This window comes from Ammospiza caudacuta, chromosome 10 (genome assembly GCF_027887145.1).
Source record: "Ammospiza caudacuta isolate bAmmCau1 chromosome 10, bAmmCau1.pri, whole genome shotgun sequence".
NCBI lineage: Eukaryota > Metazoa > Chordata > Aves > Passeriformes > Passerellidae > Ammospiza > Ammospiza caudacuta.
The window spans coordinates 3,424,629-3,494,240 of record NC_080602.1 but is presented as its reverse complement, the minus strand read 5'-3'; the positions used below and the strand labels follow the sequence as shown (position 1 = coordinate 3,494,240).

The 69,612-nt window shown below is 53.1% G+C and overlaps 1 protein-coding gene across 1 annotated transcript; it reads left to right on the top strand.

The window, feature by feature from the left end:
• Window positions 1–26,417: 26,417 nt before the first annotated feature.
• LOC131562113 (hydrocephalus-inducing protein homolog) lies at window positions 26,418–57,023 on the top strand. Its single transcript, XM_058811686.1, has 16 exons — window positions 26,418–26,447; window positions 28,253–28,387; window positions 29,627–29,826; window positions 32,475–32,599; window positions 33,873–34,077; window positions 35,259–35,448; window positions 36,540–36,639; window positions 39,140–39,308; window positions 41,199–41,266; window positions 43,437–43,669; window positions 45,576–45,676; window positions 46,923–46,986; window positions 47,608–47,670; window positions 50,597–50,761; window positions 54,997–55,278; window positions 56,982–57,023. Exons 1-16 carry the CDS (start codon window positions 26,418–26,420, stop codon window positions 57,021–57,023), a joined length of 2,172 nt encoding a protein of 723 aa, XP_058667669.1.
• Window positions 57,024–69,612: the final 12,589 nt, after the last annotated feature.

The window sequence follows — 69,612 nt, the reverse complement described above, 5'->3', positions numbered from 1 at the left end:
CTGTGCTCCAGCCCAGGGGCAGGCAGGGAAGCTGTTGGCAGTCCAGGAAGGAGGAAAGCTCTCTGACCTCTTTGTTCCTCTGGTGTTTTCCATCAGAATGAAACCCCTTCCACTGGACCTAGAGATGGCCCAACATCTATCAACAGCCCTCTGTCATTTTCATCCTGTTTCCCGTGCATCTTCCCTTGGCAATGCTCAGCAGTGTGCAGGGAGGGCAAGCAGAGCCTGTCAGGCCTGGCTGCAGTGCCTGCCAGCAGTGCCAAGGTGTGACTGGCTGCAGGCTGCCTGCCCACGCCTGGAGCCCAGCTCACAGCATGCAATGGGCTGGAGCCAGAGTGCAGGGAAAACAATGGCTGTGGAGATCATTGTGTGCTTTGGCTCCTCCAGCCTCACCTTGTTCTTGCTGGGGGTGAAGCGGATGCGCACAGGGGCAGAGGCGCCCGGCGGCACGGCACGGTACGCATCGCTGGAGCTCACCAGCTGGAAGTAAGGTGAGCTCTCCATGGAGACCTTCACCACGTGAAGAAACTGCAGCAAAGACATGAAATTATGATTTTGCCACTTGTGGAAACAGGACGAGAGGAGACCTGTCCATGCCCTGCTAACATCCCTCCCCTGCCCATTTTCCAAAGCACTTCCAGCTGAGCAGGCACAGGCACATCATTCACAAGGCTGAACTTGAATCCCTTCTCTCTGGCTCCAGCATTTTGGCCAGGGGCAGTAGGGCAGTGCCTGCTGGGAAGGAAGGGCCGAGCAGGTCAGCACCAGCAGGATGGAGACACAGCACCTGAACCAAGTCACCTGCATGTTCAACAAGGCCAAAAAACCTGCTGGCTTCTGCCTGCACACAGCCATGAAGTGGTCATGTTCCAGAGGGGGAATGTGCTACCTAAAAGCAAACCAGCCCATTACTGTGGGGGAAGGAAGAAATTCCCTTCTAGCAGATCAGGTTTGGGTAGGGACCTTCTGGGGATACAGTCAGGCAGGCAGAGCAGCAAGACAGGAGACCAAACACTGTGGTCTTACTGGGAATAAAAGCAAACCTGAAAAGCAAAAGAAGGAATGAACACAGCAAGACAATCCCTAAAACAAGGAGATGGCAAAGAGAATTTAAATGGGCAGTAAAGCAGTAAGGAAGAATCATAAAACCATGAGAGCAACCAGCTTGCCAACAGTGACAGAAACACAGACAGGCGGTGTCTATTGACCGTGGGGCTTCAGAGGCATTTTCTGCCTGGAGAAACAGGACCAGCACTGACTGACAGTGTGGTTCCAGTATGAAAAGCCAATCTTGGCTCTCCAGGGCTTCCTGCTGCCTGTGCAGGCAAGCTGGGCTGCTGGGCATTCCTGCCTGCAGCCAGCAGGCCAGGTTCGGCCCTCTGGGGTACACAGACACAGCACACATGCATTTTCTAGCACACTGATCTCATCAACCCCTGAGCACCAAAATGCTCTCCAAAAATCTAAACCAGGTGATTTGGACTCCCTCCTCTCTCCTCCCGCCAGCCCATTCTTGGCACAAGCCTCACTTGAGAAAATGTTTCCCTGACTGAAATTCAAATGGTCTCAAGTTTTCCTCCTTACAGTGGAACACAATTGACATTTTTAAACTTTTTCCCTCTCAGCTCTCTTGGGAAATTGCAAAACAATCCCAGTTTCTTCAGGTGAAGGTGGAAACCTCCAGGAGCACATGGCTTTGGATGTGCTGTGCTTCTGCAAAGGGAAAGCAGAGCACCGTGTTGCTTTTGGAAAAGCTGAGCAGAGCTGGATGAAGCTGAGCAGGAGCCTCAAGTGGAACCTGAAGGCCTCTCACTGCTTCTGCTCCATCACTCTGATTGCAGGGCTCTTGCAGAACACGGTTCCTGCAGGGCCAATGCCATTAATGAGAAGTGATTCCAGCATAAAGTGCAGAAGGCTCAGCCCCTGAGCTTTGCCTGTGAGCTGCACAAAGGGAGCCAAACTGGCTGAGAGAGGCAGAGATTCCTACCAGGAGCCAAGATTAACCAAGGACACACAGGATGTGCTATAGACCCAAGGCAAAGCATGAGAGCAGGTAAGAACTGTACAGCCCTCAACATTCCTGTCAATCCAGAGCTTTCAAGAGAAGGAAACTCCTTTGGGATAGATACCATCAACGCCTGGCCAAAATCTGGGGACAATTCCCAGCACAGGAAGATTTCCACCATCTTGCAGAAGAAGGTGCTGAGACATTTTCTTCTGCATGTGCTGCAGCAGATAACTTGCTTTGCTGTACACTGAGGGAATGACAACACTCTCCTCTTCCAGCACAGCGTTAAAGCTCTGCGTGCCAGCACTTACCTTGTCCTTATTCATGAGAGACAGCACCATTTCCGACACCTGCCGAGCGACGAAGTTCTGAAATACCAGCTCTGGTGGGGAAACCCCAAACCAGCTCTGTTTCGGGGCAGCTGACGGCAGCTGGAGAGGAGAGAGAGCAGGGAGAGCTTCAGCTGCTGTGAGGAAGGTTCATGCAGGAGAATCTTCCACTGATCCCCAGTGAAGTACAGACTCTGAGGGAGCACGTCTGCCCAGCCCACACTGGGCAAACAGTGGCTCACCCACCTCTGCTCTGAGCTCATCCACAGCTGCTGGGCCACACAGAGCAGGCTCAAGCCAAGCTGCTCTTTCGGCATGGATTTCTCCAGGTTTCTTTCTCCAGAATGCCAGGCAGCACGTTCCTAAAACACAGCCCTGTGCCCATGCGGTCACAGAGCTCTGGGGCACTGACTGAGCACTCATGGAGTAAGTAAAACCCATGAATTTACAGGAGACTCCATGGGAAAGGATTTGGGATGTCTTTTACTCTGAGACAGGGAAACCGAGGCCCACACAACTGCAAATATCTTTTTTGCTCTAGAACTTAGACTTCAGTAAGAAGAGCACAGGACCAGAGCAGGTGTGAGAGATGAGGTGACATTTGGCTGAAGCCAAAAGGTTATTAAGCAAAAGAATGGAATTTGTTGGCTCTGTGTGTTATTTGTGGTTTGCATTTGTTCAGGTTGATTTGTTGAGTGTCACAAATAGAGGGACAGGGTTGAAGACCTGACCAAAAGGAAGGAGGATGAGAAGGGAGCGGACAGAAAAGTTGGTGCTCAGTAGAGAATGGAAGCTCCTGAGTACCCATCCAATGGCAAAGGGCACAGGGACCGCCCCAGCCGGGTACAAAGGGGATACAAAGATTGCCATTTTCTCAGAGGGTGTGTGTGTGCGCTTGGCTCTCAGAGAGGGAGACATCCCCAGCTCAGCTGAATCCTTACTAAGAAACACTTTTCTTTTGCTTTGATCATTTTGTTCCTTTTCATTGTATTTAAAAGTTAGTGTGTTCCAAAGAGAGGAAAAGGCAAAAATAAAAAGACAAATGAGCTGAAAATAAAAAGACAAGTAAGGTGGATGCTGAATGAGGATAAGTTTCAGTTATTTTCTCAGCAACTTGGGTAAAAGTAGAGTTGGTATCTCCTTTTTCAATGGCCTTTAAATGGGTGCTTTCCTGTCATTACTGCAACCTTATTTCATGCCATTGTAGAGGCACGTCTGGAATGACACAACAACAGCAAATGCTTCTGGAGCAGAGACATTGCTTGGAGAAAACTCTGCCCTGCTTTGTCTGCCTTCTCCAGCCACACTGCTGTCACCGCAGAGACACAAGCAGGTCTCCTCTGTGACTTCACAGCAGACACATTCCGCTCAAGGGAGTGGCTGCAGCACACTGTCCCTTAGCTGTGCCCTTTCCTGAGGTGTTCCCAAGGCCCCTCTCCAGGACAATCCTTAACCTGGATTGTGTTCTGTGTCTCTTGCTGCCAATTTCCTGCTCAACAGCCCACCTCAGTCACCTACCCGTTTGGACTGTGCTTTATACCGAGCTAGTCCTGCCAGAAAAGCAGCTTTAAACACACCTCTGAATAGGCACTGATCCAGACAAAGCACATCCATTCCCCTCTGCCCAGGGCCAGTCCCCTGTACATCTGGCAGCCTGCAAAATCTAACACCCCGTCAGGCTCCAACACATTGTTCCAGCCCAAAGCAGTAATGCAATTTGTTTTGTTCCATCTGAAGTAATTCCTGCAGATCCTTGGCCTTCAAAGGCCAACGCTGCCACTCTGCAGGGAATTCTGTGACCCCGAGCATTTGATGGTGACCACACCAAAGCAAGAGGTGGCTCCTTCAGCAGGAGAATGGCAAAGGGCAATTTTGGGCCTCTGTGTCCCCAGCCTTCCTCCCATTGTTTTAGCAATGGCAGCTGCACTCCAGCACACCCCAGCAGCTTCAGCAGAGGGTATTTGTGTTGGCTTAGTGCAGATCAGGACTCCCAGTCCACCACTCCCAGCACCTTGCAATGACAGCAGGACCTGGACACTGAGGTATTTTGCTGGAGGCAAGCCTGTCACAAGCACACACCCTCTTCAAACTTCATGTGAAACAGAAAGGAAAAGAGCAGGAAAAGGCTACCTTTGCGTGAGTCTCACTCCTGTCTAGAAATGGGCCAATTCTGGGCAGAATACTCCCCCCAGTGCTGGCCTCCTTCTTCCTGCTGAGAAACTTCTCCCTCTGGAACTTAGAGGGAAGCAGCTGAAAGGCAAAAGTAAACCAGCTAGAGCCTCAGAGTTGTGCTTGTTCAGAAAGGCTTTTCTTGAACAAGTGGCACTGGTGAATAACTTGTGATCACAGCCACTAGGACATTCCTGGAAGCCCTGGGAGTTTCCTGCTGAAATACTTAGCATCAGTGAATTAATAATACAGAGTGGAACACACATACTCCAGCCATATGGCTCTGTCCCATTGGCTTCTCCATGACTGGATGGGACATGGTTGGGGATTTCTGCTCTTTGGGCATTTGTTTCCTCTTACGTTTCATTGGATTGAGGCAGTGACCTTTCCAGAGAATGGGGAGGAGCTCTCAGAACTGCCTGAACTCCATCCCTGCACAACGCTCAGAACTCACAGCAAGGAGATATCGCTGCTGGATGAGTCCAAGAGATGCAAGAAAGGAACGCTGTACCAAGAGTGAGGTGCACAGCAATGTCTCTAGGTTTTAGTTCTCCCTGTTGATTGTTTTCTCTGCCTGGGCTGACAGAGCCCTCCACAGAAGAAAACAGAGGCATCTCCTTGACAGAGCCTCAGCAGTGGGGCATCTTCAGCCAAGTGAGCTGCAGACAGCAAGGGACCTTTGCAGCCCTGGCTCCAGCGCTGCCTGCAGGCCTGCATCTGTGCCCACACAGGAGCTGGGAGACAGCAGCTGCTTTGGAAGCTCTTCCAGCTGGGACCAGCCGTGGCTCTCAGGGCTTTGGGCAGAGTTTGAGCTTCCCCCCACCAACACGCCCAGGTGCCCAAGGGCAGCATGGTCAGAGCAGCACCGGTGAGTGGTGCCCAGCCTGACAGAAGGAATTCCTGTGGCACAGGGAAAGGGACAGAACACATGCTCAGGCCTTCAGCTGTACATTGGTTTCACTTGGCTCTGCTGGCACAGCCAGGCAAGACACAGCTGAAGCATCCCACAGTGTTCCCTATTGCACCAGGACAGCCCCAGCAACAGCAGCACAGCACAAAGGGCTGGGCAGGGGCTCTGCAGCTTCACAGCACTGCTGGACAACAGGGGCAGGGAGAGCAGGGACACCAGGGCAGTGCCAGCCTTAACACAGCCCCAGGGGGTACTCACAGTATTAGGCTTCAGCCCTTCCCTGGACAAAAGACGAGGGGTCGGTGTCTTCTTTGGCAATCCAGACGCCATTTCCAAGGGACGGTGTCGCAGGTGAGCGACAGTGCCTCAACAAAACTGGAAGGAGCAACAATGGAACTCTGAAAATCCACAACCCAATTCATGGCAGATTCAAGGCATATTCTGGTGCTAAAAATGTTACATTACTTGAAAGTAGCTAAGTGCTTGTTTGGTGTAAGTAGCTAGTATAATTAGGCATCCAGTTGGACTTTATTTGAACTCTATGGCTACCTTGTGCAATTCAAAGTTAGATCATACTGAAACCTGGAGCTAAAAATCTGAACATTAATAGCAGTTCAAACAGACAAAGCTGTAGCTTAAATATTACTCAAAAATAGCTAGAGTGGGCCTCCTCTTCTTTAGGCTAAAGCACCCTTGCTCTCTCAGCTGCTCCTCACAGCTGAGAGACTAATGAGAGACTGGAATGTTATGGCTAATGGCTTAAATATCATTATAAAGGACTTTCTGCCCATTGTGACAAAACTCTATAAAGAAGCTGCGAACACCCAAGCCCACCCCTCCCTGAAAATGCCTCCTGACTGGAACTTGGCACTGTGAGTTAAGCTGCCTAAGGGAACTTGAGACAAGATCAAGGTGACACTATTGTCCCATTAGCTCAGGTCTGGGGACAAGTAAACAAGGCTGAGGAGTAAAACCTATCCACAACAAAGCCAAACCCAGCAGCTGTCCTGAAAATCAGCTCTGTCTGGGTTCAGGCTGGGGAAGTCATAGCCACAGACTCTTCTGCTGAGGCCAGGTTTGCACACAAACCTCCCAGCAAAGACCTCCGCAGTGCCTCCAGACCCATTCCTGAGGCCTCGCACCAGACGACTGCAGGGCATGCAAAGTAACACAGCAAATCTGAAAATCCAGAACCCAACTCATGGCAGACTCAAAGGATATATGGGTGCTAAAGATTTTATATTATTTGAAAGTAGCAAGAGACAGAGTCCAACTTGCCCCACTCCTGGGAGGTACCTGGGCAAGGTATCCCCTTGCCCAAATCTGCATTAATCCATTGGAGTCTTACATTTTGCCAGACCTCACCACAGAGAAGACCAGAAGAGGATTTAATGGTAGGCCAATGGGATCCAGGGAATGGTGATATTTTCTACTAAACCTCTCTCTGTCACTCTCTTTCTCCTCCCCCCTTTCCCAACCTCCATCCGCCTCGCACTTTTTCTTTTCTTTCCCTTTCTCCCTCACATTTACTGTTCTATAAAATCCAGACCATTGACTTTGGCATATGGTCTCCTTTGCACCTCAATACAGAGGCATCTCCCTAAAAATTTTAAAACCCAGATGATAAAAAACCTATTGAAACTTGAACAGAACTCATTCACCTTTAAGCAGTTTAAGCACTTACCATAGGGAAAAAATGTATAGACTACTACCTTTAGAAAATGTTGCATTTCTTCAGTAAAAAAAAGCACAATCAGTAGTCCATTTATTGTTCATCCTCTCAGGTGTTCATGTCACTGAACTACTGCGCCAGAAGACTGGCATGATCACATCCTCTATTTCCCTTTGGCATTCTCTTTCAGAGCACAGATGAAACAAAACCAAAAAGTTCAACTTTAGTCGGTCTTTACCTTCAAGTGAAATTCAGGACTCCCTAGCAGACACCAGTGTTCTGCATGCTGCTGGGCTTTTCGCAGAGGCCAGTGCTCTGCACCTTTAGCAATTCTCTACGCCGACAATTCACCCGGCGAATGGCCCGGTGCAGCCGCCTGCAGGAGCCCAGGCTGCGCACACCCAGCCAGGGCCGCGCTCTCAGGCAGCTGAGGCCGCGCCGCTGTCACAGGCGCTGAGGGCCCGGGCGCGGTTACCGGGCAACCGCGGCGCCGAGTGCGGGGCCGGGCCGGGCCGCAGGGCTTTGCCAAGGACATTGGCACTGCAGCGACTGACTGCAGTTTGGGGCTTCCCAAGAGTCTTTCTGTAACCAATGAAAGGTTAAAATGTGGTGACAAAGGCACCTATGCCAGGTCTGTACATTGCTCTTTGTAGCACTAGTATCCGACCCTGGCTGGAACAGCAGGAGGGGCTGAGGCAGCAGGGAAGGGGGCTCAGCCTGGAGAAAAGGAGGCTCAGGGGGGACCTTCTGGCTCTGCACAACTCCCTGACAGGAGGGGACAAGAGGCTGCTGCAAGTTCAGGCAGCGCCGGAGCCGCCTGGCTCCCCCTCTCCGCCCCCGCTCCGCCTCTTCCTCCCTCCCTCCTCCTCGTCCTCCTCCGCTCCCGCAGCCCTTGCAGCCCCCGGCAGGGGCGGGGATGGAGCCGGGACAGGTCGGAACGCAGAGAGGCCTGGGGGGATGCCAGGACTGGGAGTGACTGGGCTGTACTGGGATCATCCTGGGAGCAGCTCCTGGGTGACTGAGTTCTACTGGGATCATCCTGGGATCACACTGGCAGTGAGGAGGAGCAGCGCGATGGCTCCAGCGCTGGGGCTGAGGGCGCTCCTGGGGGGCCAGGGGCGAGTGGGACCCCCAGCACCGGGACCCTGAACCGCCACTGCCAGCACCGGGACCCCCCTGCTCTCCTTAGTCTGCACAGGGACCCCCTGAATCCCCCTGTTCTGGACATCAGGTCCCGCTGCTCCCCTTTTCCCGGGCACCCCATGGCTCCCAGCCTCCAGACTTGGCGTAGGCCTGACTCTGGGACAACCTGGAACGCCTTGGTCTCCCATTCCTGCCTTTCCCAGGCACACCTTTCTGCAAAAGCAGAGACAGCCTGAACTGCCCCTTCCCGAACATCCCGGGTGTCCCCACTCTGGTCCCCCCTTTTTGGGAAACCCTGGACTCCCCTTTCCTGGGCTCAAGGAACCCCTGGAACTCCCTTCTACCTCTTCACATCCCTGCCCACCCCCCCCATTCCCATGACCCTGAGACCCCCCTGGCACCCCCATTGCTGAGAACCCAGACCCCCCTGCATCTCTTCATCGAGCACCAACGCAACCTTTTCCCAGCCCCCCGCCTCTCCCAGCCCCCAGCCCCACCCTTTTCTCTGGCCTGGGACCAGAAGTGCAACTGACTGAAAACAAATGTGACAGAAAGAAATAATTTTGCACCTTTTATTTACTATTGAAATACAATTTCCTCCCTTTCTCACAAATCTCCTCCCAGTGTCATTCAGCAGGGCTGTCAGAAAGTCCTTAATTCTGAGTGGGTGTTCCAAGCTGCAGCCACAAGGAAACAGGGAATGGGGATTTTCCTGCTCCTGGGAAGTTTGACATCCTCAGCTGAGGAGAGGAGGAGGCACCAGAAGGAAAGGGCAGCTGGGCTTCATCTTTCCACAGGGAAGAGGGGGGGGAAATCTCTCATCCTGTCTGCAGCTGCTCCCACAGGGATGTGAGGGCTGATCCCAGAGCCCTAAGGGTCACAGTCAGGGCTGCCCTCAGGGAATGCTTGCCTGGTATTGAGGGGCAGCGTGGGAGCACCTGGATCTTGGGGCACCCAGCTGCCCCTCATGTTTGGAGGTGCCTGAGGAGGGCTGGGATGATGCCAGGGACATCCTGCAGTGACATTCCCTCTGTCCCGCTCTGGGTGAGCTCAGTCCCAAACCTGACCTTGATCCTGGTCTCAATCTCACTCCACGTTTAGACACACTCACAGTTCTGTATTTAATCACATTCCAATTCCAAATTTGTCTAGTTTGGAACCCAACCCCAGCCCAAAGCCAATCCATGTCTAGCCTTAACCTCAATCCCAGCTCTAATCCAAATCTCAGCCTCAACTCCAACCCAGCCCCAATTCCAGCCCCTTCCTAAATCCTCAGCCCCAAACCAAATCCCAGGTTCTGCTGTTCTGGGGGTTTGCGGGTGTCTCTGTCCCTCTGACCCCGATGATGTTTGGGTGGGGTCACACCAGGGCTGAGAGGGACAGAGACTGCCCCGACCTCCACAGGTGTGAGAAGGTCGGAGAGCTCCCCCAGCCCCAAGCACCCTCATCCGTGAGCAGCACCCCTGCCGTGTCCTTTCTCCGGTGACAGCACAGACATGGCTTTGTGCCCGGGTCTGTGCCAGCCCCGCACACAGCACTGCTCTGCGGCAACGGGGACACGGGAAACGGTGCCCGTCGTGTGTCCCCTTTGTGTTGCTGTGTGTCCCCCCATGTCCGGCTGTGTTCCCCCGGCCAGGGAGCTGCTCTGGCCCGGGATGGCCGGGCCCAGCCGCTGGGCCTTGCCGGCGGCGGGAAAGAGCCGGCCCGGGCTGCGGGACACGGCGGGGCTGCCCGGCTGGAAAGCAGCTCTGGCTCCCGCCAGGGAGCTGTGGGCCAGGGGCTGCCGGCTGTGCGGGAGGAAAGCTGCTGGGCCGGCCCCTAACGCTGCCCCGCAGAAAGGAAGGGGAGGAGGGAGCTGACAAATGAGCTCGGAATGTGGCAGTGCTGAGATGAAGGACAAGTGCCCTTGGGGCCGCGGGTCGGGGCCAGCCCTCGGGCACGGCTCCGAGCGGCTCCTGAGCCGGCATGAGGGCTGCCTGTAAGGATTGCAGGCGGCAGCCGAGAGCAGCAGCGCCGGCATTGCCAGCCGGGCCCCATGGCCATCTGCCCGTGCCTTCGCAGCCCGTGAGGGCCGCGGGCTCTGCAGCGCGGCTCCGGCTCCCACAGCCGGCCCGGTGCCTCAGGGCTGCCCCGCAGGCGCTGCGGGAGCAGCAGCGGCCTCAGGGCCTGGCCCGGGGCTCGATCTGCTCAGCACGGGGGCAGAGCCACAGCAGGGGGGAAGGAGCTGAAGGAGCACCAGGGAGCCCGGGGAGAGACAGGCTGTGAGACAAGGCTCTGCCCGTAATTTTAACAGTTTTTATTAACCTAATAACTATGTACAACTAACTTAGTTATTATATACAAGTAAAAAGTCAAGTTCCTTATGACAGTTGTCACAGGTGTTTCTCGCTTCGGACAAGATGTCCCAGGCCGAGCATTGGGCGCTGAGTCCTTTCCAGCTGGCCGGGGGCTGTTGATGTCTGGCGGGGCTGGAGAGGCTGCTCGAGCCCTGGGGCCCATGAGACCTGTCAAGGAGCTGTGCCTGGCCGGTGCTGTCCTGAGGCGGCAGGGCCTGGGCGGTGAAGGACAAGGGTGAGCTGCCACAGGTGCTGGCCCCAGCGCACCAGCACTCAAGGTCTTGTCCCACACTGGGCATGGCCATTCTCCCACATAATTGCGGCTCCAAGCTCAGTTGCCCCATGTGCCAGTCCTCCTGCTCCATTCTGCCCCTTCCTTCTTACCCCAGACACAAAATACCCATGCCACATTACCCAGCACACCACTCATCCCCCAGCTAGCACCCTGCAGATAATCAGCCCCCTGTCATCACTGACCCCCTTGCCCCGACAGGGCCATGTCTGACGCATCCTGTGTCCTGATCGCCGTGCAATGCTGGTCATTACGGCCCCTCCAGATGTGTCCATCACCGTGCAGCAGGGTCACACGAGGCTGAGGAGGAGAGGGCAGCTGGCTGCAATGCAGGGCCCAATCCAGCACCCCCCAATAATCCTCCTAACCCAGGTCTCCCTGGGGACTGAAGGCACAGATTCCTCCTGGATAGTCAGCAATGCTTAAAGCCTCAGTCACCATTCTGTGTCTCTACCTTCATCACACCTGCCTTGTTGTGGTGTACCAGGAGACGCTGCAGCTGTGCAGTTGTATGTGGGGAAGCCTTGATGTTCTGCATCGTAAAACTGCTGCTTTGATGGTCCCCAGAGATCTGAGGCATATGGGGGACACTGGCACAGAGCAGCGGCCTCCTGTGGGATGGGACAGAGGAGGCTCAGTGCCCAGCCCTGTGGCATGCAGGGCATCACCCTGCTGTGCCAGGGAGGGCACTAGCAGGGCTGCTTGCAGGGGCATGTCCCTGCCAGCTCCTGTCCATCTGCTGCAGGAGCCCCAAGCCCATCCCACCAGGCTTGATCTGCTGGCTCTGTCCCCACAGCAAGGTGTGCTGGCCATGGCCATGGCAGGTCCCTGTGCACAGGACACCAGCTGGCAGGAGCTGCGCTGTCCCAGCTGCAGGGATTGGTTTTGGGAACTCCTTTCACAGGAGGCACACAAGTCCCCACCAAGCCTGAGCTCAGACTGAAAACAGACACAGCTCATCAGATGTGCTTTCAGCAACCTTGGGACAGAGAGGTGGGCCAGACAGGGCAGTGCAAGGCAAGGAATGCAAAAGCCCCCAGCCCTGGGGCAAGCACTGGCCCTCCACAGCTGCCTTCTGCTCCCCTACCCTGCCCCGTCCCCCCAGGCTCCTCTGCCCCAGCCCAGGTGCAGAGCCCTCCTTGCTGTGTCAGGGCTACCCTGCACCCCAGGCGCGGGGAATGTGTCCTCAGAGCCCTTACCTTTGGCTGGGCGGTGGCTCCTTGCTAGGGGGCATCGGCTGCAAATATGGGAGTTTTTCGGGGTACCTGGGGAGGGCAGGAGTCACAGGTGTGTGGCAGGGGACAACGAACCTGTTCCTGTTGGAGGCAGCACTCCCAAAGCCATGGGATTGTAGCCCATGGCATCTCGCTGCCTGTAGCCCTTGGGATGAGCCCCCACAGGCCCTGCTGATGGGCAGGGCTGCAGAGGGGGCTCCCCACATCAGCCCCTCCCAAGTAGACACTGTCACCCCTGTGCCCAGCACAGCGGGTCACCGCTGGCACCCATCTCCCCCCATGCCAGCCCTGCTGCCCCCGATGCACGGGTGCTACTCACTGGCCAGGAACCTGCATGCTGAGCATGCGGTCACAGGACAGGCACGTGAAAGGCACTGGCAGCTGCCTAAGGAGGGTGAGGGAAGAGCGCCAGCTGAGCTCCTGGGCCCACAGCCCTGCAGCACACAGGCAGCAGCTTCCTGCAGCAGCCAGCTGCTGGGCAGGTCACTGCACAGGCTCACGGCCATTGCAGGCTGAACCGTGGGCTGTTGAGCCTGTTTCTCCCCATCCCCAAGGTGCTGCTGATGCCAGGTGAGGGGCACAGGCACCCATGCCACCATCTCAAGCAGCCCCTGCAGCGCTTTCAGCCCCTCTCTGGCACCAAAGTCCCCCCGTGTGCACGGTCAGGAGGGCAGGGCACGGCCCAGCTCAGGGACATAGTGTGTGACAGCCCTGCCTGGAGGAGCAGTTGCCATCTCTGTTCCCAAAGCCATCAGAATCTCCATCGCACTCACTTCTTAATCCCAGCGGCGTTTTCATGCAACAGCCTATCCTCGACTTCCTCCATGTTCCTGTTCCAGGAGTCCTCCAGGTGTTTACGGAAAGTCTTCAGCTCCAGGCGATCCAGCTGTGAACAGGTGCACAGCCTCAGCCAGCTGCTCCAGGATGTGACATGGAGCTCTCCAGGGAACAGCCTGGAGGGGGATCCTCAGAGGGATGCTGCCACAGGCTGTCAAGTCCCAAAGGTGCCAGTTCCTCATGGTGGGGACGAAATACCCCTCACCTTGTCTTCAATTGCATTGCTGAACTGCTGCTGCATATTGTTCCAGTGCTGCTCCTGGCCTGAAATCTGGCTCTGCAACTCCTGCATTCTCTCATCCAGCTCCTTCATGTTCTCTTCAAACTGGCTGCAATTGACTTTGCTGTCCAAGGCAGCTTTGTCCGCCTTCTAGCAGAGGGGAACGGCAGGAGAGCGGCGGGGAAAGGGATGAGGAATGCCAGGCAGGGCCAGCGTGTGAGGGGCAGAGGGAGGAGTGCTTCCTCCAGGCCATCATGCCCCTTTCAGGCTGCTGTGGCCCCATTTGCCCCATCACCCTGGTGAGCTTGGTCCCACCATGTGAAGGGTGAGGGACCCCATGAGCTCAGGAAATTCCCCCTCCCAAGGGGACAATTTCTGCCACCCAGCCCCCAAGGGACAAGGGGCATTTGTCACCCTGCCCAGGAAGCCCTGGGCTGGCACAGAGGCCCCTTAGAATGTACCATGTCCATGGCAGCCATCATGTCCTGCTGATCTGCTTTCTCCTTCTGCAGCTTCTCCAGGAACTGGGTCAGCATCTTTCAGCACAGAAAGGAACCCATGACACCACAGCAAGGTTGGGGCACACCCCAGGATGTAGGAGCACACTCCTCTCCCGCTGTCTGCACACACTCTGTCCCTGATTTGTCACAAGCCTTCTGCCCAGTTGGGTCTGTCAGGGATGAGCAAAATGGACGACAAACAGGGTGAACAAAAGGGTGATAGAAGCAATGAGCAAAGCAATGATAAAAAGGACGAGCAGCCAGCAGGCTCTTTCTCCTTCTACATCCCTTGCAGGACTGAGGCCCTCCTCAACACAACTCCTGTAGCCAGGCAACGCACCCCACTCCACTCCTGGGAGCCAGTGGGGCCCATGAAGTCATAGATTAATGGAGCCTTGGAATGGCATGGGCTGGAAGGGACCTAAAAGATCATCTCGTTTCACCCCCTGTCAGGGACAGGTAAAGGAACATTTTCCACTAGACCTGGTTGCGGCAAGATCCCATCTAAGCTGCTCTTGGACACTTCCAGGAATGGGGCAGGCTCTGTTAAGGCATCACCATGCTCACAGGGAAGAATTTCTTCCCAATATCCCACCTATCTCTCCCCTCTGTCATTGTGACGCCATTTCCATGCCAAGCCCTTGTACAAAGTCCACCTCCAGCCCTTTTATAGTCCTTTTAATTGCCATAAAGTGCTCAAAGTTCTCCCAGGTGAGTACAGCCTCATTGTTTTTCTTTGGATCAGTTTAAGATGTGTGTCACATCTGAGCCAGTTCCCCCACTGCTGCAAACCCTCAGCCTGGTTTGGAGCATCCATTGGGATCAGCCTTTGCCAGGGGGGCTGTGCATGAGCCCCTGGCTGAGCTATGGGGTTGTTGGGGCACAGAATCCTTTCTTCTCAGGAGTTCAGGCAAAAAGTCTCTGTGGGTGAAGCCTTTGGACATTTTCCTCCAAGTCAGGTTTTATGTCAGCTTGACAGTCCATAAAGAAGACAATGACATCATTTCTCCTGCCAATGTCCCCAAGACTGTTGGGGAAGACAGATCAAGTTCTTCCCTTCAATACCTGCCATTTACTAAACGTTCTACTTTAGGTGTCCACAGAGCCCCATAATTACCTTGGGCCGCCTTGATTTGTTACTGAGCTCTCAAGGTAGCGCTGACTGTTCCATTAACTGCCACTTTTGCAAACTTTGCTCCACTTTCAGCCAGGTTTTATTGTCCCCTGGGGAATGGCCTGGGGTGACAGGGACAGGGACAACACTCCCAAGCCCCTCCCAAGCATCCCCCAGGGCAAGAGGCACAGAGACCCCTTGAGCATCTCCTGGGCACTGGACAAAATAAACTTGGCAGAAATCAAACTTAACTCTGCATAAATCACTTTGAAGAATATTTGCTCTTCCCACAAGTAACTTGTGATGGAAATGCAAACAAATCCCAAATATGAATAAACTGACAATCCAAGCAGTGATGTGGCAATTCCAAGTTTCATTGGTTCCTGCACAGCTCCAGCTCAGCTGCTGGCAGGTTCTAAAAGAAGAAAAGAGAATATTTGGCCCAATACAGATTATTAAAAGGAAGGGGAAGCTCTGTGTAGCTGTCACAAAGGTGACAGGGATCAAGAGAAAAATGATTCTCACATTTGGCAAAGAACCCAAGCCTGGGAATTCAGGAGATATTCAGGAATTTAGGTACTTGAGCTGGGCTTCTTGTAGGACTTTCAGCAGCCTTATGTTCCTCACCGTGGGGTGAATGAACCTTGTCAGTCTCGCTGGTAACATTTGCTCCCTTTCCTCCAATGATTTTAACACACTTTTCAAGGAAGGACAACAAAATATTTTCTTTTCACTGGCCACCCACAACAGCCATTTTCCTCATCAGTTCTCCCGTAAGTTGCTCAGAGGAAGCTGTGTCCAAGTTTCCAAGAGTTCCTCCAGAGAGAACCACAACCTCCTCAGAGGACGGGAACCATGCTGTTGTCAAAGGCACCTGGGGACAGACAACAGTGCCCTGAACTCACTGTGCCAAAATCATGTGGCAATCTGGTTAAGAAAATTGTTAGAGAGATGCCTCAGCCCCAATTAAGGCGCTAACGAGACCAAATCCAAAGTGGATTTTATTGAACAGTAAATGTGAGGTAGAGAGAGAGATGGAAAGAAAGAGAAAAGGGGGGGAGAGCAAGGGAGTGACAGGGACAGAGACCTCCCCTTGAGCAGGTGTAAGAGTCTGTCCGAATTTTCCCTCATCTGCCTCACGATCGTCATTTGAGGACCACTGAAGAGAAGATCCCCCCCCTCCCCCCGTCTCCTCTGTAGGAGAAAGTCATATGCCACAAGGCCCTGAGACCTGAGAGCATTGCTAAGCTACTGTTTCCACAAGTGTTGTTTGCTGTATGCTACACTGAGCCCAATGAGAAGGGGGCACCGTGCCCTTTTTGCAACAACAGCCTTGGAAGCTGCCCCACCTCTCGGTCTGGCTGGACTTCTCCTGAGTGGTGGAACCCTGCAGAAGACCCCTCTCACTCGTTTGCAACCACCGTGACACACAGACTGAGATGTAAGAAGCCTCTTCATCAAGAGACCCAGACATCAAACCCGCATGTGAGAAGCCCCCCTCTTATACTTTCCAAGGACTGGGACTGAGACCCCCAACCCGAGGGAGGTGTGTGGGGAGAGGCAAGCTGACCAAAGCGAGATGGATGTTGCAGGTGTGAGCATTGGGCCACAAAAACAATGGCTCATGCCCACTGCCGAACATGGACTGTGTGTACCCTTTCGAAACACCATTCTTTCCCCAAAACTACCTTTGATTTGGTTGCAAAATTCATTCCCCCTTCCCCCATTGAAAAAGAGTACAATTGGGGTCCAGATGAACTGCGCCTCTGAGATCTCCCCGACGTAACAGGCGGATCCTCAACTGGACTGGACCAAAGGACTTTACGTTTGGCAGTTATATTCCCCTCTCTCTCTCTCTCTCTCTCTCTTTCTCTGAATTTTTCTCTCCCTTAATCCCTCTATTGCATTTTGCTGTGGTCATTCAATAAAGGTGCGTTTGTTTTGATTATTACTGCAAATCCCCCTGTCCTGTGTCGGTTTTTGCACCCTGAGATCAATCCATGAACGATCACGAAACCCGTTCATAAGGACGGATCGTGACACTGGGGTTACTGGGAGCTACCAGGCCCATGCTGGGAGCTCTCTGTGCACACAGTGGGAAGAACTGGGAGCAACTGGGAATGACAGGATGCATGCTAGTGACAACTGGGATGTCCTGGCAGTGACTGGGATAAAACTGGGGGCAGCTGAACCATGCTGAGGTAACTGGGAGTGCCTGGCAATGACTACGAGAATGTTCAGGGCAGCTGGGATATACTGGGAGTGCCTGAGACCATGCAGGCGATGACTGGGACCGGACTGGGAGCCACTGGGAGCCACTGGGAGCGTGCTACGGGGAACTGGGACCATGCTGGGGGCAACTGGGGGCAAGTGTCAATGACTGTGGCCCTGCTGGGAGAGACTGGCATCATACTGGGAGTTACTTGGGGCTACACTAGGGGCAACTGGGAGAACTGGGAACACACTGGATCAAAGGGGGAGCAACTGAGACCAACTGGAACTGTGCCAGGGGCAAATTGCATCATAATAAAGAATGACTGGGAGCAACTGGGATCATACTAGGAGCAGCTCCTGGGTGACTGAGTTCTACTGGGATCATCCTGGGATCACACTGGCAGTGAGGAGGAGCAGCGCGATGGCTCCAGCGCTGGGGCTGGGGGCGCTCCTGGGGGGCCAGGGGGGAGTGGGACCCCCAGCACCGGAACCCCCCTGCTCCTCTTAGCCTGCACAGGGAATTCCCCCTGAATCCCCCATTCTGGACATCAGGACCCCCTGCTCCCCTTTTCCCGGCCATCCCATGGCTCCCAGCCTCCAGACTTGCCATGGGCGTCACCCTAGGATGCCCTGGAGCACCTTGGATCCCCATTCCTGCCTTTCCCAGCCCCCAGCCCCACCTTTCTGCAAAACCAGAGACCCCCTGAACTCCCCCTTCCCGAACATCCCGAGTGTTCCCACCCTGGTCCCCTCTTTTTGGGAAACCCTGAACTCCCATTTCCTGGGCTCAAGGACCCCCTGGAACTCCCTTCTACCTCTCCACGTCCCTGCCCCTGTCTCCTGTCCCTCAGTTGTCCCCTGTCCCTCGGCTCTGTGGGGCCAGGGACAGCAGCAGGACCCAGGGCAGCCCTGGGGGAGAACAACCCTGAGCCCCAGCTGGGCCAGTTCCCCCCAGGTCACTCCCAGCATGGGCCCTGTGGCTCCCAGTCACCCCCAGGATGGTTCCAGTCACTTCCAGTTACACTCAGTGTGATCCCAGTATCATCCCAGTCACTCCCAGTATGATCCCAGCATGGTCCCAGCACAGTCCCAGCTGTTCCCATTCACCCCTACCATAGTTCCAGGCACTCCCAGTATGGTTCCAGTCCTTCCCAGTATGATTCCAATATGAACCCAGTCACTCTCAGTACAGTGCCATTTGCCCCCAGTATGATTCCAGTCACTCCCAGATACTCCCAGTATTATTCCAGTAACTTTAAGCTTCCTCTGTGATCCCAGTCACTCCTGGTCTCCCCCAGTATATCCCAATTGTCCTTAATGTGTTTCCACTCACTCCCAGTTGCTCCCAGTAGTTTCTAGCATTATTCCAGTTCTCATAACCACTCCCAGTCACCTCCAACATGATTCCTGTCACTTCCTGTATATCCCAGTTGCCCCATCATGGTCCCAGTTGCTCTCAGCCTGCTCCCAATCACTTCCAGTATGATTCCAGAAGGATCCCAGTCACCCTCAGTGTGGTGCCAGTTGCTCCCAGTATGATCCCATTGTTCCCCAGCATGTCCCCATTTCCTCCCAGTGTGATCCCAGTTGCCTCTAGCACAGACCCAGTCCCTCTCAGTATGATCCTTCTCTGATGCCATGATGATCCCAGTTGCTCCTAGTATGGTCCTGGTTGCTCCCAGTTGCTCCCAGTCTGATCCCAGTTGCTCCCAGCGGCCCTGTGTTATGCTTTGGAGTGGGAGGAAATTTAGGGAAGTGATGCAAAGTTTTTTGTGTATCTGACAGTCTGTTGAGCTACTGAAAGCTAGACACGCTTTTGTGAAACACACATGGTAAAGATGAAAAAATTCAGAAACCTTTTTTCTTTGTTGGTCGGCAGGGAGCTGCTGGGTTTTGGCTTCTGCTCTGTGTCTGGGCTGTGCTGGGCTGGGCTGGCAGTCTTGCTGCAGGCGGGGCTTCTTTTCTATTTTCTGGGCTGCTTGCTGGCTTCTCTCTCCATGGGCTCTGGTTTGGCCGGGCTGGGCTTCAGCAGCTGCCGGGCAAGGAGACAGGGGAGGCTGCGGAGCTTTAGCCAGAGCAGGGCTGGCTGTGGCTGCGAAGATCTCGCTGTCAGGCTGCTGCTTCTTCTTAGCGTGGCTGAGACCAGAGACTTCTGTGGCTGGTGTAGAAAACGAAACTCCAACTATAAAGCTGATCTGAACACAACTGAGCCACAGCTTTCTGTTACAAGTTATTGGTGGGTTAGGTAGGCCTCATGCGTGATGTTAAGTTTTTCAGTACTTCAGTCTTCTTCTGAGTGAGAGAAAAGAACAAAATGCAAGTATATAAAAAACAACATGAAGACACTCAAGTCAATAAAGAAGAAGTTAAGTCTTAGATGAGAGGGCTGAGAAGATGCTTTGTTTTTAGAGCTGAAATTTTCTTGTAAGCTGTAAAGGAGAGGAATAGTGAATTTGTTTTTACTAACAATCTGTGGGTCTGCTCGTAGATAAAACTAGCTCTGGAAGATAAAAGAAACAATGGGAAGGATTCCACTGATCGATAATTGGAAAAAGATATTTGCTTTTACAAATACACTTTAGGTTTGCAGATAAACGAAATAAGCCATTGAGAAATGAAAGAAACAATGGGGAAGAAAAACCCCTAAACTCCGTAAGAATTAAAAACTAAAAGGGAGGGTTATACATTAGAGGGAAATCTTTGGGAAATCTTCGGTGTCAGGCGTATCAGGGCATCTGTACCTCTCAAGCACCTCAGCCAAGGGCAAAGAGAGAAGGGAAATGTGGCCAGGAAATGAGGATAAAAAGAAGGCTGCATCCTCCAAAAATTCAAGAGATCCCAGGGGAATGCCCCATGGCCTCTCCCTTTATTGGAATAAAACCAGAAAGGATTCCTCTGTCTCCTTTGTGAACATAAACCTCTGGTGTTTCTAACAACAAGAAAATACTCTTTTTCTTCATAACGCATTAAACTATAAAGAGATTAAAGTGTTCAAATTGATATCAAATAAAGGCTTCTATGTTAAAGTAAGCAGATGTTAAAATAGTTGTAATCCCATGAGGAGTTAGAACAGACAAAGAGTGGTCTTGTGCTTCTAAAAAACGAAGAAGGGGCTGGGAAAAGGTTGAGTTGGTGCCGGATAAAGGGTGTAGGGGGGTCTCAGTACTGAGCAAAGGGGTAAAAGGGCATCTGGGTTCTCAGGAATTGGGGTGCCAGGGGGGTCTCAGGGTCATGAAAATGGGGGGGTGGGCAGGGACGTGGAGAGGTAGAAGGGAGTTCCAGGGGGTCCTTGAGCCCAGGAAAGGGGAGTCCAGGGTTTCCCAAAAAGTGGGGACCAGAGTGGGGACACCCGGGATGTTCAGAAATGGGGACTTCAGGGGATCTCTGGTTTTGCAGAAAGGTGTGCCTGGGAAAGGCAGGAATGGGAGACCAAGGCGTTCCAGGTTGTCCCGGAGGCTGGGAGCCATGGGGTGCCCGGGAAAAGGGGAGCAGCGGGACCTGATGTCCAGAACAGGGGGATTCAGGGGGTCCCTGTGCAGGCTAAGGGGAGCAGGGGGGTCCCGGTGCTGGCAGTGGCGGTTCAGGGTCCCCGTGCCGGGGGTCCCACTCGCCCCTGGCCCCCCAGGAGCGCCCTCAGCCCCAGCGCTGGAGCCATCGCGCTGCTCCTCCTCACTGCCAGTGTGATCCCAGGATGATCCCAGTAGAACTCAGTCACCCAGGAGCTGCTCCCAGGATGATCCCAGTACAGCCCAGTCACTCCCAGTCCTGGCATCCCCCCAGGCCTCTCTGCGTTCCGACCTGTCCTGGCTCCATCCCCGCTCCTGCCGGGGGCTTCGATGGCTGCGGGAGCGGAGGAGGACGAGGAGGAGGGAAGGGAGGAAGAGGCGGAGCGGGGGCGGAGAGGGGGAGCTAGGCGGCTCCGGCGCTGCCTGAACTTGCAGCAGCCGCTTGTCCCCTCCTGTCAGGGAGTTGTGCAGAGCCAGAAGGTCCCCCCTGAGCCTCCTTTTCTCCAGGCTGAGCCCCCTTCCCTGCTGCCTCAGCCCCTCCTGCTGTTCCAGCCAGGGTCGGATACTAGTGCTGCAAAGAGCAATGTACAGACCTGGCATAGGTGCCTTTGTCACCACATTTTAACCTTTCATTGGTTACAGAAAGACTCTTGGGAAGCCCCAAACTGCAGTCAGTCGCTGCAGTGCCAATGTCCTTGGCAAAGCCCTGCGGCCCGGCCCGGCCCCGCACTCGGCGCCGCGGTTGCCCGGTAACCGCGCCCGGGCCCTCAGCGCCTGTGACAGCGGCGCGGCCTCAGCTGCCTGAGAGCGCGGCCCTGGCTGGGTGTGCGCAGCCTGGGCTCCTGCAGGCGGCTGCACCGGGCCATTCGCCGGGTGAATTGTCGGCGTAGAGAATTGCTAAAGGTGCAGAGCATTGGCCTCTGCGAAAAGCTCCGCAGCGTGCAGAACACTGGTGTCTGCTAGGGAGTCCTGAATTTCACTTGAAGGTAAAGACCGACTAAAGTTGAACTTTTTGGTTTTGTTTCATCTGTGCTCTGAAAGAGAATGCCAAAGGGAAATAGAGGATGTGATCATGCCAGTCTTCTGGCGCAGCAGTTCAGTGACATGTTGTGGTGGTTTGACCAGGAAGAAGTGGGAACATTTTCTAAAGGTAGTAGTATATACATTTTTTTCCTATAGTAACTGCTTAAACTGCTTAAAGGTGAATGAGTTCTGTTCAAGTTTCAGTAGGTTTTTATCATCTGGGTTTTAAAATTTTTAGGGAGTTGCCTCTGTATTGAGGTGCAAAGGAGACCATATGCCAAAGTCAATGGTCTGGATTTTATGGAACAGTAAATGTGAGGGAGAAAGAGAGAGAAAGAAAAGAAAAAGTGGGAGGGGGCTGGAGGTTGGGAAGGGGGGGAGGAGAAAGAGAGTGACAGAGAGAGGTTTAGTAGAAAATATCACCATTCCATGGCTCCCATTGGCCTACCATTAAATCCTCTTCTGGTCTTCTCTGTGGTGAGGTCTGGCAAAATGTAAGACTCCAATGGATTAATGCAGATTTGGGCAAGGGGATACCTTGCCCAGGTACCTCCCAGGAGTGGGGCAAGTTGGACTCTGTCTCTTGCTACTTTCAAATAATATAAAATCTTTAGCACCCATATATCCTTTGAGTCTGCCATGAGTTGGGTTCTGGATTTTCAGATTTGCTGTGTTACTTTGCATGCCCTGCAGTCGTCTGGTGCGAGGCCTCAGGAATGGGTCTGGAGGCACTGTGGAGGTCTTTGCTGGGAGGTTTGTGTGCAAACCTGGCCTCAGCAGAAGAGTCTGTGGCTATGACTTCCCCAGCCTGAACCCAGACAGAGCTGATTTTCAGGACAGCTGCTGGGTTTGGCTTTGTTGTGGATAGGTTTTACTCCTCAGCCTTGTTTACTTGTCCCCAGACCTGAGCTAATGGGACAATAGTGTCACCTTGATCTTGTCTCAAGTTCCCTTAGGCAGCTTAACTCACAGTGCCAAGTTCCAGTCAGGAGGCATTTTCAGGGAGGGGTGGGCTTGGGTGTTCGCAGCTTCTTTATAGAGTTTTGTCACAATGGGCAGAAAGTCCTTTATAATGATATTTAAGCCATTAGCCATAACATTCCAGTCTCTCATTAGTCTCTCAGCTGTGAGGAGCAGCTGAGAGAGCAAGGGTGCTTTAGCCTAAAGAAGAGGAGGCCCACTCTAGCTATTTTTGAGTAATATTTAAGCTACAGCTTTGTCTGTTTGAACTGCTATTAATGTTCAGATTTTTAGCTCCAGGTTTCAGTATGATCTAACTTTGAATTGCACAAGGTAGCCATAGAGTTCAAATAAAGTCCAACTGGATGCCTAATTATACTAGCTACTTACACCAAACAAGCACTTAGCTACTTTCAAGTAATGTAACATTTTTAGCACCAGAATATGCCTTGAATCTGCCATGAATTGGGTTGTGGATTTTCAGAGTTCCATTGTTGCTCCTTCCAGTTTTGTTGAGGCACTGTCGCTCACCTGCGACACCGTCCCTTGGAAATGGCGTCTGGATTGCCAAAGAAGACACCGACCCCTCGTCTTTTGTCCAGGGAAGGGCTGAAGCCTAATACTGTGAGTACCCCCTGGGGCTGTGTTAAGGCTGGCACTGCCCTGGTGTCCCTGCTCTCCCTGCCCCTGTTGTCCAGCAGTGCTGTGAAGCTGCAGAGCCCCTGCCCAGCCCTTTGTGCTGTGCTGCTGTTGCTGGGGCTGTCCTGGTGCAATAGGGAACACTGTGGGATGCTTCAGCTGTGTCTTGCCTGGCTGTGCCAGCAGAGCCAAGTGAAACCAATGTACAGCTGAAGGCCTGAGCATGTGTTCTGTCCCTTTCCCTGTGCCACAGGAATTCCTTCTGTCAGGCTGGGCACCACTCACCGGTGCTGCTCTGACCATGCTGCCCTTGGGCACCTGGGCGTGTTGGTGGGGGGAAGCTCAAACTCTGCCCAAAGCCCTGAGAGCCACGGCTGGTCCCAGCTGGAAGAGCTTCCAAAGCAGCTGCTCTCTCCCAGCTCCTGTGTGGGCACAGATGCAGGCCTGCAGGCAGCGCTGGAGCCAGGGCCGCAAAGGTCCCTTGCTGTCTGCAGCTCACTTGGCTGAAGATGCCCCACTGCTGAGGCTCTGTCAAGGAGATGCCTCTGTTTTCTTCTGTGGAGGGCTCTGTCAGCCCAGGCAGAGAAAACAATCAACAGGGAGAACTAAAACCTAGAGACATTGCTGTGCTCCTCACTCTTGGTACAGCGTTCCTTTCTTGCATCTCTTGGACTCATCCAGCAGCGATATCTCCTTGCTGTGAGTTCTGAGCGTTGTGCAGGGATGGAGTTCAGGCAGTTCTGAGAGCTCCTCCCCATTCTCTGGAAAGGTCACTGCCTCAATCCAATGAAACGTAAGAGGAAACAAATGCCCAAAGAGCAGAAATCCCCAACCATGTCCCATCCAGTCATGGAGAAGCCAATGGGACAGAGCCATATGGCTGGAGTATGTGTGTTCCACTCTGTATTATTAATTCACTGATGCTAAGTATTTCAGCTGGAAACTCCCAGGGCTTCCAGGAATGTCCTAGTGGCTGTGATCACAAGTTATTCACCAGTGCCACTTGTTCGAGAAAAGCCTTTCTGAACAGGCACAACTCTGAGGCTCTAGCTGGTTTACTTTTGCCTTTCAGCTGCTTCCCTCTAAGTTCCAGAGGGAGAAGTTTCTCAGCAGGAAGAAGGAGGCCAGCACTGGGGGGAGTATTCTGCCCAGAATTGGCCCATTTCTAGACAGGAGTGAGACTCGCCCAAAGGTAGCCTTTTCCTGCTCTTTTCCTTTCTGTTTCACATGAAGTTTGAAGAGGGTGTGTGCTTGTGACAGGCTTGCCTCCAGCAAAATACCTCAGTGTCCAGGTCCTGCTGTCATTGCAAGGTGCTGGGAGTGGTGGACTGGGAGTCCTGATCTGCACTAAGCCAACACAAATACCCTCTGCTGAAGCTGCTGGGGTGTGCTGGAGTGCAGCTGCCATTGCTAAAACAATGGGAGGAAGGCTGGGGACACAGAGGCCCAAAATTGCCCTTTGCCATTCTCCTGCTGAAGGAGCCACCTCTTGCTTTGGTGTGGTCACCATCAAATGCTCGGGGTCACAGGATTCCCTGCAGAGTGGCAGCGTTGGCCTTTGAAGGCCAAGGATCTGCAGGAATTACTTCAGATGGAACACAACAAATTGCATTACTGCTTTGGGCTGGAACAATGTGTTGGAGCCTGACGGGGTGTTAGATTTTGCAGGCTGCCAGATGTACAGGGGACTGGCCCTAGGCAGAGGGGAATGGATGTGCTTTGTCTGGATCAGTGCCTACTCAGAGGTGTGTTTAAAGCTGCTTTTCTGGCAGGACTAGCTCGGTATAAAGCACAGTCCAAACGGGTAGGTGACTGAGGTGGGCTGTTGAGCAGGAAATTGGCAGCAAGAGACACGGAACACAATCCAGGTTAAGGATTGTCCTGGAGAGGGGCCTTGGGAACACCTCAGGGAAGGGCACAGCTAAGGGACAGTGTGCTGCAGCCACTCCCTTGAGCGGAATGTGTCTGCTGTGAAGTCACAGAGGAGACCTGCTTGTGTCTCTTCGGTGACAGCAGTGTGGCTGGAGAAGGCAGACAAAGCAGGGCAGAGTTTTCTCCAAGCAATGTCTCTGCTCCAGAAGCATTTGCTGTTGTTGTGTCATTCCAGACGTGCCTCTACAATGGCATGAAATAAGGTTGCAGTAATGACAGGAAAGCACCCATTTAAAGGCCATTGAAAAAGGAGATACCAACTCTACTTTTACCCAAGTTGCTGAGAAAATAACTGAAACTTATCCTCATTCAGCATCCACCTTACTTGTCTTTTTATTTTCAGCTCATTTGTCTTTTTATTTTTGCCTTTTCCTCTCTTTGGAACACACTAACTTTTAAATACAATGAAAAGGAACAAAATGATCAAAGCAAAAGAAAAGTGTTTCTTAGTAAGGATTCAGCTGAGCTGGGGATGTCTCCCTCCCTGAGAGCCAAGGGCACACACACACCCTCTGAGAAAATGGCAATCTTTGTATCCCCTTTGTACCCGGCTGGGGCGGTCCCTGTGCCCTTTGCCATTGGATGGGTACTCAGGAGCTTCCATTCTCTACTGAGCACCAACTTTTCTGTCCGCTCCCTGCTCGTCCTCCTTCCTTTTGGTCAGGTCTTCAACCCTGTCCCTCTATTTGTGACACTCAACAAACCAACCTGAACAAATGCAAACCACAAATAACACACAGAGCCAACAAATTCCATTCTTTTGCTTAATAACCTTTTGGCTTCAGCCAAATGTCACCTCATCTCTCACACCTGCTCTGGTCCTGTGCTCTTCTTACTGAAGTCTAAGTTCTAGAGCAAAAAAGATATTTGCAGTTGTGTGGGCCTCGGTTTCCCTGTCTCAGAGTAAAAGACATCCCAAATCCTTTCCCATGGAGTCTCCTGTAAATTCATGGGTTTTACTTACTCCATGAGTGCTCAGTCAGTGCCCCAGAGCTCTGTGACCGCATGGGCACAGGGCTGTGTTTTAGGAACGTGCTGCCTGGCATTCTGGAGAAAGAAACCTGGAGGAATCCATGCCGAAAGAGCAGCTTGGCTTGAGCCTGCTCTGTGTGGCCCAGCAGCTGTGGATGAGCTCAGAGCAGAGGTGGGTGAGCCACTGTTTGCCCAGTGTGGGCTGGGCAGACGTGCTCCCTCAGAGTCTGTACTTCACTGGGGATCAGTGGAAGATTCTCCTGCATGAACCTTCCTCACAGCAGCTGAAGCTCTCCCTGCTCTCTCTCCCCTCCAGCTGCCGTCAGCTGCCCCGAAACAGAGCTGGTTTGGGGTTTCCCCACCAGAGCTGGTATTTCAGAACTTCGTCGCTCGGCAGGTGTCGGAAATGGTGCTGTCTCTCATGAATAAGGACAAGGTAAGTGCTGGCACGCAGAGCTTTAACGCTGTGCTGGAAGAGGAGAGTGCTCTCATTCCCTCAGTGTACAGCAAAGCAAGTTATCTGCTGCAGCACATGCAGAAGAAAATGTCTCAGCACCTTCTTCTGCAAGATGGTGGAAATCTTCCTGTGCTGGGAATTGTCCCCAGATTTTGGCCAGGCGTTGATGGTGTCTATCCCAAAGGAGTTTCCTTCTCTTGAAAGCTCTGGATTGACTGGAATGTTGAGGGCTGTACAGTTCTTACCTGCTCTCATGCTTTGCCTTGGGTCTATAGCACACCCTGTGTGTCCTTGGTTAATCTTGGCTCCTGGTAGGAATCTCTGCCTCTCTCAGCCAGTTTGGCTCCCTTTGTGCAGCTCACAGGCAAAGCTCAGGGGCTGAGCCTTCTGCACTTTATGCTGGAATCACTTCTCATTAATGGCATTGGCCCTGCAGGAACCGTGTTCTGCAAGAGCCCTGCAATCAGAGTGATGGAGCAGAAGCAGTGAGAGGCCTTCAGGTTCCACTTGAGGCTCCTGCTCAGCTTCATCCAGCTCTGCTCAACTTTTCCAGAAGCAACACGGTGCTCTGCTTTCCCTTTGCAGAAGCACAGCACATCCAAAGCCATGTGCTCCTGGAGGTTTCCACCTTCACCTGAAGAAATTGGCATTGTTTTGCAGTTTCCCAAGAGAGCTGAGAGGGAAAAAGTTGAAAAATGTCAATTGTGTTCCACTGTATTGAGGAAAACTTGAGACCATTTGAATTTCAGTCAGGGAAACATTTTCTCAAGTGAGGCTTGTGCCAAGAGTGGGCTGGTGGGAGGAGACAGGAGGGAGTCCAAATCATCTGGTTTAGACTTTTGGAGAGCATTTTGGTGCTCAGGGGTTGATGAGATCAGTGTGCTAGAAAATGCATGTGTGCTGTGTCTGTGTACCCCAGAGGGCCGAACCTGGCCTGCTGGCTGCAGGCAGGAATGCCCAGCAGCCCAGCTTGCCTGCACAGGCAGCAGGAAGCCCTGGAGAGCCAAGATTGGCTTTTCATACTGGAACCACACTGTCAGTCAGTGCTGGCCCTGTTTCTCCAGGCAGAAAATGCCTCTGAAGCCCCATGGTCAATAGACACCGCCTGTCTGTGTTTCTGTCACTTTTGGCAAGCTGGTTGCTCTCATGGTTTTATGATTCTTGCTTGCTGCTTTGCTGCCCATTTAAATTCTCTTTGCCATCTCCTTGTTTTAGGGATTGTCTTGCTGTGTTCATTCCTTCTTTTGCTTTTCAGGTTTGCTTTTATTCCCAGTAAGACCACAGTGTTTGGTCTCCTGTCTTGCTGCTCTGCCTGCCTGACTGTATCCCCAGAAGTTCCCTACCCAAACCTGATCTGCTGGAAGGGAATTTCTTCCTTCCCCCACAGAAATGGGCTGGTTTGCTTTTAGGTAGCACATTCCCCCTCTGGAACATGACCACTTCATGGCTGTGTGCAGGCAGAAGCCAGCAGGTTTTTTGGCCTTGTTGAACATGCAGGTGACTTGGTTCAGGTGCTGTGTCTCCATCCTGCTGGTGCTGACCTGCTCGGCCCTTCCTTCCCAGCAGGCGCTGCCCTACTGCCCCTGGCCAAAATGCTGGAGCCAGAGAGAAGGGATTCAAGTTCAGCCTTGTGAATGATGTGCCTGTGCCTGCTCAGCTGGAAGTGCTTTGGAAAAGGGGCAGGGGAGGGATGTTAGCAGGGCATGGACAGGTCTCCTCTCGTCCACAAGTTTCCACTATGTTTCCACAAGTGGCAAAATCATAATTTCATGTCTTTGCTGCAGTTTCTTCACGTGGTGAAGGTCTCCATGGAGAGCTCACCTTACTTCCAGCTGGTGAGCTCCAGCGATGCGTACCGTGCCGTGCCGCCGGGCGCCTCTGCCCCTGTGCGCATCCGCTTCACCCCCAGCAAGAACAAGGTGAGGCTGGAGGAGCCAAAGCACACAATGATCTCCACAGCCATTGTTTTCCCTGCACTCTGGCTCCAGCCCATTGCATGCTGTGAGCTGGGCTCCAGGCGTGGGCAGGCAGCCTGCAGCCAGTCACACCTTGGCACTGCTGGCAGGCACTGCAGCCAGGCCTGACAGGCTCTGCTTGCCCTCCCTGCACACTGCTGAGCATTGCCAAGGGAAGATGCACGGGAAACAGGATGAAAATGACAGAGGGCTGTTGATAGATGTTGGGCCATCTCTAGGTCCAGTGGAAGGGGTTTCATTCTGATGGAAAACACCAGAGGAACAAAGAGGTCAGAGAGCTTTCCTCCTTCCTGGACTGCCAACAGCTTCCCTGCCTGCCCCTGGGCTGGAGCACAGCCGGTGCTTTTTCACCCCCTCTGTTGTGCAGCCTGTCAGCTGTGCTGTCCCAGAGCACAAGTGAGCATGGCACAGCTGCAGGGCCAGGGCAGAGGATGTGCTGTGCCCGTGAGCCCGGCCTGGCACAGGCACACTGGGCCCTGGGTGCCCTTGGTCAGCAGGAGGTTGCTGAGCTGCAGGGCACTTGGACACCTGCCTGAAGGAGCTGCTGTAGGGCAGGTACAAGCTGCAGGCAGAGCTGTGAGCCCAGAGCCCGTGGCAGTGACACTGCTGGGGCTCTGTCTTCATGCCTGTCCCTGTGCTTGCTCTGTCAGCTGGCACCCATTCCGTGCCAAAGGTGCTTTTGCGGGGAGCTTTGAACAGCAGTGCTGAGGCCCTGGCAAGTCTGATCTCAGTGCTGGGTGCAGGCCAGAGGTGCAGGATGTCTTTGGGTGCAGCTGTTTTCTCCTCTTCCTTTTGCTGCTCAGAGTCAGTTGAACACTTTGTCCTATTCTCAGACAGTGGGAATATAGAACTGTAAAGAGCAATGTCCTGTGTTCCCCAGCTCCATGTTGCTTAGAAAGGGGCTTAGGAATTCTTTAACATCATTAAAGTTTAGAGTAAAAATGATGGTGGCCTAGGGCTGTTATCTGTATGACCCAAGTGACACAAGAGCTGAATGCCACTGAGACGGATTTTGCAAAGTGCGCAGGTGCCTATAAAATGTGATATAGTAGTAGAACTTAGTGTTGATTTGAGGGTGCAATAGGTAAATGGATGCCCTTGAAGGGGTATAGGAAATGGTTTTTCTTCTGCCATGGGGATGGCACTAAATGTCCTGTGCTGAGCCAGTTTCTTTTCCTGCAGGATTATTGCCACGAGCTGGTGTGCCTCACTGCAAGGGAAAGGATCGTTGTGCCAATTCGGGCCATTGGTGCCCGAGCTGTGCTGGACTTCCCTGCCCAGCTGGACTTCTCCAAGTGTCCAGTCAAGGTCAGCACCCAGCAGACTCTGCTGGTGCGCAATGTCGGTGCCCGGGCAGCTCGGTACCAGCTGAGCACGCAGAGGTGAGGCAGCTCATCTGTCCCTGTGCAAACACCTTTGGGTGAGAGCGGAGTTGGGAAAGAGCTACAGAAGGAACCAAGCACCGGATCTGCTGCCCTGCAGCCTGGCTGGAAGTGAGCAGGATGGAAGGCATCTGCTCTTGCTTCCAGTGGCCTTGGAGCTTTCTGTGTCCCAGATTTCCTGGAGGCTGCTGGAACATGTTGGGAGCTGGCTTGCACCCTGCTGAGCACAAGCAGCTTCTGAAATGCTTCCTCAGCACTGTCAGCCAAAGAGAGCCATTCTCAGGGAGGCCACAGGCACGTGGCTTTGCAGTGGTCCTGGAGGGGACCTCTGGAAATCATCTGAGCAAAGACACTGCTCAAAGCAAGAGCAGTGTCTGGGGGTTGCAAGGTGCCATTGGGAGACATGGACCTGTAAGGCATCTTGTAAGATGCCTTACAAGAAAACAAACATGTCAATGGACCTAGTATAAAAGCAGAAGAAAACAACCTTTTAAAACCCCCTCCATACCTTATCTTTTCTGCCTGTCAGGTGCAGTAGTGATTCATTGAGAGGATGGATCTAACAGGATGAGAAGTGTCTTAAGGAGCAGCTGACAATTAACAGAGAAAAGCCCAAAATTTAGCTTTCCAGGCCCATCTCTTGACAGCGATTTTAATTTGGTTCTTACAGTGTCAGGGATGTCTCCTTCACAGCTCTTCTAGCTGTGGGCTCAGGGAACAGTTTAGTGGTGTTGGCCAAAATTCAGAGGAGTTAAGTTTAGCTGTGGAGCTTGTGTCTTTGGGTCTTGGGGAGCCAGGTGTGTGTGAGAGATGACTGCTAGAGCAGGGACAGAGGAGTCTGGTGGGTAGAGCCCAGGGATGGAGGCGATGCGGGGGCTGATTTGCACTCAGTTTTTCAGTCCTGACAGCTGAGTCCTGAACTTGGCTGGATCCTCTTCTCCTGATAATTTGAAAAGAAGAAGACACCTTCTTTCTCAGGCAAGCCCTGAAGTCATCCCTGGAATGTTATTCCCATCCTGCCACCTGAAGGCAGGAGCATGTAAGATGGGGCAGGAGTGGGAAGGGAATGGAATGGAAGGCAGTGCTGAAGCCTGGCCAGGGATTCCCCTAACTGGCAGCTTCTCTATTGCGGTGAAATTTCTGGCCAAAGACTAAGAACAGAATGCTGTGCCTTGCCCCCAGCAGGCCCTGATCCCCCCAGCCCCAGCAGAGCTGCAGCAGTGCTGGCATCAGCCCCGGGGCAGATGCAGGAGCACGAGCACTGATCTGGCTCTGGGGCTGCTGGGGCCTTTTCTTTCCTCCCCTCCCTCCAAAGTCTCACGTCCAGCACATGAACATTGCTGGCCCAAGGCTTCTCCATCAGCCAGCAGTGATGTTCTCACCAGTGGCAATGGGAACAGGTCAGCCCATAACTACAGCAAGAGGTCCTGAATGAGCAGAACCTGAAGCGAGTTCTTCAGCTGTTACTACTGACATGAACAAAGTTCAGCTTGACAGATGTTCTCTTTGTTTTTGTGTGTGATGCATTCATCAGCAAAGTCCCCAGAACACATTTGAAGTGACAGATTGACCAGCAACAAAGCACCAAGGCCAGGAACTTCGGTTTCCTCAGTGGGGCTGTAGAAGGGCACAAAGCCCAGCAGCTGCTGGGCAGAAGCACATTTCCCCTGAGCTGTCCCTGAGCATCAAAGCACAGAGTCTTGTGTTTGTCAGGCAAGAGCTGTTTACCTGGTGACTAAATCCTGATTGCTCCTGTTAAATCCAAAGTGCACCAACTCATCTGCATCATTATTTCCAACACATTGCACAGAGTTTCTCTGCTGGGCCAAGCAAACAGTTACCAGCCTGCATGACAGCCCAGAGTCCCAGACTGCATTGCTGGCAAACACACAGAAACCTCCGGTTCTGCTTCCTTGATGTGCTCCTGCTCATGGCGCTTCATTTAGCTGGGATTGGACCCTTCAGACTGTAAATGGCATCGTCCTTTTGGGTTTCCATGTCACTGTATTGCTCTAGTCTGCATTTGCACTCTTTCAGAGTTTTGATTACTCCTCTTCTTAGAGCAGCTTTCATTGAAATGCCTTGAAAAGTTGCCCTTTTTAAGCTAAATCACGATGATTTCAAGGTAAAATAAACCAAAGAAGCACACTGCAAATTCAACAGCAACTATTCCTTGGTCTTCAGGGAAAAGTTCCTTCTCCCTGTCTGATTCCTAGGCTGTAATCTCCCAGGACAGGGAGTGCCCTACCATTTGCATCTCTTGAGATGGGATTTGTAGGCAGCAGGAAAAGAGAAATTCCTGAGGCAGTCAGTGTCAAGTTGTGCATGCAAATAGCTCTGAACCCTCTCTGTGCTTTTCACAAACCATTCTCTGATGGGATTGCTGGCAGTGGGAGCCTTGAGGCTCATTGCAGAGAGCTGGATGCAGAGAATGGGGAGCTGAGGCCCTGTTACCCCCAGGGTCTTGTGAGGGCTGGATCTTGTCAGCAGTGGCTCAGTGGCTGTTTGTGATCCTGTCTGTTCTGTCTCTTGTGCTGCCTGTGCTTGGTTTGCTCCCTGCTTGGCCAAGGGAGCTGCAGGGAGCTGCAGTGCAGCAGGAATCTCATGGCCAGGCGTCCCCAGGCCTGACCCCTCTCTCTGTGTTGCAGTCCTTTCTCCGTGGTGCCGGCCACAGGAGCTCTGGGCGCTGGTGACACCGTGCAGGTGACAGTGGCATTTCACCCGCTGGCCAGCGGTGCCCATTGCGGCTCCCTGGCCGTGTGCTGCAGCTCAGGTGAGTGCTGGGCCCTGCAGGGCACAGGACAGTTCTGCACATGGCTCCCTGCTGTCCCATCCCCTGCATTGCCTCCAGAGGTGCCTCCCCTGTTCAGCCTTACCCCAAAGCAAACTGAGAACTCCTTGGTGTTTAGGGGCTTGAGAAAGGCAAAGATTTTTGACTGCTGTTTTGCTGGGACTTGCTGAGTGGAGGAAGGAGGAACTCTGATTCTCCACTACCATGTGGCTATGCCTGGGTGAAGTTTTATTTGATTCCTGGGCAGTGCTGTAGGTGAGGTCTCCATCAGACTCTCTCCAATGCAATGGAATTCTTGCACACCTCTGTCCCATATGCTGCTTCTCCACTGGCTTGTCACAGGCCCTTTTTCTGTGTGGCCCTTACACATAGATGTAGTTTCTGTCTAACAACATTTTCAGGCCTTTAAGTTCCTTTTTTGTGACAAATCAAAACAATTTTTTCCCTGTCCCCATTTCCCAGGCTGTTGAAGCTGTTGCAAACCTCTCACATCTATCTCCCATTTGATTTCTAGACTGAGGGATCCCATTCAGTCTTAATGTAGAAACTGCTCTGTACTCACTGATCTTTCCTTTGTCCCTTTCTTCTTTGATTTGCAATGCTCCAGCTTGGTTTTTCAGATCAGAACAGTATAAAATATTTAAAGACTGATGTGGCTGTGGGTTTGGACAGGGAGATGATTTTCACGGTGCTCATTCTGTAGTGGTTTGTCACATTGCAGAGCCAGGCTGGTTGTGTTTCCTCACCTGTGTCCCCTCCTGCTGTGGGCTGTCACTTCACTTGTTCCTCTGGGCCTCCTTTTGCTGCCCACCTGCCCCCAGGCATATTTGCTGGTCAGCAAGAAGGGATCCAAGGGATCAGGAGAGACAGGAGTCTCCTGGGATGCCCGGGGAGAGCCTGGGCAAGGCAGGACTGAGCAGGGCTCCTCAGCCCTGTCACCTGAAGGACTTGGATGCAGAAATCCTGGTGATCTGAGTGGGTCACCGGAGCACATGGACCAATCTCCCTGTCCATCCTGTCCCCTTGGGGCCAAATCTCTACAAACACCCTCAGAAATAAGGTGTTTTAGGAGGTGCCCAGGACATCCTCACGCTGTACACACAGAGCTGAAGGATGTGATCAATGGGGTGGTCCACAGAAGTGCTCCTTCAGCGCAAAACTGGGACACTTTCTTCTGTGCCCTGTGCTTTGCTCTGTCCCTTGTGCTTCCATCAGCCAGTGAGCTGAGCAAAGACTCCCCTTTGCTTTGTTCCAGGTGAAGAAAGAATCCACACAAAGCTCCAGGGAGAAGCTGTAGATGTCAACGTTGGGCTGAGCACAAATTCCGTGGAGCTTGACAAGACTTTCACCAGCATGTCAAGCCACAGAACCCTGTTCATTGAAAACAGGAGTAACATCACAGCCCACTTCCAGTGGAAGGCTTTTGCTACTGAGGAAGAAGAGAATGAAGCGAAGAGGAGGTTGGTTTGAAAGATGCATTTCAGTGAGATACAGGCCCAAGACTGAAACTAACGTGTGGCCTCAGGGGATGTTGGTGCTTTTGAATGGTTTAGGCCAAGTGAACCATGCCCGGCACTGGGGTGTGTGTCCCTGGGCTTCAGGAGCTCAGCACTCAGCATTCCAGGTCATTTATACTCCAACCAGGGATGGCATTTTGGGAAGGAAAGGTTGATTGGGATGACTGGATTTCCTCAGGTTCTAATTGGGCTCTTGTCTCTCTTCTCTTCTTTCGACATGACCTGGCAACATCCTTAAGCATTTCCTGAGTTGCCAGTCCCTCTTTCCAAAGGTGATACACCCTCTTTTTTCCCTTTAGTTCCTTCAAAATCTCCTTGCCCATGCGGGCTGGTAGTGTGTCCCTGTGCTGCTGTCAGAGAGGTTTTGTGCTCTCAGAGCAGAGAGGATTTTTTGTGAGAGAAGATAGTGCAGGATCCTTTCCCTCTCAGGACATTCTAGTGCCATGCACTGGGATGGGATCCAAAAAGCTCTGGCTCATGGAAAGGTCTCTCCAGGAGTTTGCTGTCTCCCTCCTGCACAACAAAGTTCCTTCCCCTCTCAGAGCCTCTGTTTTCATGCATATTGCATATAAAAACTTGAATGTCCCTGAAGGGATTCAGTGCCTGAATTCATCAATTTCCTGTGGAAGTGCTCTGGGATGCTCTTGTGAAAGGCAGAGTAGGGAACGGGGCAGGTCCAAACTGGAAGAAACAAAGAGTGATGCTGGTAACACGTAGCTGCAAGCCAGCTTTGTCTCCCCTTGCCAGGGAAATGCTGCAGTGGGTGCTCTGTGATCTTTCTGTGCCCCCCCGAGCAGCTCAGTGGGAGGAAAAGCCACTTGAAATGGCTGGTTGATTCTCCCTCAGCTGTGGCAGAGGCTTTGAGGCAGGAGGCTCTCTGGAGGGATGCTGGCTTTGCAAACCTCTGCTGAGCTTGCAAGGGTGGAGTGAAACTCCCTGCTGGGCCAGGGAACAGCAAGTTGTCCTCTGATCCCTGTGGGACCCTCGTGGCTTGGGCTCAGCCTTTGCTGGGGAGCTGCTGCTGCTGCTCCTCAAGTGCTTTGCTCTCTGGCGCTCACACTTCTCTCTGCAAATCTGTGGCTCATGAAACCATCTGCTGGCCTTGTCTCTCCCTGGGGCTGCAGGCAGTGCTTGCTGCGGCCGCCCAAAGAGGTGTCCCAGGAAAACTTCCCAGAGGAGAAAGAAACAGAGAAGGTGAAGAGCTTTTGTGGAGATCACAGTGCCCTCCTGAGCAGCATGGACAAGGAGAAGATGGTAAAGGTGCAAGAAGACCCCATGCTGTTCTCTGATGACATTTTTTTCCTTGAGCCAATGGTAAGTGATAGCTGAGAACATTCTCTTCCTCCTCCTCCTCCTCCTCCCACCCACCCTCCTCCCTACACCCACCCCTTCCCCGGCTGCGGTCACTGGGCAGATCCTCAGCTGGCTCCATGTGCTGGCAGGGAGGACATGGAGTTTCTGGTGAGGCTGCAGGGCTCGCTGCTGAAAGCATTTGTGCCCTGCAGGCTCCAGGCAGGGCTGGGAGCCTGACAAAGCCCAGCTCTGCTGCCAGGCTCGAGCTCAGGGCACTGCCTGCGTGTCCTTGCAGTGTCCCAGGGAGCAGTTCTTGTAGGCAGGGGCTCCCCTGACACGTGGGGCTCAGCAGAGGCTGTTGGAGCACTGCCAGCTCACACACTGACCTGAAGCTTGCAATTGTTCCCTAGCAAAAGGAGGCCAAATTCAGCCCAAGGTTAATGACAGAAATGCCAATCCCCTCCTGTAACCATGCCTTGCACTATTTCTGAGTGTCCCTTCCAGCGTCATCTGTGAGCCTGGACACCAGGGTGGAAGGTTAAAATGGGCCTTTGGAGTTGTCCTGCACACAGGGACAGAAAACCTTTTCCTTTTCTGGTGGTGCAAGCAAACTGCCACATGCTCCCATCAACCAGAGCCTTGATTCTGAGTACTGGCATTGTGAGAGATGATGAATGCCTGGTGTGTGCACAGTGGAACACCCTTCTCATCTTGGAGTAAACCCTAGAATAATCCCAACCTCTGCTTTCTTTCAGTAGAGGTTAAACTAATATCTTTATTTCCAAGGAAGGGGATCATGTTCTCTTCTTGGTTACAGCTATGGCCCATCTAAGGCCAAGAGCCAGCAGGGCACAGTGGCAGTTGCATCCCACTGTAGCTGACAGCAGCATGATGTGCCCAAGAGCTTGTGTCAGAGCAGCAGGAATATTGTGGAGAGTGGGAGCTGATCAGCTGAGCATTGAGAGCTGTGTTGGGCTGGGTTTGGAGTGTTTCCTTGGCTCCTTGTGTTGTTCACTCATCACTGATGCTCTAAACAAAGGCTTACAGGAGGGTGGTGAAAACAAGAATGTGAAGTTTGCAGACCAATCTTTTGCTGTCTCTTTCTGGTGTAGGAGGGAGAAATCAGGCCGAATTGTTCAGCTGAAATCAAGGTGACCTTCAAACCCCTGGAAGCACTGGAGTATGGAAGTGTGGCTTACTGCAGTATCTCAGGTGCAGCTCCTTTGCCCTGCCTCTCTCCCCCTCAGTGAAGCCCTGGTGCCAGCCTGAGCCCACTGGGCTCCCATGGAAGTGCTGGGAAGGGTCCCTGGTCAGCAGGGCAGTGCTGGCACATCCCCCCTGGCCCTGCAGCTCCCAGGGAGTCTCCCGTGCCAGGCCAGGGCTCAGAATGCTGTGTGTGCCTGAGTGATCCCAGAACAGCCCAGGCAGTGCAGGGAGAGGTTTTCATGCCGTGGCTTTGCCAGCATTCCCTCAAAGGCCAGAGAGCTCCAGAGCAGAACAGCTTCAGTGAACAAGCACTCAGCCCCTGCAGGCCCCTGGCCTCCAGGATGGCTCCATTTGCCATGAATCCATCATCAGGGAGCAGGAGCTGAGTTAGAAACGGGCTCCCTGAGCCTGGACCACCTCCCAGTGCCCAGACAGCAGCAGGGCAGAGGGGGCTGAGCCCCCTGAGCCCGGGCTGTTGGTAGAGGGAGCAGCCTTGGCCAGCAGCTGCTTCTCTCCCTGTGTGGCAGTTGTCACCTTGCAGCTCTCAGTCTGTGGCAATAGAACACAGTGCTGAGTGTCACAAGGGGAGCACCTGGGCAACAAAGTCCTGTGCTCCTGGGCCAGGGAGTTTGGCAATTGCCAAACCCTGTTGGAGCTTTGTGCCTGCACTGAATGGATTTCAAAGCTCCTATAGGTGCAGGGGAAGGAAACCACAGAATCACAGTATGGTAAGGATGGAATGGACCTTAGAGATCATCTAGTCCCAAGGCCCCTACCATGGGCAGGAACACCTCCCCATAGAGCAGGGAGCTCCAAGCCCCATCCAGCCTGGGTTGGAACACTTGCAGGGCTGGAACCTCCACAACATCCCTGGGGAACCTGCTCCCGTGCCTCACCACCCTCACAGGGAAAATTTCTTCCCGAATATCTCACCTAAATCTCCTTTCTCTCCATTTCTACCCATACCTCCATGGCCTGTCACTACAGGAACCAGAGATGTTTTAAACTCAGCAAACTGGTGGCTCAAATTGGAAAGCAGCCCAGGGAATGGGTTAGAAATTGCAAGTCAGCCTCAGGGGATATGTCCTGAGGGAAGAGAAGGGTCCATATCTTCTCCTGCAGCATCGGGAGCTGGTTGCATCCAGCTCAGAGTTGGGGACTAGCACTGAGGCAGCCTGGAAAATCCAGTGTAGCAGAGGGAATGATTGTACTGCAATGGACATCTCTCCCCAGGCTGTGAGAGCAGGCTGCCCCTGCAGCTCAGAGGGGAAGGCCAAGGACCCTTGGTTGAACTCAGCTCTCCTACTCTGAACCTTGGGAACGTTTTCGTCAACACCCCCCATGTCTATGAGGTGAGCAGCAGGGCTTGGGATGGATCCTGATGGCTTCTGAGGCAGCAGCAAGCCTGGTGCAGCTGTGGAATTGCTGCCAACCTGGGCAGCTGTGAGCAGGGAATATTTGATGGACTGCTCAAATCTGGGGGGACACAAAGGTGTGTCAGTTGTTCCTGAAGCCCCAGTCCCTGCTTTTGGGCAGCCTTCCTTAGGGATCAGCTGGGAGGCTTCCTGCAAAACAACTCCTTGGCACATGAAACCAAGCCTGGGTCAAAAAGCTGCATGTTCAGAGGCTTTTGTGGCAGTGCCAGACACAAGGCACCTTTGGACTGGGCTCTGCAGAAGCAGCTGCACCAAAGTGGCTGCCTTTGAGCTTCAGCCCACTGCCAACAGCTGCCAGCCAAGTGTCTTCTGCTTATTGCTGCAATCACAGGAAATCCTTGGGAGTTCTCTCCCTTGCTGACCAGTCCCTCACAGCACTTCAACCTCGGTGCATCTCTGGCTCTAGAAAGAGAAAAGTGATCCTGGGAATAAAGCAAAGGGTTTTTCTACCTATTTGTCTCCCCCCCAGTAGAGTCAAGCTTGCAAAAACTTCATGAGGCACTGCATCATGGCAGACACTTTCAAAATCTTGGCTGTGGATGGGAAAGACACGCTGAGATTTGTTACAAACGATGGTGCTCTCTGTACATTTTGACGCTGATGCCTCATTCTCAATGTATTGTTTTCATGGTCTGGGAAAAGGTGAATGAGCAGATGGTGCTGTTGGAGCTGTGCTCACTGGGGCAGCAGCAGCTCTGGGGTGATTCCCTAGGCAGCTGCAATCAGCCCACGTTGCTCTCAGCGCCAGCTCTCAATGCGCTTGGTGCTGCTGAGCAGAGGGGCACTGCTCTGTGCCCATGGGATAAGCCCAGGGTGACTGCAGTTCTGTGGAGTTGCCACTGCTCTGCATGAAAACCCAAAGGCAGAAGTTGTCCTGTTGAATCTTTGGACTTCTGCCATTCAGCAGCACAAAGCATCTTCTGCCTTTTCTGGGTGTTCATTGCATCATTAGACAATAACTCACAAGAAGGGGAGATTCCACACGTATTTCCATTTTGCTCTCTTGCTGCTGCAGGTGAAACTGATGAACCCAGGAGCTATTGATGCTCCCTTCACCTGTCTCCCTTCAGCCACCAACCTGGGCTTGTGTTTCAAGTTTGCCCCCGAGGAGGGCATCATTGCAGCAGGTGGGAGCCAGAGTGTGCAGATCTCCTTCAGTGCCACCGTGCTGGGGAGCTTTGAGGAGGAGTTCCAGTTCAGTGTGGCTGGATCTCCTACGCCTGCCATCCTGACCATCAAGTAAGGACCCTGGGAGCTGGGTGGGCACATCTGTAGCTGTCTCTGGGACATCCCCCACCTGCCTCCTTTTGGGGTGGAGCAGAGGAGAAAGGTGTTTCCTGAGGTCTGAATCTCTGCTCTGCCGCTGGCATTGCTTTGGTGTCAGGCTGCCTCCTGCCCTGTGTGGTGGCTGGGAGCTGGAATGACTCGTCCCTGCAGGGATCTCCCTGTGCCTTGGGCCATGGCAGGCAGTGGGATGGATCAGCTTTGGGCAGCAGCTGCTCTGGGATGTCCCACCTGAACACCCAGCAAGGCCCCCAGGGCTTTGCAGATGGGCCAGCCTGGCTGATTCTGCAGCAGCAGCAGCAGTGTTTGTAAAACCTTGTGTGAATAATCCATGCCAGATGGGCAGCAGCAGCCTCAGCTCACCTCTCATGGCCATGCTGTGGGGCACAAGCTGTGCCCCCAGCTCCTGTGCCCAGAGGGCTCTGGTGCCTCCTTTGCACAGCCAGCAAAGCGCTGATGTGGGAGTCAGGAACTGTGGGCTGGTGCCATGGCAAGAGACAATCCTGGCCCAGCCACAGGGAGAAGGGCGGATCATAGGGGAGGCAGAGCTCAGTGCTCAGCACCACAGCAGCGTGAGGCCTTGTCCCTGCCAGCCTGAGCCATGTGCTGCAGGATAATGGAGTGGAAGCAGGAGAGCTGATGCTGGCTGCTCTGCAGCTTTGGAGCTGGGCTGCTGCTCTTGGGCAGCACTGGCTCAAGGCAGTGAAGAAATGAAAGCAATCTGCACCTGATGGTACCAATGAGATAAGGGAGATGGGTAAAGAAGAACAAGGAAGTTATTCCTTAGCAAGAGAAAAGTGGTGAGCAGGTCTGCCCATAGTGCAGAAACAAATCTGCTGCCTTTGTTTTTGGAGGAAAAGTGCTGCTTTTTTCATTTGGAAATCAAGAGGGAACCTTTCACCATCAAATAATTGATTCTCCTCTGTCCCTCCCCCAAAATGGCCATGGGGTGTTTGTGCATAAGCAGCTTTCTCCTTGAGCAGGGGCAGGTGTCTCTTGTTGAGATGTGCAGAGCAGAGCCAGGGGCAGTCCTGTGAGTACAATAGAGGACACAGCTGACTGGTTCTTGATTTTGAACCAAAAGGCAGAGTGGGCACTGATTGGCATCAACCATGAAATCAACTGGTGAATGTTGTGCAGCTTCAAGTGCTGATTTCAGTGGATGTTGGTGGCTTTTGGAGTGTGTCTGCTGAGTTCAAGGGAAGGTGAGGTGCTGTGCTAGATTCAGGACAGCCAAGTTTGGTTGTTGAAGCTCTTGCTCTTGGCTGTGCCAGCTGGTGCACTGCTGACAAGCTGGTCCTTTCCTCTAGGATTCATCTGTGCCCTGGGTAGAACTGTTGCTGCTCTTTTCAGAGGATGTTTGGGAATGCCCTGGATTCATATCTCAGAAAGTGTCTGTAATGATTGTGTGGGTCAAACTCTCTTGAGAAAGCTCCTCCATGGGAACAGCAGTTGCAGCTCAGAAGGAGCAAAGCAGGGAAGCTGTGGTTGGAAGGGCTGCTTACAGAAGTTAGTGGGGACACCTTGATGTCCATGCCATTGCAGATGGGGAAACTGAGGCACGGAGCCATGTCTGGGTGTGTGTTCAGGGTCCTTCATGGGACCCCCAGCAACCCGGGGGCTTCTCCTGCCTGCCCTGTGCCCAGAGCCCATCAGGGGCTGTTGGCTGCTGCCCCTTGGCTGGAGCTGCCTCCTGTGCCCAGGGCCCTGTGCTGAGCACATGGGGCTGTGTTGGTTGGAAACCCCGGGTGCCCTGAGCCCGGGTTTTGTGCCCCCGAGCCACGACAGCCGGAGCTTTGCAATGCCTTTAACCGAGCCATTGCCTGCTCTGTCCTCGGCCTGCAGGGGCAGCGTCACTGCACCGAGTTTACACTTCGACCTCGCTGAGCTCGACTTCGGGGACATCTCCTTTGGTGAGTGTTCCCTGGGCTGGGACACAGCCTCAGGGATGTGTGCCTTCCAACAGAAAAGCATCCCTCACTCCTGCTCTGCCCCAGCAGCCTCTTCAGGCTGTGAACTGCAGAGCTGCTGCTGCTGCTGCTGCCTCAGGGGTCATTTTGCCATTGTGAGATCCAGTGGAAGCAAGGAATAGAAAGGCAGAATTTTCTGGTGTCTCTGTGCTGCTTTAAAAGACAGATGTCTGCCAAGGAAGGTGGGAATCTTGCTGCAATGGAAAGATGAGCCCCTCCCTCCAAATGATTATCCCTTCGAAATGACAGGGCTCCCAGGCAAAAGTGTGGGAAAAGGAATAACAGTTCTTTGCTAGACTGTCTCAGGAGAGCACAGACAAGAAGGCAAGGACAGACATTTCCCAGATGCCAAGTCCTGTTTTTCCCCTTTGGTGGAGTTCTGGTGACAGCAGGAGGAGCTGTGGGCTCTGGCAGGCCAGGGATCCCCCCCAGCCGGTGCGGGAAGGGAAGGGAAGGAGGAAATGCTCCTTTTGCAAAGCCCCAGAGGGCAGGGGGATGCGGGCAGTGCCCAGCAGCAGCAGCAGCAGCAGCAGCGGGGCAGGCAGGCAGGGTCGGTGCCAGCGCTGAGCTGCAGCCAGGGCAGCCCCGGGCCAAGCACAAACCTCCCGCAGCAGCAGCGGCCGAGCTGCGACCCCCGAGCGGGAGGAAGGGAAGCTCCGCTCCCTGCCCAGCCTCAGCTCCCACTGCACAGCCGCCCACGGCATCACGCCACAACTCCCAAGAACCCCCCAGGGAAAAGCCCAGCCCAGGGCCAAAACCGCCCCAAACCCCCCAGAACCCCTGTCCCCCTTCCCAGACCCAGGGCAACGTTCACTGCCAAGCCTAAAGCCAGAACAATGAAGTTCATGAACTTCTGAAGGAAACTCATTGCCTTTCTTGAGCTGCTTCTTCCCCAGCCTGCATCACCACGGAGGCACGTGTCAAGTTGACTTTGGAAGGAATGAAAGAAGAAAGGCAACAGATGGAAATATGGTTCTGAAGCAGGAGATTGATCCTGCTGAATCCATTTTCATTCCTAAGGGCTCTTCGGCTGAAGGCAGCTGTTGTATTTTTGCTTCTTTGTAACTCTTGACTGTTGTCTGCATGTGCTGGCCTCAGTCTCCTTGGAGGTTTTGACATCTGGGTTTGTCCTTTTTGTGCCTCTCTTGCCTCCCTGCTGGAGTCCCTGCTGGAGCTGGCAGTGGTCACTTGGATGGGCACAGAGAAGCTCTGGGCTGCAGCTGCAGTTGTTTTTCCTCCCCATCTGTGTCCCATTGACTCTTGGTGAGCAGGCCTGGGGAGAAGTCTCCTGCCCACAGAGCTGGCCAGCCCAGCCAGATGTGCAGTGCAGAGCAGGCTGTGGCTGCTCTGCGCGCTCTGCAGGACATCCCCACCATGAGTGGCTGTATCTCTGGCTTTGCAGGATGGAAAGCAAATCTCAGAGCCAAAGTGGGGTAAACCCTTGCAGGCAGCACTCTCAGTGAGCAGCACGGCTGTGATGTCCCTGTTTGTGGGCTGAGGTGGGACCTGGTTCCTGATTGCTAATCTCAAAGCAAGGCTCGGCTGTGCCCCCAGCTGAGCGGGCTCTGAGCTGTCACGTGCTCAGTCTGTTTGGCCCAAAGCAAGAGATGCCTTAAGGATCCTGCAGAGAGAAGCTGCATTAGGGTTCTTTGCCTCACGTTCTAGTTGCGGATTCCATCCTCACTTTCTTTTGCTGTAGCTTCTTCTTACTGACAACTCACTCTTTATATGTCTTGAAAAAGGTGGGAGTGTTGGCAGGCTGAGCAGGGAATTGGACAGCTTGAATTCTCAGAGTAAATGCTGGGTCTGGGTGCACACTCATCACTGAGAGAGAACTGGTGCTGGTTTGGGGCAGGTGAGGGAGCTTGGCCCCATCACAAAGAGAGAAGCTTGCAGTGTTCAGCAGGGCTAGGAGTGGGCATTTTCAAGGCTGCAGTCTGGAATCTGTGTCAAAGGGAGCTAAGTGACGATTAATTCCTCACGCAGCTTCTGGGTGAGCTGTAGTTCAGATCATAGAGAGCTCCACTCCAATGCCACTTTGATCCTGCCAGGATCTTGCCCCCAGGATCATGGCCTGCTGGGTGCCTGAATGGATATTTGTGTCCTTGCCCAGGCTTTCCCTACACGCAGCGCTGCCGCCTCACCAACAGCTCCACGGTGCCCCTGACGTTCCAGCTCCGCATGTCGGACGATGGCACGCAGCCGGCTGTGGACAGCGTGGATCAGATCCGCAGGGACACCGACCCGGCCTGGAGCAAGGGAATCCATTTCCGTGTGGAGCCCAGGGAGTTCACCATCAATCCCAGCGGAGGCACCATCCTCCCCCAGGGACACCGGGACATCGAGGTACGGCAAGAGCCCAGCCACAGCCGCTGCAGCACCAGGGCTGGAGCTGCACTGCAGGGTGGGAGGGCTTTAGCTCTGGTGCCAGCTTGGAGCATGCTGGCACTGAGAGATATGCACTGCTGGGATGCCTCTGCTGGCTGGCTTACTCGGGATGTTCCTCAAAGAGCACTGTTTGCTTTCCAAAATCATATGCCTGAGTTCACAGACCTTATGGTCAAGGCCTGAAGCCATTCTTGTGTTTTTGAGAGCGATTGATTTGATTGCAATGGGGCAGAGCAAGGATGAGGGCAGAAGGTGGCTGTTAGAGAGATGTCATTGTATCAAGCAGTGAGCTTTTCTTTGTGGTGTCATTTCCCCCCTCCTGGGCAGCAGAATGATTTGTGTTCACTGCAGGAAGCTCCAGTGGAGACAAAAAAATCTGCAGCCATGTGTAGCGGTTCAAATTTATTGTATTGATTCCTTGTTAAGTGGTTTGTTCTGTGGTACCCCGTGTTCTCCCTGAGTTGGTTTACCCCTGGGTTTTAGCCTCCCTCAAAGCTGTCCCTCATGCCATTCCCTGCCCCTTGTTCCAGCTCTTTCCCTGCCTGTCAAACCCAGCCCCTTTTGTTCCCCAACCTTCTTTGCCAATTTAACCTGGAGCCAATCCCTGTCTGCAATGCCCCTTTGGAATTCCCCTATTCCTGGAGGCCCCATTGGCCCATGTGAGCCATCCTCCCCACCCTCCTACCCAAAGTGGCCCCAGACACTTGATGTAATCCCCTCAGTGCTCCCCTGAGGATTCCCTTTTGGCTTGCTGTTTGTATTCACCCTCTGATTTGTATCTGTACAAAAGCCCTTGCACGGGAGTGTCCAGGGCTCTTTAGGCTTTGACCCTTTTGCTTGGGATAAACCCTTCCTTGTGGAACTTCAAGACAGAGATCCTCCTCCTTTCTCCTCTGCCTGGTCCCGTTGGTGGCTTGTCTCTTGCGGCGTAGAGCAAGAGGCTCTGAGGGTTCTGCCTGTGGTCAATGCCCAGCCTGGGGCAGTTCTGAGGGTTCTGCCTGTGGTCAATGCCCAGCCTGGGGCAGTTCTGAGGGTTCTGCCTCTGGTCAGTGCTCACCCTGGGGCAGTTCTGAGGGTTCTGCCTCTGGTCAATGCCCAGCCCGGGGCAGTTCCCCACTCCTGGCGTGGGGCCGGAGTTCTCAGAGCCAGCCTGGGGTCAGGGTCCAAGGGCAGCCATGAACTGCCCAGCACCTGCTGGGCCACACTTTGCCCTCAGCCTCCTGCTGTAAAGCTGAACTCGTTGTGGTCGAGTCAGATTTCCTCGGCATGGATGTCTTTGTAGTCAGATGAGAAATTGGCCCCTTAATTTGAATGCAGTGTTGCATGGAGCTGTAGTCTAATGTTTTAACGTAGCTGACCTGACATAGGAAGGGGACCAGGACACCAGGTGGTTCATCACAGGTCCAGTTTATTGAAGAAAGCTTCAAACACTTATACAGCAAATAATAAGCTTATGAATATTCTGTAAGCCAAGCAATCTATTGGTTAAACTATACCATTAACTCTTCCTCATTCCTTAGGGGTTACATCTCTCTTTTCTCATGTCTCTCTCACTATTTGTTATCCTACTACAGCTAGGCCCAAGGACACGCTATCTCACAGGTGCAGGACTTGGAATTAGCCACAGTCTTGTACTTTTCCATTCTCTAGTCTCCTAAATTTCCCAACACTGACCTGTGCCCTTATAGCAAGGTGTGTTTAACAAATGTGGTATTGCCAGAAGGCTTTTGTTACTCTGAGACTGTGCTCTACACATGGAGCAGCAGAAGAATGAAGGGCAAATCCTCCCTCAGGAACTGGAGGTTATCACCCGTGGGTAATGAGCTTTTGTAAGGAAGCATTAACTGTTCTTCTCTTCCACCAGGTGACCCTGTGCTCCAACACGGTGATGGAGTTCTACCGGAGATTGCTGGTGGACCTGGAGGGTATTGGCAAGGGAGTGGCATCCCTGATCATCACAGCCAGGTACCAGCCCTTGCCTGGCCTCCCCCAGGCACTGCCTTGCCCAGGCTGTGCTGGCTGCAGCTGCCAAGGAGAAGTGCTGCTGAATGCCCTCATGTTGTGCCAGCTGGACACGAGAACAGCAGTGCTTGGGCAGAAGCCCGTGGTGAAAAGCACGTTTGCTCGCAGCCCAGCACGGTCCTGGGCCCTCTTCTAAAGGCACCAGGAATGATATCATTGATTGGCCTTGTTTTTGGTGCTTGAGGTGGAACAAATTTCCTGAGGGCCTCCTCTCCTTCAGGCTGCAAGAGATGGAGTTGTGCTGGCTGTGAGCACGGTGCACTGGTTTGGGCCACACCAAGCAGCTGCTGAGAGTCAGGCTCTGCCTCTGTCCATGAGGGCACATGGCAGGGGAGAAGTGGCTCCCAGCAAGAGTGGGGAGGGCAAGGTGTGACAAGGGGAAAGCAGCCCTTGATGTGGCAGGTCAGCTCCAGTTTTTGTCCTTCCCTCTGCTTCCCGTTTTGAGCTTTAATGTTGTCAGAGTTGAGAGCAAAAGTCGTTGTTGCTGCAGCAGAATTCCATGCTGCTGTGCTGCTGTGGGTGTCAGTGTGATGCCCAGAGGGATGCAGCTCCCTGGTGCTGTTCCCTGTGCCAGGCAGAGCCATCCAGGCAGTGCCTGGGCTGCCACTGTGTACAGCAGGTGGAGCTGGGGCCAGGCAGTGCCTGGAGCTGTGCAGTGAAGGAGCCAGGGAGCTGCAGGGCCTGGCAGGGGCTGATCAGCCCCTCTGTGGGGCAGCTGCTGTCTCGTGCCCTCCAGGGCTGGGGCAAAGAGCTGAGTTCTCAGGCAGGGCAACAGCACAATGGCAGAGAAGGGAGTCAGTTTTACTGAGACCCTGGAGCTGTGTGTTCCTTGAGCCTTAGGGAGCACTGATCCTTGTTGGGAAGGCTTCCCCAGAGCTCGTGGGTCACTGGCACTGTTGCAGGAGTCCTTGCAAGCCTTCTTGGGTAAAGGAGGGGCTGAGGCAGCTGTGGGGCAAAGTGCTCTGCCTGGGGCGCTTGGCAGCCTCTGGGTGCTGCCTCTCAGGGTTTGCCCCTCCTTGACAAGACATGTGGGAGTGGGAAGAGGTAGAAGGCAATTTATCCCTGTAGGGCTCTTCAATATGCATTTGACAGTGACCAATGGGTTCTGCTCCATTTCACAGTCTTTGGGGGTAGGCATTCTCCATTCTCTCAGTATCTCTGATTGTCCTGGGGTCATCTCTTTGCCCAGATGTCTCGTTCCTGAGCTCCAAGTGTCCTCCCCAGTGCTGCTGTGTGATGAGTGCCACCTGAAGGTGCCCTACGAGAGAAAGATCCTCATTAGGAATCCCAGCCACCTTCCTGGCTGCTACGGGCTTATTCCCCAGGTTTGGCATCACATCCACCTCCTCCTGTCAAATATTCCTGAGGAGATTATTAGGGGAACCAAGGGTTTGGATAAGACCTTGCTGCTTTCTATTCAGTCTTAAAGATCTGCTGAGAGCAGGATCCTACCAAACTGTAAACTTTAGGAGGCAGTTTAAGCTCCTGAAAAAACAGTTGATGCTCTAGTCCTCAGGGTGTTTTCCTGTGGGAGATCTTAGAGGGTTGTGAAAAGCTGCTGCACCCACAGACACCAGTGCCTTTGCTGGCAGCCTCCTTGCAGGATCCCCTGGGAGTGCTAACCCTACAATTCTTGCATCTTGTTTGTGCCTTTGACCTTTGTCCTGGGGAGCTTTAAAGGTGTGTGTAAGTTTCTGTTGTGGTGGATGTTAAGGAGCCTACAGTTTCTTGAGAGGTCCCTCTGAATCTGCGTTTCATTGTGTCCCTTCCAGAAGCGCAAGGAGGACTCTGCTGTGCTCTACTCCAGCCCCAAGCCCTGTGGGATTGTGCAGCCCCAGAGCACAGCAGAGATCCCAGTTGTGGTGGCAGTGCAGGCCCTGGGCACTCATCGCACCAACGTTCTCATCGGCGTGTTCGGGGATGAGAGAAACCCCCTGGTGAGGGCAAGGGGAGATGTGAGCCTGTGTGCAGCTGCTCCTGGCAGGGTGCACAGGGACAGGGATTCTGCCGGGGAAAACAGGCACAGGCTGCTGGGGAGAAGGACAGGAGGGACGGGGGCACAAACAGCTCCTGCCTTAGAGGTGGGAATCTCAGTGTCTGACACAGAATGGAGTTGGGCTCAGCTGGAATCCAGGGGGCATTTGAGGTCATTATTCTTTCAAATGCTGGTAACTTTGGAAACATCTGTTTGAAAATGTCATCTCTCTGAGCGCAAGAGAGGATGTCAGAAGTCTTCTGGGAACCTTGAGCTTTCTGTAAAAGAAAGGAAAGCTGGCATTTGAAGAGTGGTTGCAAGGACTGAAACTTCGATTAAAACATATGGAAATGGCAATGCCAAATTCCCCGGATGGCACCAAACATCTGAACCCGGGCCGTCGTGGCACTGCCTGTAAATCAGTGAACAGGAAGGAAAGGCAATGCAGGCTGTGCCAGGGAGCCTGAAGTTTGAGCAAACAGTTGCTTTTAACTATCAGGCTGCTTCCCTTAAAGAGGAGGGTTTCTCCCCACCAGAAGAACCAGTTGTTTAACCGTCAGGCTGGTCTTACCTAGAGATTTCTTGCAAAGATAAAACCTTTCGGACAGTAACTTTTAGTTTGAAAGGTTCTCTTAGCTTAATCCTTTTCAATTTGGAGGAGAACATGTAATTTTCTTTTTCCCCAAAAGCCCAGCATTTCAGCTGGAGAGTGGTAGCTGTCCCTAAAGAAATAACTTGAGCAGGGTTGAGCTGTTGAAGGTTTTTTAGGTTTCTCTGTTGTGGTTTGTTTTGGGTTTTTTAAAATCTTTCTTGCTTGCTTCCTGGAACAGAGAGCACAATTACGGAGCTCAGGACGGCTGGCAGAAATCTCCCCAAGCCCAAGGCTGGCAGAGCTTGGCAGGATCCCAGCACCACAGCCTGTGTATGTATGGATGGAAGGAAGGATGGATGGGGAATGCGACCTGAGTCACCTGGGAGTGTTGTAAAATGTCAACCAACCCCCCAGCGGTGTCAGGGGAACATTCCTGATAAATCCCTGGTGGAGCTGCAGAGTTTCTGGCCTTGGGCACTGGGTGGGCTGTGCTGGCTGGGCACTGGCTGGGTCTGCCCCTCGGTGTCTCAAATCTCACCTTTTTGCTGCCTTCTCTGTCTTTTCCTCTCCCACTGTGCTTTTTGCATCCCCACCAGGTGTAAATGCCTGTCCTCTGTAATTGCTCAATGCGAGCAGTTGCAGCTGCTGCAGCACCTCAGTGCCATCCCTGGGCTGCCTTTAGAACAGACCTGCCCCAGCCTGGATTGGGAAGGGCTGGATCAAACCATTTCTCAGTCCAACGAGCCAGCACCCAGCCAGGGGCTGCATCCTGGCCAGGAGCTGCTCGTGCAGGTGTCCCTCCCTCCCTCTCTCCCACTGCAGGTCCCTGTTCATAGTTATTTATTTTCCAGAGATGAGCTCCACCCACCTAAATTCAAACCCCAGCCACCGAAGGAGAGGAGAACCAGTCTGGATTGTGCGGCAACTCGATGGAGGCACTTCAGGACTGGGCAGGAGGAGGCAGCCAGAGCCCTGAAAGAAGTGCAGGATTTTACCCACTCTTCAGGAGCAGAGGTAGATTTTCTTGTACACCGACTGCTTGCTTTGCCTCCCCAGCCTGCCAGCACCAAGTCCTGCTCATGCTGAGCTCCCTTTTTGCTGCCCTGCTGTGCTGTGCCCTGACAGTGGGCTGGGCAGCAGGGCCAGTGGCTGGACATGGGCTGAGGGGGAGGGAGAAATAGGAGAGTTTTCCTTGGAGAAGCTGGCTCAGATCCTACAGGCCTGTGCTGAGTGTGGGATTTTTTTGCCTTGTTTCCTTCCCAGTGTAAGATGAGGCTTTTCTCTGCATCATCATGGTAACACCTCCAGCTTCCCTCACAGAGCAAGCTGGGATTATGCTGATCTCCATGGACCCTCTTCCCAAGGCAGCCAGACTCCCTGTTTGCAGGGCTCTGCTTTCACCCAGAGCTGCTATTGCACTGCTGGCCCTGGAGCTGTCTGACAAAGGCAGACTTTGCAGAGGGGCTGTCTCTTCCTCCCAGCACAGAAAATGGCTTGTTTTTTGGGTGCCAGCACCAAATCCTGAGCACCCTCACCTGCCTCGAGGCTTGGAGGGATTCAGGTGCTCCCTGGACGTGGCGCACACTGCCCTGGGAGCAGAGAAGGCAAGAGGGAATCTGACTCCCTTGCCCATTGTCAGTGTGGCAAGCAGGGCTGGAGCTGCCAGTGCCACTGGGGGCCCTCAGCATTGGCCACAGAGGGGCCTCCCATCCCTGCAGGCCATCGCAAAGTGCTGCTGGAGCAGCTGCTTGTTGGAGAGGCCGTGCAGGACACGTTGCAGGGCTGCCCAAGGATGCTGTGCAGCACCTGTGGAGGGCACTGCTCCCCCTGGAACTCCTCAAGTGCTCCACAGGAAATTGTTGCAGGAGATTTTGCTGTAGCACCTTGAGAAAGAAGCATTTAAATCAGAGAGAGAGGGGAAGAGCCTCAGGAGTCAGATGAGCTGGGCTGGACTCCTTCCCTCAGCTCCAAGAGCTCTCACTCTGAGTCTCCTCCTTTTCTAAAAGCAGGAAGTTTTGAAACTTTGTAATGGCAAATTGTGCATCAGAGAGAATTTCTACTGCCAGGAGACATCCTAGTTCACTTTCATGTAATGTACTAATTAATGCATTGTGCTGTGAGTATGGGAGAAGATTTTCCCCATGGTCCCTGCACTGGTCAATGGCATGGATGCAGGATGAGGTGAGGGTGATTCTGGCAGTGTTTGGGGAATAGGCCCCTCTGGCTACAGCTCCAAGATGCTCTTCTGCATCCATTTCCATGCTCAACACCTCAATCTCTCTTGTCTTCCATCCAGGCTTTCAATATCCTGCCACTGCCAGGTGTGCTGCAGCCAGGAGAGAGCCAGCAGGTCACCTCCACCTTCTCTGGCCACCTCAACACCACCTGCAATGTCCCGGAGCTGTGCCACATGGAGGGAGGCTCCACCTCTGAGGTGCTGGTGCCCAGGGCGGCCTCACGTGTCAGCTCCTCCCTGAGCCCCCAGGAGATCAACTGTGGCTCTCAGGCCTCTCTCAGGGACAGGTGAGTCAGCCTTCCGTGGGTTCCTGCTCTGCCACGGGTTATTGTCCCTGCAGGGCTTCCCTGCTCCAAGGCCTCTGAGCTCAGAGGAGCTGCAGAGCAAAGGCCAGCAGCAACATAGGGATGGCCACTCTGAGCTCCCTGGCTGCCAAGAGAGGAAGGACCTTCTTCTGTTGAGACAGAACATCATCTTCTCTATTTGAGTGCTGAGCCCTCCTGGCTTAGCTGCTGCCTGCGGGGAGCTGGGCTCTGGGCCTGCCTTGGCACCGCATTTAGAGGTGTCTTGAAGTCCATGGTGTTGAGTGGCATCTTCTTCATCATCTGCCTTCTTCACCAGAACAGTGGGATTGTGGTATGGGCAGGCGTGGGGCACAGAGCAAACCTTGCTTTGGGTCCTGCTCCTGCCACAGATGAAGTCCTTGCACTGCTGATCTGCCAGGGTTCTCCTTATGGTGGCATAGCAGCCAGAAAAACTCCTGTGCTTTAGGCTCCCCTGCAGCTGCAGCCGTAGGCAAGCACAGGAGAAGCTCAGCTCCAGCAAGGCAGCCCAGCTCAGGACACACAGGCCAAGTGTGGAGCTGGGAGTGGAGGTGCTTAAAGCAAGCCTGTGCATCAGGACTTCTTCAGGCCAGGCTGAAGTTGGTTTCATGGGGAGGAGACGGACGAGGCTGCTTCCAGTGGTTTCCATGGCAGCCAGCACTGGTTTGCTTGGTCCCAGCTGGGTTCCAGCAGGAAATCTGCCCGACAAGAGCCTGTCTTGCAGGAGAGGAGTTCCTGCAGCCTTTGCTTTCTGACTGATAGGATTGTTCTCATGAAGGAGCAGGCTAGGAGTCGTTAAAACCGAAGATCACGGGCAGAGACTCTCTAACTAATTAAAGTTAGACAGTGGGATGTTTATTAACACCGGCGGGTGGCACCAGAGCCGTCCCTAAAAGGCGTGACCGCGCTGTCCAAGGTTCTTTGCCCTCTCTTTATTTCCCAAGATCTTACACACAATACATCTGCACAACCCCAGCACCTCCCATCCCTGCTCTGTATTCAAATGAGGTCATTGGTCCTTCACTCCTGTGCAATTCTTCCCTTGAATTGGGTTGGTGTCTCGAATTGGGTCAGTGGTCTTAGGGGGTGAAGTCAGGAATGTCTTCATCAGGTCTCTGTGACCCTCTGGCACCATCCAAGGTCCCCTGCTTAGTGATTGATTGACATCAAGCCCAGGTGCTAACCATTGTTCTACTGGTTTCAAGATGTTCTTATAACAGTTCACTTCCTCCACTTCCCTCTCCTAATGGTAAACAATAGAACAATCTGCTCCAGCTTAAGCATCTCATAATCATTAACCTATGGTCTGCCTATCTAACCTACATCCTGATCAATGGGAATTGCTTCTAACCCTCAGCTGAAATCTGAACTCTTTAAAATCATGCTTCAGCTATGCCCAGGGAGAAGGGGGCTGAATGAGCTGAGTAAGAACTGTAGGAGAGCTAAGCAGATGTCAGCAATCTGTGCTCTGCTTTAAACTGGGAAGCCAAGAGACAAAGGGCGTTTCCAGGCACCAGTGCAGAGAGCTGCTGGATCAGCCTTTGGCAGGGGCTGGAGGGGTCTGGCTGTGCCTTCAGAGGGAGCTTGCACAGTCAAGACCTTATGATGGCAAAGCTCAGGTTTGGCCGGTCCTGGAGGTCCCCTTCCACCCATGCCCTCACTTGGGATGTTCCCAACCTCTGTGGGTTGAGGAGAATTCACGGAAATGGCCTCAGGGTCAAGGAATGAAGTGCAGGGCCAGCCAGGACGAGGGAGCCCAAGGTTCTGGTGGGACTCTCAGCCATATTTTCTGTTTTGTCTGCAGAAGGGAGCTGAAGGAGCCAGCTCAAAAGGTCGAGGAGGAGGCAAAAGCCTTAGAGGAGGAAGAGAGGAGGAAGGAGGAAGAGAGGCAGAAGAAGGGAAAGAAGAGTGTCTCTGTTGGCAAGCAACCTCCAATACCAGCAAAGGGGAAAACCAAGACCCGAGAGAATAAGGAAACCAAAATTCCAAAAAAAGAAACCAAAATCCCAGAGAGGAAGGAAAGCAAAGCATCAGAAGGGAAGAAAATCAAAGCATCAGAGAAGAAGGACACCAAAGCATCAGAGAGGAAGGAAACCAAGATCCCAGAGAAGAAGGAAGACAAAGACCCAAAGAAGGCGGAACCCAAAGCTCCAAAGAAGGGAGAACCCAAAGCCGTCAAGAAGGGGGGAACTGAAATCCCATAGGACTAAGCTAAGATGGAGAAGAACTCTTTATTCTTTATTCATACAACTCATTTTACACAGTTTAACAGACCTTGTGTGCACCTTTAGTTCATTCAAAGGTTTCTTATCAGTTAGTCGATTATTGGTTAATAAAATAGATTTTACTTGTGCATCAAATCTCTCTATTGTATTGTTTACCTCTTCACTGATTCTCACGGGACAAATTACTTGTTATTGCAGGTGCATTTGTTTTTCACCCTCAGAATAGAATGGTCACAAAGTCTCATTCTCAAAATAGCTTCACATGGGAACTTGTAACTGCTTAGTTGCACACAGAAGAGATGATAGGCCAGCTATTGATGTGGCTGAACAAGGCTTCATTTCAAAAGGCTTTTCTGTCGCAGACATTTTTTCACAGAAATCCTTTCTTTCAGTTTTCTGTGTCTTCTGGAAGGCTGAGGCCTCAGAGGAGAACATAAACAATTATTATCAGCTTCTGGGGAATGCAACAGGGGCACCTATTTTGATTGGTGATTGGTTCATGTTCCCATGTTTATAATTAAGGGCCAATCACAAAGTGTAAGCCAGGGGACTGAGTCCTTGGCCACAGCTTTGTTGGGATTCTTTTCTATCTCTTCCTAGCTAGCCTAGCTGCTCTGCAAACCTCTCTCCTTATTCTTTCTAGTATAACTATAATGTATTATATCTTATATTAATAAATTCAGCTTTCTGATTCAAGAAACAAGATTCACCGTCTCTTTATCACCAGCAGCGCCCACTCAGGCGCGGTAATATCTGGTGACCCGACGTGTCAGAGCAAAAATTAATTTAATAAGACCAGAGGAGCAAAATTGCTGCACTGGGTAAAATCCTGTATGTGTGGCATTTGATGGTTGCTTTGAAGTGACCAAAGAAAGTGGATTCAAGCCAGGAGCTGAAGAACTGAAGATCCTGATTTGGACAGAGTTCACAGCCAAGGCTGACCACAACAGAACCTTCTTCTGGAAAACCATCAGGAAAGATGATGGAAAAGGGCAGCAGACCTGTGGAGCTGGCCAGAGCAAGCTGGACTCTTTTAGAAGGTACTGTGGGCTTTTCTATCCCTGATGAACCAGCCCTTCATAGCTTGTGGCTGTTCGTTTGGCAGACACATGCCTTGCCAGAAGAGATTCAGTTCTCCGCTTCAGAGGAAAAGCTTATTGCCCTCTGGAAATATTGGTGCAGAGAAGATGGTTGCTTTTTGTCAGAAACAGATATCTATGGGTTCTTTCGATGGGCAAAGCTTTTTGGGTTTTTTACTGATGTCCTGTACGCTTTAGATGTTTTCGTCTGGGAGTGCATGGACTCAATTATCCAGTGCGTCTACAGTCAGGGACGCGTGTTGCCTTCTATCTACCCAGCATTTATAAAGCTTTTCCCAGTCCTGAAGCGCAGAGCAGCTTGTTTTCAATGGATCTCTAACTGTTATGGACAAGCTCCGTTTCCACCGCCCTTGGCAGAAGACCCCATGGGTGATGACTTTGGGCTTTTCGCCCCCCCCGCTTCGCGGCGCGGGGGGCTGAAACTTCGCGGCGCGAAGAAGTTTTTTTTACTCTTGCTCCGGAGCATGCTCAGATGGAGTGTTGTCCTCCCCCCCCTTCTCTCTTTCCGGGGGGATGGGAGTGGCCGCTCAAGCCAGCGCCGGCCTCTCAGACTCCGCCTCCTTCACACATCGGAGCGGCACCGGTCTCCGAGGCTTCCTCCACGCCCCTGCTAGAGCCGTCACTCCAGGAGGTCCCGCCCGCGGTTTCACCGGCCTCCCCGCCCCCGCCAGAGCCTGTGTCGGAGAAGGCAGAAGAGAACAGCACTTTCGGCGATTGACCTGTTGCTAAGCAACAGCGATGCCCCGCCGCTTCTCCCGGCTCCACTGCTGCCTGTTTGCGCTCCGAAGGAGACTGCGACTGCGCCTCTGCAGCAGACCCCGGAGTCAGCGGCGGGGCACGGCGCCGGCCCCGTGTCGTGCCTGCCGCTGCTTTCAGGGCTGGGGGACGCGGCGGAGGTGGGTTCTCGCGCATCCCCGCCGCTTCAAGCCGAGACAGTCCCAGAGTCAGCGGCAGAAAACGGCGCTGAACCTGCGGGACTCTCGGAGCAGCCCGCGGCTGATCCCACGATCAGCGTGATTCCCTCCTCGGCCGGCTCCTCCGTGGCCAGAGTCACTGCCGCGTTCCAGGCCAGCCCCAGCGTCATCCACAGCCCCGTGGGCCCCCACCCTGGCCCAGCGCCCCCCATGGCCGGCCCGCCAGCCCCGGGCCCGCTCCAGGAAGCAGCCCCGGAGTCTGGTCTCTCCTTCAGTGGAGCGGGGGCTGCCCGCCAGCTGACTCTTGCGGCAGTCCAGCTGCCGGCTTTCAAGCTCGGCGGTTTGGGGGGTGGTGTTTCGGTTGCTGTCCCATAGAGGCTGCCATCTCTGCCGCCCATCTTGTGCCCTAGCGGCGAGGGGGAGGGGGCTCCCGAAAGTTCTGCCTCTGGTCCCCAGCCCGGTGGGGGTGGTGACATGTTGCTGTGGGAAACAAACATTCCCAGACCCGAGATGAAGATTCTCGGGGCAGCTTCTATTTCCCTGCTGCTGGCATGCCTCAGTGGTTTAGGGGAAAGGAAGCGTCTCACTACCCGTGCTGCCATTGTACTGGCAGCAGGGTTCAGGCCTGTGGATATGCAGAGCCTTCCTCATGGGTTTGGCCTGGGGCGTTGGGCTCAAAAAATTCCTGGGCTGGTCCCACTGCGTGGCCTCCTTATGTTTTTGGGGACTCTGGTTTCTCCTACCGGTCCTGGTCCCCCTTTGTGAGCCAGTTTTGGGGTTCCTGGTTCAGCATGGGCCAGAGCCCCCAGGGCCTTTCCTTGTCTGGCACTGCTCGGGTGCTGCTCTTTTGTTTTTCAATAAAAAAAAAAAAAAAAATTAAAATTAAATAAAAAAGATTGAAAACAGCGGGCAGCAGCTCTGAAGCATTGAAGGGCCAGAAAGGACATTCCACAAACTGTTTAAAAATTGTGTTATGACTGTCAATGGTTTTTTGATAACTATTGATGGGATTCCTTTTGCAGCAAGTTGTTTTCAGGACCAAAAAGGACTCTCAGATATTCCAAGGGAAACAACTTTGGCTCTTGGACTGTTCCTGCAACTCAGCTGCATGGACTCAAATTCTCTTTGCATTGTATTTTGCATTTTTCTTATATTGTAGCATTGTTCTAGTGATTTGTTAGTTATTGTATATTCTACAGGTAAAGAAATTTCCTGTTCATTCCACATCAGCATTTTTTTTATTTTATACAATTTAGAAAGGTGAGATGTCGCAGACATTTTTTCACAGAAATCCTTTATTTCAGATTTCTGTGTCTTCTTGAAGGCTGAAGCCTCAGAGGAGAACATAAACAATTATTATCGGCTGCTGGTGAATGCAACAGGGGCACCTATTTTGATTGGTGATTGGTTCATGTTCCCATGTTTATAATTAAGGGCCAATCACAAAGTGTAAGCCAGAGGACTGAGTCCTTGGCCACAGCTTTGTTGGGATTCTTTTCTATCTCTTCCTAGCTAGCCTAGCTGCTCTGCAAACCTCTCTCTATATTCTTATTAGTATAGTCATAATGTATTATATATAATATCTTAATAAATCAAGCCTTCTGATTCAAGAAACAAGATTCACCGTCTCTCTATCACCAGCAGCGCCCACTCAGGCGCGGTAATACTTTTCTTCTATCATTATTCTACCTATGACATCCCCCGGTGTGTCCTTGGACCCACATTGTCACAACTGACCCACGGTTCCATGAGGTTCCCCTGTGTCACCATGGTCACTGTCAGAGGCTGGATGAGATCAATGTCCTGAGACACTGTGGGATGAGCTGTCAATCAGTCACACAGTGGGTACAGTGCTAATGCAACCTGATTGCCTGTGTGATCAGAAATCCCACCTGGGGGAGGCTCACAAGGGCCTGGGGGCTTAAAATATAGAGCACAAGGTGAGCCCCTGGTATGGACTCTGCCCTCTCCTGGGGTTTGTGTCTCACCCACACTGGAACCCTAGGAGCTGTTAGTCATATATGTGTCTTTCTATAGAGCTTCTGTCTTTCTGTCTCTCTCTCTTTCTTCTTGTTCTAATGCTCTTTATATGGAACATTTTTGGATACCCTAACAGCTTACGTGTTTTAATGTTTCCAGGATAAATGGGCTAAGTTAATGAAGAGCCTGCTATGATTAGTGTTTTATGTGTAATTTGATGTTGCGTTAAATCCTATTCCAAAGTTCTTGATTTTTTGCACTTTGCCAGTAGAATTTTGTGTCATTTTGACCTCTTACAAATATCTGGCTGGTGTTTTTCCTGTGCACCAAATTTGAGTAAAGGTGGCAGATGAATTGGTGAGTTGGCACGCAAGCCCTGAATGGAGCTCCGGGTGCGTGGAGGATCGGGGCAGTGTGAGTCGCGCACAATCCCTGCAGTGGGGGGACACGGGTCCCTAGCGGGGTTTAGGGTGCCCCGAGTACAGCGGCAGCACTGAGTAGAGCCAAGAGGGCCCCAGTGCCCAGGGTGGAACGGCGGTGCTGGGGGTTCAGGGTGCCGCCCTTCAGGTAGAAACCGTAAACCCACTGAAGGCCCCTGAGGGGATTGGGGTCACAGGGCAGGGCAGGGCTGGGCTTACAGGGCAGGGCAAGGCTGGACCTGCCCCTTCCTCCCCCACACACAAAATGTTTAGAGCCAACAATCTCCTCCAGTCTGTCAAAACAGGCAGTGTTGGAGGTGAAATCCCAATTGTGGCCATGGGCACCTGGCTGAGAAGGACAGTTCTTTTCCATGGGAAGGAAAGCACAGAGCCTCAAGGTTTGGAAGGCAAGTGAGAGCCTCAGCAGGCCACGGCCAGCTAGATTGTCAGTAATTGCAGAGTTTGGATTTAGGGAATTTTGGAGGTGGAAACCCAATCTCAGCCATGGGCACCTGGAGAAGCAGGACAGTTCTTTCCTTAGGAAGGAGAGCATGGAGCCTTTCCCAATGTTTTGGGGACGGATGAGAGGTGACCCTTGTGAAACCACTGCCAGACAGACTTGTCCTGGCAATATTCCTATTGGAAGAATCCCTGGATATAAGGACCTTTGGAGGTGAAATCCCAATTCTGGCCATGGGTGCCTAGAGCAGGAGGACAGTTCTTTTCCATTGGGAAGGAAAGCACAGAGCCTCAGTGTTTCAGCAGCAGATGAGAAGTGACACTCAACATGCAAAGGTCAGTTGGACCAGTCAGGCAGTCTATGGGAGGCCAAAGCAGCCAGACTTGTTTTGTGTTCCCTTGGTTTTGTGGGGCTCCATATTGTCACAATGGTTCCTTGGATCCATGGGGCCCCGCAGTGTCAGAATGGTGACTTGATTCCATGGGTTCCAGCAGTGTCACAATGGCCCCTTGATTACAAGAAGACCTGCAGTGTCACAAAGGCCTCTTGGTTTCACGAGGCCCCACAATATCACAATGGTCCTCCCAGGATCACAATGGTCTCACTGATTCCATGAGGCCTCACAGCGTCACAATGGTCTCTGCGTTTCCATGAGTCCCCTGAGTGTCACAATGGTCTCTGTGTTTCCATGGTGCCCCTCAGTGTCACCATGGCCCCTTGGTTCCATAACACCCCAAAGTGTCCGAATGGTCTCCATGGTTCCATGCAGACCCACGCTGTCACAATGGCCCCTTGTTTTGATGAGGCCTCTCAGTGTCACAATGATCCCTACATTCCATGGAGCCACACAGCGTCAGTACAGTCCCCATGGATCCATGAGGCCCAGCAACGTCACAGTGCTCTCCATGATTCCATGAGGCCCCACAGTGTCACAATGGTCCCTTGTTGTCACAGGGTCCCACAGTGTCACAATGGTCTCTTGGTCTCACAGGGCCCCACAGTGTCACAATGCTCCCTTGGTCTCACAGGGCCCCACAGTGTCACAATGGTCCCTTGGTTCCATGGGCCTGTGCTGCTGCATTCCCCCCTCCCCTTCTCAGGCCGCCCTGCCAGCTGAGAAATGCTCCCTGGGCAACAAATGCTCGCCTTGGCCAACAGCCCCTGGGCTCAGCTCCTCTGCAGCTCATCACAAACACTGTCTGCTCCAGGCACTGCTGCTGCCCAACCAGCTCCTGGTTCCTATAGGAGCAGTCCTGGGACCTGTTTGTGTTCTCTGAGCGGCACAACATCCCTGTTCTCACCCTGCCAAAGGAAGCTGTTGGTGCCAAGTGCGGCCAGGATGAACCATTGCTGGGACTGAAGCCCCTCTCTTGGGGCCCTGCAAACAGCGCTCCAAAAGGAGCCCTTGGAGCTCTCCTGGGTCAGCCACTCCCTCTGAGTGGGGCCTCTCCCAGCCGGGAACTCTCCCGTTTGCTGCACTCGGGGATCCTGAACAACGACGGAGCCTGGGCCGATCCCCCCACTCCTCCAGGGTCAACCCTTCACCCGCTGGGGAGATGCCAAAGGACCCACAGTGAGCATTTCCTGCCCTCAGGGGAATTGCTCACAGGTGCCTTGCACTGACTCTTTGTGTCTGTGTGCACACAGGAGTGCCTGTGCTGGGGAAATGTGGCAGAAATGCTGCACTCTGAGGGGCTTGAGTGCCTTGGATAGCTGAGTCAGTCAGGCCTGTAGGGAAGGTTAAATCACAAGGCCGAAGTGAAGTTAAATGCTGCTGAGAGGTTTTCTTTTGCTAAGCAGTTACCTTTAGTATAAGTTTTATGTTAAGTTCAATATTGTTAAGTGTTATTCCTCTGTTAAATTGCGAAGTCATAGGTTTAAGTTAGGTTACATGCTGTTATACTCTGCTCTTTTGCTAAACTGTGAGGTTGAAAGTATCAGTTAAGGTTAATGTATAAGTAAAGTCCTGTTAAGTTTGAGCTCTGTTAAGCTTTCAGGCCATGTTCCTTTTATCCTTGCCCTCGCTGTCCTTGTGTCACTCACACATGCACACACAGGGACAGTTCCAGGTTAATTTCTGGTTTTATTGCCTGGATTCTGTTTGGTTTTGTAGTTGCTTTGTTTCCTTGGTGTGCCTGAAGTGCCCAGTCAGGAGCAGAGTGACTCTTGCCAAGGAACTTTGTGCTGCTGTCCCTTAATATTAAATCTGGTTTTGGCTGATCCCTTGCCGGGGGTTTTTCAGCGCTCTCAAGGCCTCGTTTGTAACAGGGTGAAGGAGCCCTGGCCCAGGCTCTGGCCCTGGGGGACACGGGGACGCTGCCGGGGGGTCCCTGTCCCCCTGTGCCACCCCCAGGGCCCCGTCCCCCCGTCCCCGTGTCAGGCTCTGGGGTCGATCTCGTGGAACATCCTCTGGGGGAGGCTGCGGGGCTGGGGGACCCGGGGGGACAGGGGACCCCGCTGTGCACGAGCAGGGTTGGACTGCTCTGGGGGGAACTGTGAGGGGGGCCGGGGCAGAGTGACCTCCCCAGTGACCTCACACAGCACCTGTGATGTCACATTGCCCCTGTGATGTCACACAGCTCCTGAGATGTCACACAGCCCCTGTGATGTCATGCTGCCCCCATGATGTCACACAGCCCCTGTGATGTCACACTGACCCTGTGATATCACACTGACCCTGTGATATCACAGAGCCAACTCTATGTCACCCTGTGATTTCATACAGCAGTGCTGTGACATCGCAGAAGACTGATGTCACAAAGTCACCCTGTGATGTCACAATCTGGTCTGTGATGTCACAGCCTCCTCTATGATGTTACACAGCCACCAGGTGAGGTCACAACCTACTCTCTGATGCCTCAGAGCCACCCTCTATGAGAGCAGACACTGCTCTATAGCCTCACACCCTGCTCTGTGATGTCACAGCAAGCTCTGTGATGTCAAAGCCAGCTTTGTGATGTCACACAACCCTCAAGAACCCTTAAGAACTCAGTTCTATTGAAACACTGAAGTTTCTTGTACTTTGAAGAGATCCCTGTCAGGGACACCACAGGGAAAGTGTCCCCAGGCCCCAGGCAGAGCAGAGAACTGGAGGCAGTGATGACAGGTGGGGACAAAGAGAAGCCAAGTCTTGGTGCCCTGGGGCACAGCAGGGTCTGTGCCACCAAGGGCTGTGAGGAGACACCTTGTCCTGAGGCACGGGGGCCTCCTGGCACAGCCCCAGCCAGGCTGGGCACTGTCAGCCCCTTGTCCTGCCCTCAGCATCCTCCCCTAGCCCACATCCCATGGCCTCAAGGATCTGCTGGAAGGAGTCCCTGCGGAGCCTTGCTCAGGAATGGTCCTGGGGGCTCCTTCATGCTTCCAGGGACTGCAGGTTTTTCAAAGGACTTTGGGTTTTGCTTTTGCCTTGGAGTCTCTGAGAGCTTTGTGCAATCATGGCCTCTAATTATGTGTTGCAATTAGTCCTTAGAGAGGCTTTGTCAGTAACACCACTCAGTGGGGCTCATAAATGCTTCAAGGTACTTCAGTTCTTTTAAGGTATTTGGTGTTTCCCTTGGGATAGACTCTGGGAGATATTTGTCCAATCATGGCCCCAATTATCTGCGTTAATTAGTCCCTGGAGAGCTTTGTACTGACACGAAATGGGGCTCATTAATGCTTTGAGACACTCAAGGTGTTGAAGGTACTTTAGATTTTCTTTTCCACACTGTCTGAGAGGTTTTTGTGCCATCCTGGCCACAAATTCTCTCCTCCAAGGAGTCCATGAGGAGCCTGTGTTGGAGAGGGACCTCAGAGGGAGCCATGAATGCCTGGAGACACTTGGGGTGTTTCCTCTGCCTTTGACTCCTGGCAAGGTTTGTGCAATCTCCTCCCAGGCCCTGAGGTTCAAGGGCTCACTCCAAATGCACAGTGAGGCTCATGAGGATCAAGCAAGTCCTGACAAACCCTGGCTCTGCCTTGATTTCCCTCTGCTCCAGTGTAGTTCATTAGGAGGTTTTCCTTTGACAGTTATGGAGAAATAGTTCAAAGAGCTTCCAGGAAATATGTAGTCCTATTTTAAAGGGTGTCTTTTTATTGCTGTTCTTATTACACAAGAGGTGATTGCAGCATTCAGTGGCTGATATTGATCCAGGGACTCTCCTAAGGAGCCCTGGCCTGCTCAGAGAAGTGGTGCCTTGAGCTCTGAGCCAGTGTGGACAACCTTGCTTCATATTCCCCAAGCCCATGGTCTCTCTCCTCACTCACCTGGAACCTGCTTTGCTTGGCGAAGTGGCTGCACACAGCCAAAGAGGGATTTTCCTTCATTTGTTTTTGAAGCAATCTAAAACTCCTGAGTTTCCCCACTGAAAACAGACATCCTCCTCAACTGTGTGCCAAGCTCAAGCTGCCACCAGAAGCACTCCAGACCTGCCCTGGGCCAGCTGTGAGGGTGCATCATCATCCCAACATGCAGTGGTGCCATTGCAAGGGACTGTTGCCATGGACACTGCAAGGACCCCACTGCTGGGTTTGGGTGCCATGGCAACCCCCATCAGTTCAGGTTTCCTTGGAAACCAGCCCAAGGAGCCATTTCTGCAGCCAGGTTCCATGGCCACTTGCCTGCAGAGCTGTTGCTGCCCTTGGCTGCCATGGCAACCCTGGGACAAAGCAGTGCCAGGGCTGTTCCAGGTACAATTGCAGTGACACTCGTTGGTGCCACCAGGTGCCATGGCAACGGCCACGGGGACCGGTCCTTGGTTTGGTGCAATGGCAACCAATGCCCGGAGCCGTTGTGATGGTTGGTGGCCATGGAAAGCTGCCCTGGGCCCTTGCTCAGGGCTGGTGTCAGTGCCCAGAGCCAGAGGGGATCCCTTGCTGGGGGCTGTGCCATGGCCACCTGCCCTGTGCCGCGCTGGCCGCTCTGGCACCAGGAACCAGCAGCCACCGGCACTGCCAGGGCCAAAGGCCAGGTCAGCCAGACAGAAAGGGGCAGGGCTGGGCACTGTTTCCATGGCAACCGGCACTGGGGGGACACCTGGGTCACCTGGCCTGGCAGTTGCCATGGAAACCCCCGACAGGGACTGAGGGCACAGCCCCTGGCACTGAGACACTGCTGGGCCGGGTGCTGAGCACAGCGCTGAGCACGCAGAGATGGTTTTGTTCTTGCTGAGCTGCAGCACAGCCAAGGCCTGTCCTGCCCCTCGTCCAGCCACGCTGGGGAGGGGCTGGGGCTGCAGGGGAGCTGGGCAGGGGACACAGCCAGGACAGGGGACCCCAACTGATCCCGGGCATACCCCAGACCAGAGCACATCATGCTCAGGGTATGAAGGGGGGAACAGGGAGGAAGGGGCGAATTTTGGAGTGAGGGCTTTTGCCTTCCCAGGTAACACTTAGGCAAAAGGGGGCCCTGTTTCACCAGTGGGCAGGGTCACTACCAAAGACACAGACACCAAGTTAAGGAATTGTGTCATTTATATCATGCACAGCTGCAGAGATTTACAAAAGGATAAGCTCAGCAAAGCACATCATCATTAGCAAAGAATTACAAAGGAAGCTCAGCAATCCATCACAACCCATTATTACATTCTGATGACCAATCCCTTGGTGAAACACTAGAGGTGTTTGTGGCAGACAAAGATTCTGGCTGACTATCAAGGTACACCTTACAGACATCAGCAGTACTTTAGTGACACCGTTCTTCATTTTTTTTTCTCAATCTCATTCGAGTTAGGAACAAGAATTCTGTTGTCCATGGAGCTGGCACCTTTTTAATTCCAGAATAGTGCCCCCAGGCCCTTTGCTGTTCAGCTTTACCATGCTGTCTGTGGCTAACAAGGCTTGGGGGGCCCTTTCCCCTCTGGCTGGAAGGGGCCGGGTCCCAGTGCCTGAGGGGCACCCAGGCTCCTGGATGGAATTCCTGTGCAAGTCCCTCAGTGTCACAGCAGCCTTCACACGGAGCCCCGTGGATCAGAGCATTTTCCACAGGGGCCCTTAGAGCAAACAGGGAGATCTGGTCTGGCAGGATGTGTAAAACAATATAAACAATATATACATATTTTTTACACATATGTGTATACACATATATACCCACATATATATGTGAATATATTAATATATATATATATGTCTTTATATACTATAAATATGTATATAGATATTTATTATATCAATATTTCACTTGTACAAATGCATATTAGCTCAAGATTAAAACCTTCTGTTGCTCCATGTGGGAGCATTCCAATAATCATTGTTCCTTCTGAAAGTGCTGTTTCCTATGTACTCTCAACAAATTCATCTTTGTCTGCCCAAACCCACAAGGTGTTTTCCTTTTCCATTTGCAATTTTTGGATGCATTTGAAGCCATCCAGGGGTGCAGCTTCTTTTACCCGACTGCCCCACTACTCCCACAGGGCTCCAACCTCAGCCCACTCCAGAGCCAGGGAACTCCAGGGAAGAGCTTCCCAGCTGGCAATTTCTGATGGGACTGATTCCTCACATTTACATTGAACAAATGACATTTTGTTGGCATCTGGCCAGACTGTGCCAGTTTTGTTTTACCAGTGGGCAGGGTCAGCACCAGAGATACAGACTCCAGCTGAAGGAATCAGTGTCATTTCCTGCAGCTCAGAGCAGCAAAGAATCACAAAAGGAGCAGCTCAGCAATGCACCCAAGCATCCCCACCAAAGATTGCCTGCAGTGATTAACAAAGATCCAGCAGCATTTACCCTCAGCCTTTACCATCCCCCAGACCCACACAGCAGCTGGGGAAGCTGTCACAGCCAAGGGCTGCAGAGCCACTCCTGGGCACTGGGAATTCCTGCAGGTGCCTCCAGCCCCAGGAGAGGCTCCAACCCCGCTGCGAGAGGGCCCAGCTCTGACAGTGCTGAATGAACAAACTGACAGCACTGCTAGTGTGGCAACATCTGCTTTCATCCTCCTCTTGGGTCCCTCCCAAAGCCTGGCCAGGGCTCAAGGAGGAACCAAGGGAGCTGACTTTGACCATACAGCCCCAAACAAGGCCAGATGTCAGATTTCATGGCCTTGTCTGGCTTCTAAATACACAAAGGTCAACCCACGTTTCACTAATGAGTGGCTACATCTATCTCAGTGCTAATGACCATGCATATTTCATTAGGGAGCAGATACAAAGATAACGTTTGCTAGGAAGGTTCATCCAGAGGCCACCTTTGGCTCAGGGCCTGCTGTCCAGGCCTCACTCAGGGCTGGTGTCCAGGCCTTGGCACTTCAGGGACGTGGTTTAGTGCTGGGCTTGGCACTGCTGGGTGCCTGGCTGAACTGGCTGAGCTCAGAGGGCTTTTCCAACAGAAAGGATTCTGTGTTCTGTGATTCCATGATTCTATCCACTGCATTCAGCTGGGTCTATTTTAGCAGCATTACTTTGCTCCAAAAGTTCCCTCTTGCCCAGCTCCTGTGGCCTGAGGCTTCAGCTCCTTCAGCTCCTGGTGCTGAGCTGCTCATGCTGAACGAGACGGCTCGGAGAGAAGAACACAGTCCATGCAATTCCTTCTGGGACACGGAGAGGGGAGGCTGTGCAAACAGGAGCATTGCTTGCTGTGGCCTCCTCTCTGCCCTTTACGCCTTTCAGCGCTTTGAACCAGCCAAGAGCTTTCTCCAAGAGTGCAATGGAGCAGCTGCTCCTGCTCCCAGGCCTGGCTCTCTCCAGTCTCTGCCCTTGCCTGCTTCTGTCCCTCTTGCTGTGCCCTCTGTTCCCCCAGGGCTCGCTGGCTGCTGCCCAGGACTGTGGCACTGGCACAGATCCAGTGCTCCAGAGCCTCCTTTCTGTGCCCTTGCAGCTGCCTGGGCACAGCAGCCTTTTCCATCTGGAAGCTCCCCATGGACAGGGAATGCCCAGCTCCGTTCCTTGCACAGCCTCCAGGAGCCCAGGGCTGCCATCTCCAGTCCCTGCTGGCCCTGGGGGCTCCCAGGTGCCTCAGGCTGCTGTGACACCGCTGCACACGGGAGGGAAGAGGGGCAGGGGCTGTGCTCAAAGTCAGCTCCATGTGCTGCTGCTGCTGCTGCTGCTGCTGCTGTGGGGTCATTTGTGCAGCCCTGTCTGCCCAGAGTCAGGGATCAGATCCTGCCAGTCTCTTCCAGCCCTGGCTGCTCAGAGTTTGGGCCTTGGAGCCCCAGGTGGCCAAAGGCTGGTGCCTCTGTGTGCCCGTGTTCAGCAGTGCTGCTCCATCAGTCTGTGCCCAGCAACGGGGAAAAGCCTCAGCCCTGCAGGGCCAGGAGCTGCCGGGCTCTGCCTGAGCAGCTCAGCCAGCAGGAAGGGAGCTGCTCCACACGGGAACCAGGAGCAAAGGACGTTCCTTTTATAGGACATGTTTTCTATTGAAAGGAAAAAAAAGGAAAAAGTAATCAAAAACTTTATAAAATGTGAAAGTGTGAAAAAACCCCAAGTGTGCAGTGAAAAGTCATCTCTAACTTTGAATTAAGAGGCAACTGATCTTTTGAAAAGAAAAGTTATTTACTTTGTAAATGTGCTGATGGCATGGATCCATCTTACTGACCTCAGCAGTCTTTTTAAAAAGTTTTTGGGGATTGTTTCCAATATTGTTATTTTAAATTGTGGTCGAGGCAAGAGGAAGTTGCTTTGTGCCCTTCCAGCTCCAAGCAGGACTGGGAATGGAAACTCTTTCAAAGCCCAAATCCTTTACAAGACGACCTTCCTTCTCAGCCTGGGAATGAGCGGAACATTCCCATTGAAACTTTCAGGGATTTCTTAGAGTCACAAAGTCCCTCTGACAGCTTTTTGCTCTGGTGTGGAAGTGCAGAAGGGCAATTCTCCATCCACCAGCTCCAGACTGCACTGCCTCAGGAGCACGGCCCACTCGCCAGCTTTGGCCCACTCGTGGCACTTCTAGAGGAGGAACAAAGTGCAATTGCACAATTCCAGCCAATAAAGAAGGAAGAATGGGACAGACAAAACACCCTGTGCAGATCCAGGCGTTCAGCTGGGACTGTGGAGAGTTTGGGTCCTTGCCAGTTGGATGTGTGTCACCAGCTGCAATCTCTGGGCCTGCAGCAGAGTCTCACTCACCTGCCAAAGCAGAAAGCTCAGGCGCTGTGCTCACAACGGGCTCGTCTGAAGCAGAGCTGTCAGAGCAATGTGAGGGCAGAGCCAGCCCAGCTGGGCCCAGGGCTGAGCCCAGCTGAGCCCTGGCAGAGCCCAGAGCAGCCTCAGCAGCCGCAGAGCCCGGCTGCAAGGAGAGAAAGCAGAAACCGCCCGTCAGCTGAGGGCTCCTGTGCCCTTGTGCCAAGGCCTGCGGTGCCCAGGCCATGCTGGCAGTGCCCAGAGCTGCCCATCCCTGCTGCCTTTGGCAGCAGAGCAGGAGGGCAGCACATGTGCCCAGCCTGCAGCCAGCCAGGGCACATCCAGCCCTCAGCAGCTGCCCAGAGCCAAAAAGCAGCTGGGCAGCTGACTGAAGAATTCATTTTATCTGCCCCAGCAAAGGGGGAACCTTTGGTGCCCAGCTGTGCCATGCCCAGATCCGGGAGCAACCCCCTGCCTATAGACTCACCTGCAAATTGGACCTGGAGCCTGGCTTTGAAGAAGGTGCCAGAATCCAAGTCCATCATCTTCAGCTGGCCAGGCCAAGGAAGAGATTGTCATCTTTGAGGTTGTCCTTGGTGTCTCCAGCACCAGCCCCATTTGGAACAGCTTCTCCAGGGGCTCCTTCTCCTTCCCTGGGGTCAGACCAGGCTGTCAGGGCTCTGCCCAGGGCCCCAGCCATCCATGAACCATACAAACAAAACCAGGGGGATGGTGGCCACCAGTGCTTGTCACACCGGGTCTCCAGCTCAGCTCCAGCCCAAGAGCTGCATGTTCCCTTCTGCTGACCCCTGCTCAGAGCTACAGGCAGGACAAAACCAGCCTGGTTCAATTACTCTTAAGGCAAGGTCTTTCTATGGTCTCAGCTTCTTCACAAATGCTTCCTCTATCCCTGTCACTCCTAGCTTTATGTTCCTAATCTATTTGCTGCGCTTTAACTAAGGCACATGATTTCTGCTAGCTGTATTACTAACTTAGCTTCTTACCTCATTTTAAAATCTTAACTAAAATATGCAATCTTCTACTATCCCAATTCTATTCCCAGCTGGCCCCTCGACTCATCCTCACTTTTCAATTATCCTCCTTACATTTTCAGCTAACCCCTTGATTCACCTCAGGCACATCCCCGACTGCCTCTCTCCCAGCAGCTCAGAGCTGTATTGCACAGTGCTTGCTGTGCACCACAGAGCACAAAGCAGGCTGGCCTGGTGGGCCTGAATATTTCTGCCAAACACTCTGCACCTCACACCTTTGCTCTGGCTCAGTGCAGAACTGCAGGGTTGCAGGCGCTTCCTCCCAGAGCTGCGTGAGGCGCTGGCTCCTGCAGATGGGCCCTGCCAAGCTGCCCCTGCCTCACGCTGGCCTCGCTTCCCTGGCACAAGTGCCGGGCCTGAAGGAGCTGCCCTGTGCTCCAGCCTGCCGAGCAGCCCGGCTCCCTGCCCCGGTGCCCAGAGTGCTGCACACACTGCTGGCCTTTGCCAGGAGTTGCAGGGCAGCCGGCAGAAGAGGAGGAATCCTCAGCCAGCCCAGCGGCCCGCGGCTGCCCTTGGCCTTTCCCTGCTCCTGGGCACACTCCAGACGGCCATGGCCTCCAGGCCGGGCTGTGCCCAGCACGGCTGCGCTTCCCCTCGGCAGCAGCCAGCTGCCACCTGGGCCCTGAGAGCGGAGGATTCGCCCGCTCCCAGCAAGAGGCACCCAGGGCCTGGCTGCTGCCTCTTGCAGCTCCAAGGGCCTCCTTCCAGCCTGCCTCTGCCGGGGCTCAGGCTGCTCCGGCCTCTGCCGGGGCTCTGCTGGGGCTCCAGCCCGGGCAAGGCCGGGCCCGCTCTCACCTCACAGGCGCTGACAGCTCTGCACCACAGGAGACCTTCCCGAGCACCCTCTCTGATCTTTCTGCTTTCTCACTTGAGCAAGGCTCTCCTCCAGCCAAAGAGATTATTGCATTTAGGGATACAAATCCAAGTGGCAGGAACCCCATTGCTCTCCAGTCACAGCTGGAGGCCTGCATCTGCACAGGGTGTTTGGGCTGCCTCATTCTTCCTTTGGTTTTGCCTTCAAATGCCATTGCCCTTTCTGCCTCAACTAGAAATACCACAGCTGCGCCATAACCAGCCAGTGGGTCATATTCCAAAGGCAGTGCGGTCTGGAGAGGATGAATGAAGAAGAGGCCTCCTCACTTATGAAACCATACAAAAAAAGCCATATGTGTGACTTAGTACCAATAAAAAACAATTGGTAATTCAGAAAAAAATGTTGAATTTTCTGAAGGGGTCAGAAGGAGGAGAATCTTCCAAGTGAGTTGATGTTTCAGAAACTTTATTAATTACAACTCTAATCTATAATTCTATGCTACAAATCTCTTTAGCAACCCTACTCTACAATCCTACTCTAAATTGGTAACAGAGATAACATCTTGACATGATTGCTATGTTCTCGTCTCGTAGGGTTAGGGTTAGGGTTAGGCTTAGGCTTAGGCTTAGGCTTAGGCTTAGGTTTAGGGTTAGGTTTAGGCTTAGACTTAGGTTCAGGTTTGGGTTTAGGTTTAGGCTTTGGCTTAGGCTTAGGGTTAGGGTTAGGGAAAGGGTAAGGGAAAGGGTAAGGGATA

What these genes read in the sequence shown, in the direction of transcription:
- LOC131562113 (XM_058811686.1), top strand. Translation starts at nt 26,418, where the DNA reads ATGGTGCTGTCTCTCATGAATAAGGACAAG. An exon ending in GGCTTACTGCAGTATCTCAG is followed by an intron (nt 36,640 to 39,139) that starts GTGCAGCTCCTT and finishes GTCTCCCTTCAG; the next exon opens with CCACCAACCTGGGCTTGTGT. An exon ending in GGGATGAGAGAAACCCCCTG is followed by an intron (nt 47,671 to 50,596) that starts GTGAGGGCAAGG and finishes TCTTCCATCCAG; the next exon opens with GCTTTCAATATCCTGCCACT.